This window comes from Uloborus diversus, chromosome 8 (genome assembly GCF_026930045.1).
Source record: "Uloborus diversus isolate 005 chromosome 8, Udiv.v.3.1, whole genome shotgun sequence".
NCBI classification, from domain to species: domain Eukaryota; kingdom Metazoa; phylum Arthropoda; class Arachnida; order Araneae; family Uloboridae; genus Uloborus; species Uloborus diversus.
The window spans coordinates 65,286,610-65,358,698 of NC_072738.1; the positions used below are offsets into that span (position 1 = coordinate 65,286,610).

At 34.4% G+C, this 72,089-nt stretch overlaps 1 protein-coding gene across 1 annotated transcript; it reads left to right on the top strand.

Annotated features, from left to right (window-relative positions):
* Window positions 1-6,961: 6,961 nt before the first annotated feature.
* LOC129228393 (uncharacterized) lies at window positions 6,962-42,520 on the top strand. Its single transcript, XM_054863071.1, has 9 exons — window positions 6,962-7,170; window positions 7,736-8,189; window positions 9,409-9,634; window positions 12,170-12,277; window positions 16,869-17,050; window positions 26,796-26,903; window positions 39,563-39,775; window positions 40,807-40,875; window positions 42,127-42,520. Exons 1-9 carry the CDS (start codon window positions 7,157-7,159, stop codon window positions 42,229-42,231), a joined length of 1,479 nt encoding a protein of 492 aa, XP_054719046.1. The 5' UTR covers window positions 6,962-7,156; the 3' UTR covers window positions 42,232-42,520.
* The last annotated feature ends 29,569 nt before the right edge of the window (window positions 42,521-72,089 follow it).

Here is a 72,089-nt window from a genome sequence, read left to right on the forward strand (position 1 = left end):
AAAAATCTTCTCTTGGAAATTCGTTAAATGATGAATTATTAATTGGTCCGAAATTACAAACTGATTTATTTAGCCATTTAATTAAGTTTCGAACTCATAAAATCGCATTCTCTGCAGACATTGAGAAAATGCTTCGCCAAATCAATATGTCAGAGGAACACTCAGATTATCAGCGCATTTTATGGAGATTTTCTCCTGATGACCCTATAGAAGATTATAGACTCAAAACTGTTACCTATGGCACCGCAAGTGCCAGCTTTTTGGCAATTCGGACACTGAAACAATTGGCGCATGACGAAAAACTGAATTACCCATTAGCCTCTGAAATCACTTTAAATGATTTCTATGTTGACGATTTATTGACAGGAGCCAATTCTAAGAATGAAGCTTCGGCTATAATTTCTGAAATTAATAACCTAATGCAGAGTGGTGGATTTACTTTGAGAAAGTGGTCATCAAATTATCCTGAAATTCTTAATGATCTTCCCGATAATGTAAAATCTAATTCTCATTCTGTGATGATTCACGATGACTCTCTAAAAATTCTTGGAATCATTTGGACAACTAAAATTGATTCTTTTAAAATTAATGTAAATTTAAATCTAGAGGTTATTTCTAAACGTCAGCTACTTTCGGCTATAGCACATATTTTCGACCCCTTAGGGTTTTTATCCCCCTCCACTATTCTTTTAAAAATTCTTCTCCAGCAACTTTGGAAGGATAAACTTTCTTGGGACGATCCCATTCCAGTCAATGTGCTAAATGTTTGGAACAAATTCAGGGAAGAGTGTCACATTTTAAATGACATAACGATTCCCAGATATATCAGTTGTTATAGCTCTTCACACTTAATTATTGAGATGCATGGATTCTGTGATGCCTCTGGAAAGGCATATTCTGCAGTGATCTATACCAAAGTGATTAGACCAACAGGAGAAATAAAGACCAACCTAATTACTTCAAAAGCTAAAGTTGCTCCTGTGAAACCAGTGACTATACCACGATTTTAACTTTGCGCTGCCGTCCTACTGTCCAACCTTTATCGGGCGGTTTGTTCAGCTTTGAATATCTCAATTTCAAAAAGATTCTTATATACCGACTCTGAAATTGTTCTAAGCTGGTTTAAAAATCCTAGTGCAAAACTTGATAGTTTCGTCAAAAATAGAATTGCGACAATTCAAAACCTAGCTGATGACGTTACATGGAAGCATGTATGTAGTGAAGACAATCCTGCGGACTGTGCCTCACGTGGTATATTACCGAGAAAATTACAAAATCATGAACTTTGGTGGTCAGGTCCCTCTTGGCTATCTGAAGAATCATCCTCACCAGAGAACAAAGAACAACCTGTAATCCATGAACCATGTGATCCCGAAAACTCTATAACCGCACATGCTGAAGTTCAACAAATTCCTGATTTTATGCTCCATTATTCCTCATACACTAAACTCATACGAGTAACAGCATGGATTCAACGATTTATTTTCAACCTGAAACATCCAAATTCAAAGCATTTAGGTTTCCTATCTGCTGATGAACTACATCACGCTACTCTTACTGTAATACGAACTGTTCAAGGAAGTGTTTTCCACAATGAAATAAGCTCTTTAAAATGTAACAAAGTAATCCCACGCTCAAGTAAACTAAATTCTTTAAATGCGTTCTTAGATCAAGGAGGTATCTTGCGAGTTGGTGGCCGACTGTCCAAGAGTCAGACTCTCTCCTACGATCAAAAACATCCGATGCTGCTGCCAAAGAGCCACGTAATTACAAAACTTATAGTTCGGCATTACCATCTTACATATTTGCATGCAGGCCCACAATTGCTTCTGGCAATACTCCGCCAGAAATTTTGGATACCTGATGGAAGATCCGTAGTGAGAGAGGAAACAAGAAAATGCCTGACTTGCTTCAAATTCAAATCCAAGGCGAATCGACAAATAATGGGGGACTTGCCACTTTCGAGAATAACACCTTCTCAAGCATTTCAACAAGTCGGAATCGATTCTGCTGGCCCCATCCTCACAAAACCTAACTTGAAGGCTTGAAGCGCTCCAAAATCAAGATCAAGTCTTACATCTGCCTAATAGTCTGCATGGCAACAAAGGCCGTTCATATTGAACTCGTGTCAGACTTAACTACTGACGCTCTAATTGCTTCCCTTCGTCGTTTTTTTGCAAGACGGGGAATTCCATCCGACATTCACTCCGACAATGGCACCAATTAAAGGTTCTGCAAAATATCTAAAATCCTTATTCAATCTTTGCAAGTCCGAACCCGTCAGTACATTTTGCAGCCAAAAATTCATCAAATGGCATTTTATTCTACCCTATTTCCCAAACTTCGGGGGACTTTGGGAAGCATCGATCAAATTAACAAAGCAACATCTTTACAAATCATGCAAGTCAGTTCTTTTAAACTTCGAAGATCTATCAACTCTTCTTACGCAAATTGAAGCAATTGGACCATGACTCCTGACTTTCGGGGGCGGAGGATGTTCAGTTCTGTCCCACCCACGGAAGAGGGCACCACCTCCCCCCGACTAAAAGAAACAAACTTCTGTCTCCTCGGAATAACGGGGAGACTGGATAGGATCGTCCGCCTCTTCGGACGCTTATGTAAACGCTCCAACTCATTCTTTAATTCCATCAAGTAATAAACAAAATCCATTAAACCAATTCATGTTTCCTATTATTAATGTATCCAATTCATTATTCATTACCTTTCCAGCCTTCCAACTACGCTCTGCGGGTAAGTCATCATTTTTTAACTATTTTTTATAGGCAGTGCCAGCTCCTTAAGATCTATAATCCATGCTAACTATCATACATGCAACATGTTTTTATTTTCCCCTTTCCATGATCACTCACTTTCCCTTTTGTGAAAGTTGATTTCGAGTGTAATTTCGAATGCATTTGTTCTATGAACAATTTATTCCAACCACCAATTGCCGAAAAATGTTATGATTTCTTCTTTAGTTATTTGTCTGAACTGTACTAAATTTTGACAAAAACTTTTTCTTGTTAGCATAACAAATGGTAAATTGTTGTCACCAATATTGGTTTGTTGTCCTGTCTCGCTATTTAGCTTTATATTAGGCAAGGTAAATATTTTGAAATTATGTAGTGTCTTTAAAATTTGCATAGAGGCAAAGCATAATCAAATGAAACATATTTTCATATTTGTTACATAATTGTAATTGTAAAGAATTTCGAAAAGAAAGCGAAAGCAAAGAAGAGAAATTAATAAGATTGAATTTAGTCAAGTTTATCGTAAATTTCAAGCCAAAGGGCTCATTAAAAGCAAACACAAACCTCTCCCGCTCAAAGAGAAAATGATGTCAATATTAGAAAAGTATCTACTCTCGGAAATAAATTACAACTAGCCATAACACCCAATACAAAAGAAACACACACACACACACAAGACACAAGGATTTATCTCAAAAATAACACGCAAGAGACTGGCGAATTATTTGAAGATGGAGAACTTCTAGACTTTTAGAGGAGGTGTATCGAGTCTTGTTAACAGTACCACCGACCTGCCTGAATTCACGAAGAGTATTTTCAACTGTATTAAAGTTGACTACTAAAATAGGTTCTTGGATTACAGACAATTCAATGGATGCATTATGTTTTTTACTAATATTGATTTTTAGTATTTCATTTTATATTTGTTTACAATCCGTTTTCATAAATAATACAATTTTTGTACAAAATGATGAAATGTGGCAACGCAACAATATGCTTTCAAACTTTTTTTGAGAAATTTAAAATACCGGTATTAATACCGGTGTTCCGGTATCACGTTTTAAAAATACCGAATACCGGTATTGAATTTTTGGACCGGTGTTGCAATCCCTAGTCCTAACCACTAATTCTCTTAGTAACACCATCGAAAAAAAGAAACAATTTCGTTTATAGGACCTCAACTCTAAACATTTCTACGGAAGCGCTCTAGACCCCCCCCCCCCTCTTGTTCCGTTTCCAACGTTTTTAAGATTTTCTAAAATTTCAAACATTTTCCGGAGGAGATTCTCCAAATCCTATGCAGTCATCCAGCATTATAAGTCCTATTAGTCCTATAAATGCATATTTAAAGTTTTCAATTCTATTTGGGGGCGGGGAGAGAGATCTCTAAAACGCCCCACCTTCAAATTGTATCAGATAGTCTAAAATTTTGTTTTTAAGACCTTAAATTCGAAAACTTTTCTGGAGAGTGACTCTTCAGCTTTCCTCCTACTTTATTAATAATCGTCTAAGATTTTGTTTTAGGACCTCAATTTTTAAATTCTTTCCTGAGAGCGCCCCCAATTGCAGCCCTTCTCCAACATTTCTAAAATCGTCCAAAATTTTGTTTTTCGACTCCAATTTCGAAACAAGTACCAAAGAGAATTACCGAACCCTATTCTTTCTCGTAATGTCATCAGAGATGATTTCCAATTGCGTATTTTTCAATATCAAAACCTTTCTGGGGAAAAACGGTTAAACTCCATCTATATCCGGACGTCAAAAAAGATGTCCTACAATGTTTTGGTTTTCGGTTTCGAAAAGTTTCCTCGCTGAAGTCACCAATCGCCCTGTATCAAAAAAAAAAAAAAAAAAAAATAGATCGTTAAAAGTTGCGCTGTACGATCTCAATTTCAAATAAATTTCAGGAGGGCTCTCCCGACTCCCACCGTTCTCCAGCATTATTAGTAAAATATCGTCAAGAATTTCGTTTTAAAAACTAATTTCTATGGGGGGAGGGGGGTTAGCTTTGCGTTATAATTTCTGCAAATTTTCTGAAAACATAAAAGTTTTGTTGTATCAAATTTTCATGAATCAGATCAAAGGTACTGTAAACTTATTGCAAACTATTAAAAACTTCTCTTGGATGCATAACATAAATATTCGTTGTTTAATTTAATTATATTTTTATAGGTGTAAAATATTTTTCTACAGTTATTGCTAAAACTAAAATAATTGTTTGCTAGAAACACTACTAATTTTGAGACCTGATTTTTTTCCAAGGAGTGTAGTATTATAAATTCAAATTTTTAATACAATAAAGATTGTTCGATTACAAATATTTCTGCAATGAATGCAATAAAAGTATGTTCTAGTTTGCAGTGGGTTCACAATACTTTTTGTTAAAAAAATGGCTACTTATTCACTAATTTGTGGAAAATTTGGTACAACAAACTTTTCTATTAGTTTGCAGAATTTGATGCACCTAAGCAAATTTGCAATGAACCTGCAACAATTTGATATGACTTACAGGACAAACTTGCTGCAAGTTCAGTTCGTGGGGACTACAAGGCTTGCATCAGACTTGCAGACTTGTCGCATCCATTTTGATGCAAGTTTGCAGAATAGCAAAGCAAGTTTGCTGCAAGCAAAAGAATGCTATGCAAATTTGATATGAACTGGTAGCAAATTTGATATGACAAAGCTCAGTTTGAAGCAAACTTGTCACAGCAAAGCTTCACTTGCTTTGAACTTGCAGCAAGTTTGATACCACAAAAATGACTTTCCTACTGGTTTGCAACGAACTTGCAGCAAACTTGATAAGACTTGCAGGACAAACTTGCTGCAAGTTCACTTCGTGGGGAAAGCAAGGCTTGCATAAGCTTGCATCTCGTTTGCATCTGACTTGCAGACTTGTCTCATCCAATTTGATGCAAGTTTGCAGAATTGCAAAGCAAATTTGTTGCAAGTTTGCTGCAAGCAAAAAATGCTATCTGGGGGAGAGTTCCCGAGCTCATTCCTTTCTTAAACATAATCAAAGATATCATACAATTACGTATGTAGGACATCAGTTACGGAAATTTTTCTGACCATGTACTAAATGCCGTTACTTATTCCCGTTAAATAGCCTTAGATGGCCTAATATTGCATTTCTAACGCTTCAATTAAAAAAAAATCCTGGGGGAGCACCCATCATAAACCCTCTTTTTTGAACACCATCGAAGGAAAACAAAGAAAGAAACCCATTCCTCATTTTGTCCAACAGGGGGAAGCACGAAATCTTCAGCTATCACTGGAAGCTATACGCCTCTGGTAATGGCTGTGGAGGGGGGGGGGGGGGCGATTTTGATAGAATTCGGATATGTGAGGTGGGGCGTAAATGGATGTTCATCCGGCCCTGCGAATAATTAAACATTAATTTTATCTTTTTTGCGTAGAAGGAGAAGGAGAGAATGGAACGTAGCGAACTGATCAATAACCTGCATCTGTTGAACATTTTTAATTTAAAGATTTCCTTCTGAAAGAATTAAAATCTTTTTTTTCACCATTATATTTGCTTTTTCTTATTAAAATAGCTTCGCTTTCCCAAGAGGAGACAAGACGTTCTTTTCTTCTCTTTGAATAAGAGGCGTGGAACTCCTGAGCCTCTCTGGTTGCACCAAAAGCTTGGTGGCATATTGCATAATATTTTTTTTTGTAATTTTGAAGCTAACAGTATGAAACTTATTTGTGAGCATACGTAACAAACTGGAGCTACATTTAATTAAGTTCACTTGGGTAAAAAGAATCAGATTACGACTCTACTTTCCAGAAGTAAATAAAATCAAAATACAGAAGAGCGAACGGAGTGTTACCTAATGAATGGATTATTACTCCTTTACAACATTTATGACTTGAAAACTTCCAAAATACCAATTATTTTTCGCAGCACCATCAGAGTGTGCTTGGTTTTGTTTTAAGCCGCAAAGAACGAGGGAGACGAAACACGAAAGAAACGCTCGAGGAAAGTCCGGCCAAATACCCGCAATGACGTCACGTGAATAGAATCCCTGTCCTCTTGGGTATTTATTTCCTATAAAAACTTTTCGAAACCTTTTTTCTTTGCTTACACCCACATAATTAATGTTATATATTATCCGTGTGATGAATTACTACCATGTTTGAATCGTTTGAAGATTTTTGAAGTGACTGAAATATTTTGCTTTAAAATTAGGCAACACTCTGTTCTTCTGTATTTTGTTTTTGTTTACTTCTGGGAAGTACAGTCGTAGTCTGATTCATATATATTTACATATAATGTTTTTACCCAAATGAACTTAATTAAATGCCAGCTTGTTACGTATGTTCGAAATTTTATGGTTTAAAGCAAATTATTCGTAAATTATATCGACTTAGATGATCCTTATGAAAAACAATCGCGTCTAACAATGACAGCCTCCCCGTAAGTACATCTAGATTCATTTCAATCATTACAAAAGTTCGAACGAAAGAGTGTTGTTGCTATAGTTTAGGTACAAAACAAAACAAAGCATTGCATGCTCAGGTTTTTACTTTTAAGGTGGTGTCACAGTAGTCACTTTTGTGCACCAGTGTCCAGTACATTTTCTGATGTCTATATGTCTATTCCTCCGATTGAATTGCAAGTCATGACCACAATTAGTCAGGGAAAGTGAAGAGTAGATGCAATCCAAAATTTTAGGTGGTAAATTTAGCACTCAGAGAAGTAGCACTCAGAGTAAGAAATATGGATATCAAAATCGGACGTGTCATTTGAAACTTACTCATATTGGGGGAGGGGGATTGCTAAACTACATGCTTGTTGTCGGAAAAAACATTAAAACATTTGTAAAATGCTCAACTATGTTCTTTCATTTGGTGCCCAGCAAATATAATAGACATTCTTAAAATGCAGAAACGAGGCTAATTGCTTGCTTTTTTTTTTTGAATGAGACTTTATTTTGCCAATCTGAATGTCTTAAAGGACGTGCTTATTATTTTCTTTGCAGGAAGAACCGCAGGTCGGAATCCATGACTTCTCGCTTCTATGCGACAGACCGTGAAGATTACCGCGTCCATTCTTTCATTGATAGTGCCACAAAGAATCGAAAAGTTGATCTGCATGTCCGACAGTCAAGACACCTTCCATTCTGGATGTGGTACATTGTTGCAAAATGCAATGGTATTCCACTTCACAATAATTCCAAACCTGTCCTTGGTACCATCCTGCATGCTATCACCTTCGGCTCTGCGCTCACATGTGCTCTGTCGTACATCTGGTTCATCACGTATGACATCATCTCTCCCAACACACCGTCCGATATCCCTGGTGGCACTATTGGAATTCTCTTGGTAGGTTTGTGGTGCGGCTTTGGCTTCTACTGCAAGGACTTGTGTGGTCGCCTACTGATGCATCCTCGTTTCCTCAAAGACATTCGCATGCATGCAAGGACCATTTTCAAAGTGAGTCAGCTGGATTACTGTGCTAGAAAATGTCTATTTTTCTTTGTAAAAATGAAATTTGTTTATTGTATGATATTTATGGTTATGCTGATTTTCTTTCTGTTCACATTTATTACTCTTCATTATAACACTCCATGAATGTCTTGTTCATGTGCTATGCCCATGAACATATATGTGTCTTGTTCATATGCTCAGGCCCATTATTTGAGGAATCCTAGATTTTAGAAACATAATGTAAATGTACATTTGTTCATGAATTTTATTATTTTTTCCCATATTATGTAGTGAGTAGGTACCTTTTTACACAGATGTTAATTCCATATTTCTTTTTCTTCACGCACATTCGAAAAAAAATTAACACGGCTCAAAATTTGTTGCAAGTTTGAATTTTAGGGTCTTACTTTTTTCCCATGACTTAGTTACTTTAAAGCTTTCAGTTTCGAAATTAGTAAGAAATATTCAGTAACTAACAAACTGCAGGGGACCCTGGGAGGGAAGGGAGGAGGGGGGGGGAGGTTCCATGATGCAGGCTGTCCCATTGATATTATGAGAAGTGGGTGTTTTAAGGAGTGTTCTTTTCTCCTTTTTTTTTTGGGGGGGGGGCAGGGGGTATGGTATCTCATAGTATTTGAGAAGGCTTCAGTAATTCTTTTGAACAGTTTGGTACCCCTGCATCACGCATTACATTATTGACAACATAATAACTATTAGTCTATGAGTATGACTTGCAAGTGAAGCTTTTTCTAATAGTTTGTCTCAGTTTTATATAGGGCCAAATGTTATATAGGGCCTTGTGTAAATTACAATATAGGGCCTTGTGTAAATTACACAAGGTAAAAGTTTTATGTTTAATATTCATAGAAATCAGGACACTTGTGCGGAAAATTAGCTGGCTGTTAATGAGCTTTTGTAAAGAATCAAAAAGAGCTATTAAAACTATTACTTAACTAAATAACTCTACAATTCACATTTAAGCTAGCTATCTTTTTTTTCTGAAACTTATTTTCTGCATGTGCAAATTAGCTCTAATATACCATATGAGAACTGATGTCCGGAAATACCTTTCGAATAGCTAAAGTAGTTTGCAATGACCAGCCTAGCTGGGCCCGGAGCCTGTAGTTGATCATTGCATTTATATTTGTATTTATTTATAAGTTTAGAACACTTAAAAGAAACACAACAATCTTAACCATACTTGTATTTGAATTCCTTAATGTAGGTGAATGGTGCTGTGCTGGTTTTTCTGCTGGGTCTTCTTTTTGTGGCAGCTAAGATATTAGAAGATGTGGATTCATATAAAGCTGACCAGTGCAGAGCCATTGAACTAGACCCCCTAGTCTGCCACACACTCTGCTTCTCCAGTATTATTTTCACTGCACTTACCCTTGTGTGGCATTCTTTTGTTGCGTTTATCTTCATGTCTGTCTGCCGGACACACACTATTGGTAAGAGAACTTTCTGAGACTTTGAGTGGACAAATTTGTTATGTTCTAAAAGTCAATGATACCATTTTCAACTAACATTATGATATGGTGTAGTTAAATAATATTTTTATTTTCTATAATTTGAAATTTATAGAAACTATAAACTTTGTGGTAACACCGCAGTCCCTTTGGTAAGATGTTGTCTTTAATCAACATGAACTTGTACTTGATAGAAAATTGTGTAATTTAATTTTCAACATTAAACTGTTAAAAAAAGCAATGCAACTGATAATGTTTTATCTCAGGTAGACGAAATGCTGACATTGACAAAAAAGGAAAACCACAAGCGTGTTAGATTAACTGTAAATGAATAAGTTTAATTACCCTTGAATTTATTCATGTTATGTTTGTGTCAATTTAATAAAGAACAATGAAGGCGATAAGGTTTTATAGTATGTTTTCAAAGAAATCCAAGAACACTCTAGAAATTTTGAGCCTTAGCTTTGTCAAATAAAAAATATTTCCTCTTGTAATCCTGAAATAAGTATACATGGTTCAAAGGCTTATGGTAAACTTTCAAGACTTATTTCAATGCTTTATGGACATAATGAACTATTACTTATAAATAAATATGTGGGGTTACCAACCTTGAAGAAACAGTTTAAAGAGCATCTGTGGTGATTTTGAGAAGCATTTTGAAACTTTGCGGAGCAGCTCGATATTTTGCATAAAATTCAATGAAAAAACTAAAACCACTTACCTAAAATTATTTTTGAGCTTTGATAATCATTTTAAGCCCTATCATGAAAATAAAAAACAGCTTTTTACACTTAGTCATGCTTGAAAACTCTCGGCCGGGAAATGCGGAACAAAATAACTTTTTTGTGGAGCTGCGGTGTTTCGCTACTTTTGAGGAGCAATTGAACAAAATGCAGAGTGGTTGGCAACCCTGAAATATGTTTTAAATTTTTATTTATTTATTAATTTATTTATCCTTTTTTTTTTTTTTTTGAATGGTTGCTTAAAGCTTATTTTTCAGAAATAAAATTATTTTTGCATACTTTGCTTGCTTTAACTTTGTTGACTTTATTTCTGGGTACAAACTTTCTGTTTCATTATGTGATTTATTTCTCTAAAAATTTCAATGAACTTAAAATTATGTGTGACTTTTCAATTTCATGCGCCACTGGTAGTTTAATAGGTAGGGCATCAGACTTAAAATCAAAGCGCCCAGTTTCTAAAGTTTATCAGCATTAAAAACCTAAAGTACATGTAAAGTAGTTACTCCATAAATCTATTTATCTGGTCTGCAGGCCATTAAGTAGCAGTTACCATGGGTGCAGAGTTATTAGAGATTTCAATCAGAACTGTGCCCAAATTGTGTTGGTGGTTGTAAATGCTACTGCGTCTAATACTTAAAGCCAAAAGCTGGACCCTGGACCCCTGCCCTTATACCTACTTTCACTGGACTTGCGTCTTTAATATTTGCTTTAACTCCTATTCGTTCTGAAAATGAACTGATGTGTGCATCGCATGACTTCCTTTATGTCAATTTAATTATAATAGTACCTTGGAGTAAGCAAAGTCACACTTTAAATTATTTTCACCCTCAGTTTGTTGCGAACCGAAGCGAAAAAACATTTTATACAGATTAATTTTCCCAATTTTGGCAATTTTAATGTGAATCAATGATTAACTCTCTAAACATTGCCAACAGTGGCCAAAATAAAACCAGATTAAAGAAAAAACGCCAAGTTTTTTACCAAGTTGGAGACAAAACTGGCAACCAAAAGCTTGGCGATATATCGCTAAGTGTTTGCCAATTTATAACACCACTTGAGTTTGCTTTGAAATTAACAATGATTTTCCCTCAAAAAGGTGTAAAAGTCTCCCTTTGGAACATCAGAATGCAACCAAAAGGAGAAGTGAACAACTAGACTCCTTTTGGAGTCTAGGTACCAAATTTCAACTTTCTAGGACCTACGGCTTTTGAGTCATTTCAGGGTAATTTAACACATTTATGTAGAGTCCGTAACGTGATCTTTTTTTGCCAAAACTTTTTAATTTACTTTTTGATTTGCATATTATTTTATTTTGAGCTTTTCTTACCAACACGTCAACTCAAAATAATTTGAAAATCAAACAGTATATTAAAAAGCTATGGCAAAAAAAAGGTCCCGTTACGGACTCTACATAAATGTTAAAAATACCTTGAAATGACCCTTTTGAGTTATGCAAGATATATATGCACATACGGAAGTCATGAGAAAACTCGTTTTAATTAACTCGTGGATCATCAAAATAGATATTTTGGGTGTCTATACATTCTTAGGCATATATCCACGTGTAGTCGGTTTGAAAAAAAAAATCAGTATTGATTTGGGGACAAGCCAGATGGAAATTAAGGCTGATTTTTGGGTAAGAATGTTTTTGCAAATACAATACTTAATTTTCTATCTAAAAGGAAGTAAAAAGGATTTTTTGTCTCCCAAGTGGCATTGGTAACTACTACATCACTTTTATTTCAATTTAATGTTAGTTGGAACTTGCTTACAGGGCTTAGGAGATTCCTTAAGGAGATAGAGTGTGATGCTTCCAGGGTAGAGAGGCAGCTTTCCTTTTCTCATCAGATAACTGCCACGAGCCAGGATGACATCTGGCAGGGTGAGTAAACTTCAGTAACAGCCCCTCATGTAATCTTCTTTTTTCACCTTGATTGCTTTTTGTTTTCATGACATTCTTATTTGCACGGAATCATTCTCTGATTCTTGCATTTTTATTCTAAAATAATTGCTAGAGCTTTGTCTATTAACTGATCTGAGTAGCTGTAAAATTATGACTCAGAATAAATTTCCCATTTTCCTCAGTCTGCAACCCTTCATTTGGAGTATGCTGCCGTGCTAAGCATAATAGTATCTGCAATAGAGCTGAAAATGAGAAATTGATGATTATAAAGTTTTAGAACTCATTTCTTTGACTTGTTTCTTAATTAAATGTTCAACTTGCAATAGCCATTTTGTAAATAACTTATGTAGGAGCATATTCTTGTAAAAGTCTTTATTTAAAATTAATGAATGTAGTTACAACAAATTTTCTCTTCAATAACATTTTTGTATACTAGGTTCATTTCACTGTAAGTGACCATTACTAGTCATATTTAGGGGTATCTGTACAGATATGACAAAAAAATGAAAACATTAGTAAAACATGCTTAATGTATTGTTAAAAAATACTGAAAATATCTGTTTTATTTAAACTTGACGGTTGCTTTATTTTGTTAAGTCCAACGGGATCTGCCTTCTAAAAAATACTTTTTTCAAAATTTTAGACATTTAAACTTGTAATCTATAAAAATTTTATGTTCTTTATGTTCTAAGAATGTGTTGAATTTTTGTACAATCATTATTAATGTTTTGTTTTCTTAATTTGTTTTTACCAAGAATGAAGATAATTTTGACAGCAGACAGTATTTAAACAAAAAAAATAATTAACCATAGAATGAAATCCTTTTTTTTACATAAACAAATTAAGTATGAATATTTTACATGAATTTTACTTTTTAAGAATTTACATTTTAAATAACAATTTAAATAGAAAGAGCTGAATATTTACTTGAGCATTTATTATGCAAAGTTGTATTAGTTTTTATTATCAACCTATATACACTATTCAATTAATAGGTAAACTTAATTTTAGTGCTCTATTACAATAAACTGCTACATTATTAAATATGCTGCTTTATTAAGGTATAAAAGTGGTATCTATATAATTACTAAGGAAAAAATTGGGTAACTGCGCAGATAGCATTTAAAATACTTAGTATTTGTCCCTTACGTTCAAATTGCTTTAGCAAACTATACAAAATATGCAGATGCCACTTTTTTTAATATATCACATTCAGAAATTGCCAAAAATTTTTAGATTTAGGTTAACTAAGTTAGTGATTACCACCCGGTGACAATAACTCAATTTTGATTAAATGTGCAGGTGCTACATCTGCACTTAGCACGGATATGCTGTTATTTGTGTTCTCCTCATATTAAGAAAGATATTTCTTTCTTGGAAAGGGTTCAAAGAAGGGCTACTAGGCTAGTGAGGGGACTTTCAGATTTAAATTATGATGCCAGACTTAAAAGTCTTAATATGTATAGCCAGGGGCAAATAGGATTCAGAGAGGAAATGATTCAGTTGTTTAAACTTTTCAAAATGAAAGATGTTACTGGGTTAAATTTTTCACAGAATGTTGGAAGAGGGTTCATCTTTTCAAATTATTCAAATCTCATGCTAATCTGGAAATAGGAAAAATGATTACTTTAGTAAGGTTGTGGGCACTTGAAACAGCTTACCAGAAGAGGCTGTTACAGCGTTCGCCCATATATATCACGATATATATCCGATATTAATTTTGAAAATGTCGTAATATTTTGATATTTTTTATGTTTATTTTCTCAACTATGGTATTTTCAATATAAAGATTATATTACTCATAGTAATATTGTTCATTTATTATTAAACATAATTAAAAAGTTATGCATTACATTTTTATAATGTATTAATACATCATTAATACAGCAAAGTAATAAAATATTCCTTTTTTATTTTATATTCACATAAAATGATTAGTAATGTAACAATTTTAATTCATATTAAAAGCGCCTGATTAAATATTACATGTTGATCAGAAAAAAAGAAAAAAGAAAATGTCTTATGACTGTGCACCAACTAAAGTATATTTTTTTATTTCTGAATCATATAGCTATGTAAAAGCAGCTAACTGAAGAAAAATGAGTACAACAGCTAATACTAAATGAACTACATTAACATTAATAAAAAAATTTTTAATGAAATATTAGGTATAAATAATGAAAGAAGCATTCATTTTAAGTCTACATATTGTAAGAACAATGTTTAAGAAAATAAAGAGTGATTTGAAGATTCATTTACTATTTTGAAGACTTTAGTTTGTGCTGATTGAAAATATCAGATATCAAAATGTCCGATATCAAAATATTGGATATTTTTGATATTTTCAAGAATATCATGATATTTTCGAACCCTGGGCTGTTATGAATTTGGGGGAGATAGCTTTATGTAAAATCTACATTGGAGAATCTCTATTGGGGACTGGTAAGCTGTCTTACCAGTCCAAGTACATTGGGGACTGGTAAGACCAGCCTTGGGCCAGGAGCGGCATTTCAGCATTTCATTTGGGGGGGTCAAGTTTCTTAAATATGTATTACCACAGTGCGGTACCAAGCACACATTAGCTAACAGGAAGTGGTCATAAAATCGTTTTAATATGAATAAAATTTAGTGTTTAGAAACAATTAAAATTTTTATTCATTTTCTGATAAGTTGTCATACAAAACATTCCGATACTAAAGTTTTTATACCTTTTAGAAAAGTTTTAATGCATGATTTTTGGAATTCGGAAGAGCAGGGAATCATGTTACTAATCTATCAGTGCTCAGTGTCGTGCTGTTTTGCCAGTACAGCTAAATAGAAAGTTTTTTTTTCTGCCCATTGTGTTTCTAAAATAATTCACTAACTTCCTGAGACTTAAAAAAATCTTTCTCTACTACCTGAGCTGATTGGAATAGGTGAAAAATAATTGAAGTATCAAAGTTATGCATGAAAACACTTTTTATATCTTGTTCCTTAAAATCACCCATATGCAACTTCAAAAATTTTGATTGGCTTAATTTTTCATCATGGAATAATCTAGTTTCGCTGGGGCTCTCAGCTTCAATGAGATGTCATCTGTCTCTGGTCTGTTATTTATTATTCCAGACTGAGGAGTCCATAACAAGGACAAAACTGTGGTGTCTGGATATGATACTCAGGCTGTCATACTGCTTATCATTTTTCTTGCCTCATGCTAAAAATTTTACTCATAATTGAAACATTTTATTTTTCATTTTTAAAATCCAATCCAGATAATATAGAGCCAACCAAACAGTTTTTTTTTCCTGAAAAGTTTCATGATTGATTAAAATATGCATCTTTATGAAATCTATTTTCAGTTTCAATTGTAGAATGAACTATGGTAGTATGGGGCACAGATCAATTGTAGATTGAACTGTAGTTTGAATAGTCCAAAAATTATGGGTAGAAGATTGAAGTGTTTTGATAGAATAAAGCATTTTTCAAAGACTTTCCTCAATACAAACAAATTGAATAAAAATTCAAACAAAGTCATACACGCTAAAGGGCGTGAGCTTTTTCACCATTGAAAGAATCGTTTTGAAATAATTCTTCCAGTCTTCAAATCACTGCTTTGAAGTTATAGAAAAATATTTTTATTTTTTTAATTTTCTTGAAGACTATCTTGTGTCACTCCGAGATTTCATAATTATAGAGCCTCATAAAAGGTATTTGTTGATATGTTTTTTTGTAATTCAGTAATCACGTGCATTTTTAAGAAGTTTCTATGAAAGCATATAATGCATTGAGCAGCGGAAACGTGTTTCTAGCAGAAGAAAGCAATGAACACTCATCAAATAAATATACACTTAAAAAATGAGCGTAAAAGTGATTGTAAAATATCAAGGAATTTTCTTGTGAAAACCATGCAGCCACACCACTTTGCACGAGCCTCTCATATTGAACATACCATCATTACACTTGGCACACAAGTATGAAATATTTAGCGTATATGAGGAAATGTCCTCTTTAGTTAAAATGAACCATGGTTCTCTATCAGGTTTCTATGTTCTGAAAATTCCAGAAAATACTTCATAAATTTAAGTCATCATCCAAATAATGAAGAACACTTTTTCTAGTCTGGGAATGCATCTCGTTTCATCAAATAGGTACTGAGAATCAGCGAGATCTTTTTTTTTTTTAATGAATATTGATTTCCGACTAACATAAATTAAATTCACCCATTTTCTATCATTCTGCTCAAACAATTTGGGGGTGTTACCACCCCTCTTGACCCCCCTATTTGCCGCCCCTGCCTTGGGGCCAGAGCCTGTTGCTGGTCGTCACATTCGTATTTGTTAAGAAAAGTTTAAGGGTCCTGGAAAATGCCGTATTTTTTACTTAAACGGCAACTAGGATCCTAATGTTTTCTCAAACTTTCAACTCATGCATGCATTTTTCTCAGCCATTTAAGATAACTAGCTTTGCTGGTTTGTAATGAATGCTCAGGCAGCCAAGTCTAGGGATGCCATATTTATTCAAACTCCTGTAAAATGATATATTTTATGTATTTTATTACATTAACATTCAATTTTTTTACTGTCTATTTCAGAGTCTTTGTGGATTGCTGAGGATGAGAATGACCTCGAGTATGCCAAATACTTATCACGTCAACAACATGAGACGTCTATGTCCGCAAAGGACGTTAATCCCCCATCTGGGGAAAATTCTTCATCTGAGATCAGTGTGCTCTTCTCTCCAGCAATCATGTCTGGATCCGCCCTGACTGATCAAGTATGTAGGTCAGTCTTAATTTTCATGTTTCTTGAAATGAATTTTAAGAAGCTGTAATATTCAAGACTAATGAAGATCATAAATTATCAGAGCTAATTTTTGAAAATGCATTCACTTATTTCTTTTTCATTGAAAGATGTACTTTTATTTTCTGGATTCAAGATTAGTATACTTCAGGAGATCAACATGAATGTAGTTAATTGGAATTATTATGCTTTTCTTTTTTTATCACATAGCTCTACATTATTTAGTTGTCAAGTAGCTCCAACTTAGCTGTTTTTATAAAGTGACTTTATTTCTATGCACCAATGAAAATCATTTGTATTATGATTGTGTTTCTTATTACTCTAAAATATGTGCAATTTCCATTGAAAGTGTGTGCATTACTTTATGAAGCTACTTGCAATGTAATGGTAATCATTAATTGCAATCTTGATCAGTTTTTATCAAACTCGTGATAGTTATGAAATAACTGATTTTGGGAAAAACTTTTTTGAAGGGCTAAGTTAAAAAAACAGATTATCCTTTAAAATTTATGCCCTATTGTCTCATTATGGTACCTAAACTTTATTTACAAATATCGATGCAATGACCAGCAACAGTCTCTTTGACTAATTAAGCTAGTTCCAATCAATTGCAGGGTGACAAGAAATAACTTGGACACACATGATACATCATAATTTTAATACTAATGAAATTATTACGACCAAACTTCAAAATTAATATGAATACGTTATTTTGTCTAATATATTTACAAATTTTTATAGTGGCTACCTTTTACCTTAATACAGAGTAATAACTTTTGTGAGATTTAACTCACACCCTTGTCTTCTAGATCTTTTTGCATTATCAAACGGCATCAATGACCCCAATCTGTAAGGGTTTGGGGTGGGATATGTGCTAGTGGAAGAACACCTGTTTGTTTTTGTTGATCAAAGGATAAAAATTTATCAAGAAACATATTTTAAGCTCATTTTGGAAGATGCTGCCTTAATTTGGTCGCAAAAGTTCTTTTGTGACCAAGTTCTTTGGAAACAAAAGATGGACCTTTCAACAGGATTCCACACATGCACACAGAGCTAAAAGCACTCAAGATTGGTGCTAGACACATTTTCTGGTCTTCATTGGAGCTCAAAAATTGCCACTGTATTTCCCAAATTTGAACCCAATGGAGTATTCTGTTTGATCCATTTTGGAGACAAGGGTGTGTGCTAAACCTCATAAGACTTTGGCATCCCTTAAGAGATCCTTATGCAAGGAATGGTATAAAATATCAGTAAGTGAGTTGCGGCCCATAAACAAAGATTTTGTGACACTTTTTATGCTGTGTATGTGGCTAAAGTGTCAAGTGGCAAAAGATAGCCGCTTGGAAAATTTGCAAATATGTTAGAATAAATAATGTATTCCGCTTGATTTTGAAGTTTGATCATAATATTTTCAATAGCATTAAAATTATAATGTATTATGTGCATCCAAGTTATTTCTTGTCACCCGGTAATTAGTCCCCAATGAGGATCAATGGCCCTCCCAATAAAGTTATCTAAAACCTTGCTCTTTACTTCCTGTAAGCTGTTCCAAGGACCCACAAACCTACTAAAGTAGTTCCTCATTTCCATGTTAGCATGATATTTGAGTACCGTAAAACAATGACCCTTTGACCTGCTCTCTGTGCAAAAATATGAGGATATATTAAAAAGTAAAGTCTCCAAGGACGTTATTTCCAAACGAGAGTTGCTAGGCAAAGTGTGATGACAGCGCTGCATTCCTTGGTTTATATACCACAGTGTAGAACAAGCTGCTCGACGCTGAGACGCTCAGTTGCTGTCTAGCGGCCATTTAGAATGGAGCTTCACTTCGCTCGCCTGCCAGGTGCCAACTGTGCTCAATCATTAGATTTTTGAATGCCAAAAAGGTTTCTCCGATAGAAATTCATCGTCTGTTAGTGGAAGTGTATAGATGTCAAAAACGTACGGAAGTGATGCCGAGCGTTTTCCCAGGAGCGGAAAAAACGTCCACAATGGGCATTTGGCTGAGTTTACCGGAATCAACAGCAACTCAGATCAATGAGATAGTTTGCAATAACCGGAGTATAACCATTAATGAGATAGTGGAAGCTCTTAATGGAGAGTGTGGCTTCTTCTCCATGAGTAACATTATCTCGAAAATCCTCAGTTATAACAAGGGGGCCGCCAGGTGGGTCCTTAGGCAGCTTACTGATGAACACAAGAGAAAGCACATGGAATGTGCCACAGAATTTCTCTGCCGCTATGGCGAAAAGAGCGAATAATTTCTGGATTCAATTGTCACTGGAGATGAAACATGGGCATTACATTATTTCAACCAGGAAACAAAGGTACAGTTGAAACAATGGCGTCATCCGACCTTGCCAAAATCGAAGAAGTGCGAGACAGAGAAGTCAGCAGGAAAGGTTATGGCAACCATTTTCTGGGACCAGGAGGGTTTCTTCTGGTGGACTTTGTGTCGAAAGGAACAACCATCCGCTCAGACAAATACTGGAAGACTCTAAAAAAACTTAGACGAGCCATCCTAAACAAAAGAAGGGGATGCGCTCCAAAGGAGTGTATTTGTTGCATGACAATACTCGTCCACATGTGTTCTGTCAAACAACCACCCTACTCGATGGATTCGTCTCGAATATCATCGAGCACCTCCCTTACAGCTTGGACGTTGCGCCCCAGCGACTACCACATGCTCCCCGCTCCCGAAAAACACCTTGGGGGACAGAAATTCAGCTCAGACAAGGAAGTGAAAGAAGCGCTCGAAACTTTGTGACACGGCAAAAGAGTGGTACAATGCCGCCATTAAAAACTGGTTACCAGGATGCAGAAAGTGATTGATTGTCAAGGAAACTAAATAGAGAAAATAGCGAAGTGTTTAACTTTTCCAACCATGTATGTAAAGTTGTGTGTAAATTTGATTTTCCACAAAAAAAGTAGGGGACCTTACTTTTCAATACATTTTCGTATAACCCATTTGCATCTTTCATTTTGATAAATTTAAACAACTGAAACATGTCCCCTCTTGCATTTACTCTTCCACACCACACTACTCCTGAAATATTTACCTAAGTTTTATTTAGTAGCTGTTCTGTCACTACTTCAAGGAATTGAATATCATCTTCTCCAGTTTTAGATATTAAAATTATCACCAATCCACTCCTAGAAGATGATTTTTTTTTTCATGTCTTTCACAAATCTGTAGTCACTTTCTTCTTTTAAATATTTCTTTTTATATCCCTTAATGAGTTGTTAAACTTGTTCATATTTGAAAGGCTTTCTTCATTATCACTTCTTGCCACAGAACTGAATGTTTGAAAAAGCAAGTCCTGCAAATTTCATCTCTTTATTTTTTTCCTCCTTTCCTTTGACAGCTCAGAATTTTCACAAAATATTTTTTTTATAATAAGTAACAGTATTTAAAACATTTGAGTGGAGTTTTTTCTGTTATTGTAACCTGATTACAGTATGTTAATAGTAATATTATCTTCGTAGTTCTTACAATACTTTGAACAGCTTTGCTAACATCATGTACAGTAAACCCTGGTTTATGAGGAGTTACAATCCACGGAAAAGCCGCATAAATTGAGACCTAATAGTAGTGTTAAAATAGGGGTTAGGTTCCGTATATATATAAAAAAAAACTTCATTCTAGTGGTGACTAATTGTATAATAAGTTTAATGTGTACTTACATCCATTTTTATGCACAACATGCATAAAGAAAACAAATTAATTTCGTGTTCTGTTTATAAAGAGGAGCTGGCAACTTTTTTCTGTAATTCTTTGCAGAGCATTAACGCATCCATGACCACTTGTGTCATTTCCATGATAGAATTTTCCTTCACTAACAAATCAGAAAGATCATTTCTATTGTCTAGGAATGGCTCAAAATTTTCAATGTGAACGTTTTTGGTTGTGTGTCACTGATGTCGGTATCTTCGTTGGTTTTGGCTATCTTTGTCACTCTTAAAAGCTCTTCTTCCAGTAATTTCTGAACTGTGTGAGTTTAATAACTTTACTTCTGGAAGAGCTTTGGAACCAATTGCTTGAAATGTCTACAGTGGCCCAAGCTCAATTATTAGCATGCCAAAATGCATTTTATTAAGTGTAATCTGCAATCATGGGTGCAAGACCTTCCGTCTCAGGACGGATTTCCGTCTTGGACAAAATTTCCGAGATGGAGGTCGGGATGGAAAGAAATTCGATGAATTTTCTTTCAGTTTTTACTAAAAAAGAAAAATTGAGTGTTTGAAAAATATGCTTTAACCACTAGATCATTCCATAACCACGAATTTACATCGACATTCTCTCGATTTTCCGAAATGGGCTTGTTTTGTTTGCAACGTGCTTTTGGAGGAGTGGCTTTTTAGACTCGCGCCGTTTGACTCTTTTTTAATGTGTAAACTCTGTTATTTCCAACTCACTGCATTGCAGACCGCGGAGTAGCTCGCTATTCTCCCTGATTTTTCGAAATAATCGTCTCTAATTGAAATTTTAGCCTTTTCTCTTGCTATTTTCGATTATCCTTTCGTTTTTTTTTTTCATTAGCAGTTTTTTTTTTTTTGCAAACTTTACACGCATAAGTGAAAATTATCTGCGCTCTTAAAATGTCTTCAAGTTGAATCTGAATCATCGATTTAGAGTGATTGCTGATGAGACGAAATGTTTACACCACAACAAAGGGCATCCAAAGGGAATTTTAGAAAGTATCGGGGTGAAATTTCAAGCGGGTTTGAAACATCGATGGGCAACCGTTCCTGCAGTTTTAACAATAGACTTGAGGAATTACAAAATTCCAATGTCATTCAATACAACATTCGCTAGAATGGAAATGGGGGGGGGGGAGAGAGAAAGAGAAATTAAACGAGAAAAATAACGGCAGCACGAGTTTGCAAAAAACCCTGCTCTTGCAAAGAGGGTAAGTTCGCAAGTTAACCCACGATATTGAGGTCTCAAAACGTTTATATCTTGGACAATCTAGGGGGGGGGGGGCTACTCAAGGGCTGCAGTATAAAATATTGAAAAACTGAATTGAAAGCCATTTTTGAAGCTAGGAGTGCTTCATTAAATCTCCTCCGCAAACTCTTAAAAATTTAAAAGTCAAAAATGTTTAGGCTGTCTTTAACGATGTAAAAGTGGGGAGAGGGAGGTTTAAAAAAATAGAAAACTGGAGTATTAAAAACACTAGTTTAGGCAATTTTTTGGTGAATTTATGAGAGATGGTTTTGGTGTTCTAACATGAAAATGTTGTAGCTGATGTATTAAAATTTCTTTGAGACTATACTTAAATGGACCTAAGAGAAAGGGAATTTGGGACCCTCTCCCGAAAAGTGTTTGTAATTGAAGTCATAAAACTTTTAGGTTGTCTTTAGTAATGTCAAGAGGGGGAGGGGGCTCTCTTTAGGCGAAATTTCGAAAGTGGAGTCTTAAAAGTGCAACTTTAGACCGTCTTGGGGCTCGGGGTCCCTCTTCCCCGAAAATTATTCAAAGCTGAAGTATTCAGAACCATGAGCGCCCATATGCAAAATTTAAAGGGGGGCTCAGATATTTTACCCATGGTTTAGCAGGATATTTTCCCCATAGAGACCGATTTCAGTACAGATAAGAGTTATTAAAATTTGATATTTTTAATAACCTATTCATTATAGGCTGGAGAAGAAATGTTTTTCAGTTTTGCAAAGAAAAAGGTACTAAAAGCAAGGAAGTTCTAATTTTAAAGGGGGGGGGGGACTTGAGTCCCCACTTGCCCCCTGTTTGGGTGCCCTTGTTCAGAACTCAGCTTTAGGTCACCTTTGGAAGCCTTAATAAGGGGGAATTTGAAGGCTTTCTCTCAATAAATTTTGGAACTTAAATTCTTAAAACTTCGGTGATGAAAAGGGGGAACCGCAAATTTAAGTCAAATTTAGTGAACTTAGGGGAAGGAGTTCGGGTGCTCTCTCCCCCGAAAATTTCTCCATGCTGAAGTATTGAAAGGCTATTTTGGCTATTTTTGAGTGGAATTCAGGGGGGGGGGGGTCTTTCTCGAAACATTTTCGAAATTGAAGTCTTAAAATTTTGGGGAGTTGCTCTTTCAATAGAAAAATAAATCTCAAACACAAACTTACATTGCCTTTATTAAACACAATGAGAGGAGGGGGGGGGGTTATTCCGTCGCCCAGCCCGAAATATTTCCGTTTCTAAAATTTTAAGAACTCTGTTTTGGGCTATCTTTGTATGATTTAAGGGGTAGGGTATAGGAAGAATCTTTCAAAAAGTTTCCGAAATTAAAGTATTAAAACTTTTAGGTGGTCATAAGTCATGTTTTAGGTAAGGAAAAGTACTATTCCTAGAAAAAAATTTAGAAACTGCATCCTTAAAAATTTAAATTTAGGACATTTGTGGTGAACTCAGAGGAAGGGGTTCGGGAGTTCTCTTCCGAAAATTTTTTGATGCTGAAATATTTAAAACGCCACTTTAGGCTATATTTGAGTGCCTTAAGAGGGATGTGATTCGGGTGCCCTGCCTGGTGTAAGGATTCAATTACCCTATTTCTTTTTTTAATTAATGAATATTGGAAAGTGTACCTCGTTTAAAAAATATATCTACTTTACTGAAGCAGTTTTTTTATTGCTAATTTCACCACCTGCTATCTAAAAAAGAATTCTTTTTCAAATGAAGACTGTATGGGGGAATGGTGCCAGTCCATTATCATTAGTCGCCCATACCCTTCCCCCCCCCCCTTCCTTCTTTTCTGGCGCTACCTTGGGAAACTTTCCGATCAGAACTGATTTATGTTGCAAAAGTGAAGATCTTATGTCCCAAGCGATCTTATTGCTTGCAATAAAAATGTTTACGATCGGCAAAAAACTAATGGCGGGGAGCTGCGAACGCTTTTACCCCTTCCTTTTAAAACATTGTCTAAAATTGCGTTTTTAGAACTTCAATTTCGAAATATTGCTGAAGTTAGGTAGGGTTCCTGAACTCCAGCCCTTCGATAATGCATTCAAAAAGCATATAAACGTATGAAAAATGGAGTGCAATTTTGTTTTTAAAGCTTCAATTTCGGGAAGAGCCCAGAGCGTCCCCCCCCTCTTTCTCTATTATTTTTGAAGGTCGCCCAATATTGATTTTGGGACTATCAGTTTGAAATAATTGATGTAAGAGTCCCTAAGCCTCCTTTCCCTGAACGTTACCAAAATGGCCTACCATTGCGTTTTTTGGACTTCAATTTAAAAACATTTCTGGGGGAGAGCTCCCAGACCCCCCCCCCCCCCCCTTCATTATTGGCGGTTTTTAGGTTTTTGGAATTACGATAACGCTTAAATATTACAATTTAAAGACTTAAAATTCAAATTAAACACAGATTCAAAAATTGGCATTGTTAAAATCTACAACATTTATACACATAAATTTTTCCTTTAGCACGTATGCCAGGGGGGGGGGGCTGAAAATATTTTCCGTCTTGAACACATTACCAAACTTGCACCCATGTCTGCAATCTTTAGGAGTTAGGATTTTGATAAAGGGGAAAATTTTATCTGTTTGCATTGCCACATCCACTTAAAACCGAAACTCATCCTCGTAAAGGTGTCAAATCTTCAACCGTGTATAATCGAAACTGCATAAAATGGACCAGCGTAAACGAGGGTGTACTGTATTTGAATTATTTTTATTGAAAAGAGTATTTTTAGTAGTTGTTAGTCATGCATTTTTATCTCCTTCACTTTTTAAAAAAATATATTGATTTATGATTGGTCAAAGCCACACAAAGTAATTTATTCGTATTATTAATTTCTGTTCAAATCTTTAAGGGTGTCTAACTGGCAATAATATTTCTTCAAAATGCCCCAGTACATTTACACTTGAAATTATGACACTATTTTTAAGTTATGATAAAAAAAATTTGACATTCTCTTTTAGAGAAACTGCAGTTTCAATATATTTTTCTTTAAAATTTGTTTTATTCTGTTTTTTATGTTAATAACCAAATACCAAGCAGCTCATTATGTCATCCAGAAGTTGCAGTTTCACTCTCGTTCGCAACCGTCAATCTAGATTAGTCGTAACAGAGCCAAGAATAGTAATCCTTTCATCAGCTAAAATCACACTGGTAGTTAAAATTAGCCTGCCGTTTTTTTAGTTTTGCATAAACTCCAGGAAATAGGCATAACTTACAGCTTATTTCTTTTTTTGTAATTACATGATCTGGCCTTCTGAGCAAGAAGGGTGTACCTTAATTTTTTTTTCCTTGTAGCATCTTTTTCTTCTAAGAAGGGAAATATCAGTTGCTAGGATAAAAAAGTAATTATGAAATGTGTTTTAAATAATCACAGGGGACTCCTTCATGTGACGAACGCTAACAAAAAAGGACAAAAATGTCATCTATAGTTAAAATTACATCAAATCAACAACAGTTTTGCCCAATTGATTGAAAGAATGAATTTAATATTGCTTTCATGTTAACTAATTAACTTCTTTTTGCCCAAAAGCAACATGTTTTGCTTTTTTTTTAAATTTTATTTTCATAAAAATTTTCATTTGAAATAAATTTTGAAACTTTTTGGGAAATGCCCGTTTTATTTGCTTTGATGAATAATGAATCAAAGAATAATGATCACTCCTAGACTGACAAAGAATAATGAATGAATTGAATAATGATCACTCAATGGTTTATTCTGCTATTAATGAGTAATATTCATGAGAGTTTTTTCCTGAAGTACAACACTTATCCTCATATTGCTGCTGCAACTCATTATGCTATACAGTGTCAATATTTTGTTTTTATTTATCAGATCAGCAGATTCTTTCCTGTCCAACCTGTGCAAAACATAATCAGATGTTGAGTTCAATGTAAAATTGACAATACATATTGATTTGATGGACCAGATTCAACAGACAGAATTCTTACCTCAAAATGACTTATGATGCCTGCATTGTAGAATACATGCATGTTTGCATGTTTATTTTTCCTTGCACAGCTTAATTGTATGCTTAAAACTGAAATGCAGCCAAAAAGTGGCCTACAATGTTTAACATTTCCACCCAATAATTACAGATGTTCAGGTTCTTTGTTGGGGATCTAAGCTGAAAAGAAAAAAAGATCCTTAACCCTTCAAGCGGCCGTGACGTAAAATTCCTTCACCCAGCGATGTATTGAAGAGCAGCCGTGTCGAAAAATTTCGCCATGAATATTCTTCCATAGAATTTTACGCCGCAGCCGTTCTCGAAGCAGAATATTCAAGGCCAAATTTTTCGACACGGCCGCTCTTCAATACATTGCTGGGTGAAGGAATTTTACGTCACAGCCGCTTGAAGGGTTAAAAAGGTTTAGACCTTTCCACATTTATTGAAGTTTGAATGTTCTCTCTTGTGCCTAATTGGCAACCTTTAATCTCTTTCTAATTATATTGCCTTAAAATTCATTTGTGTGCATAAAAGTAACAGGGTCTTTTAACGGTATTTTGGATAATTATGTACAGTCCGTAACAGGACTTTTTTTGCCATACTTTTTTAATTTACTGTTTGATTAGCACATTATTTTATTTTGAGTTTGTCCTACCAACACACTAACTAAATAACTTTCAAATCAAGCAGTAAATTAAATAAGTATGGCAAAAAAGTGTCATGTTATGGACTCGAAATTTGTCCGAAAATACCATGAAATAGCCCAATAGCTGTCCTTGAATAAGCTGTTAATTTTTATCCTCAAGGAATGCATTGACTACATCCAGTTTCTTTCTCTTTCTAGGATCAAGAATATATTCCTGTGAGAAATGTGCTTGACCTGGATTCAGCAGCTCCTATGCCCCATACAATGAGCAATGCAGAACTGATGCATCATTTCTGGAAACTTAGTGTAAGTACTGATGTTGCTTAATAACTGAAAGGTACAGAGAAATATTTCTGTTGACTTAAGTGTTTTGTGCAAAAGATAATTGGCTATTCCAAAAGTATGCTTCAGCAACCACTAGATAGCACCATTTTTCTGTTTCTGTGAGAAAAGTGACTGATTTTGCGTTTCTTCTGTATCCTTCAACTGTTTTAAGCTGCTGAAATGTATTCCAGCATGAGATTATAAACTCAAAACCTTGAAAATTTACATTGTATAGAATAATGTTTGCATTACTTCAATTTCAAAAAGAATTGCAATAAATAAACAATTAAAGTTATTTTGTCCTTTTAAAGTTTTTCCTTTTCACAAACTTATGATTGTTCTGCGTTAGTTTCATAGAATAATACAGTTCTGGTTAAACATTTCGATAAACTAAACAACATTTTTTAAAATTAGTTTATTTACTGTATTGCATATACCTTTTTTTTAATTTATTATTATTATTATTTTATTATTATTATCATTATTATTATTGATGTGGCAGAGTCCCAACATTGCTCAAATTCGAAAGAACTTTCAAACTATATTATTTGTAATATAATTGTGACAATGGCACCATTTGTTGTACAAGGCTTTTTCTAGAATTTATAAACTGCCTTTTTTTTTCTTTTCCATTACTATCATTGGTTAATTATCTATGCCCAGCCCTAGAAAGAAACACAGTTCTATACATTTTTTTTTTCTGTAAGGACCGAGGTGATAAACAAATGTTGACCAAATTTGTTATGCCTTGCATCATGTCACTACAACCATTTCCCTCATCATTCTGGAATGAATTCAGTCACACTACTTTCTTCTCTTTCTTAACCTATAGTTGGAATGTCTCCAGGTGTGTGACTGATGGTTGACTTTTTTCTCGGCATGTTTTAGAATAGGACACATGCATCAGGCATGTGTTTAAATGAATAATGTACTGAAAGTATTTCTTTAGTGTTTACTTTTGTAAAAAAAATTCCTCTGTTCAGCTTCTTTTCTCTCCCCCTTTTTTTTAGTGACCAGACTGTGCTAAAGTGTGTGGATGTGTTTTATGTACATCACAGAACACATTTTGTTGTTACAAAACAATTTTTAGTAGAATTACAAGAAACAGATACGAGGAACAGTCAATTGAGTGAAAGAGAACCAAAAGAAGGACCCTGTGAAAACATTTCTTTCAGTGAGAATTCTTTCATTTCTTGGGTCACACTTGCTCTGATTCTATTTTTATTGTTTCTCAACCTGGCAATTAGGATTTCAAAGAATTTCGTTAGGACTGCAGTTTTTGAATTTTAAGAAAATACAGTATTATAACTGGTGTAACTTAGATGCAAAATGTCCAGGACCGGATTTAAGGGAGGGCAGGTGGGGCTACTGCCCCAGGGCCTCCACAACAAAGGGGCCCCCACAATAAAATTTTTACAAAATATCCTAACTTTCACGGGTCGAAAACATCGGATATATACATATATATCACAATATTCAGATATATATAAAAGTATCGGATATTTTCAAAAATACGATGATCTTTTTGAACCCTGATTAGAGGCCTCCACTTCTTCCTTGCCCCGGGGCCTCCACACTTCCAAATTCGGCCCTGAAAACGTCAAACAAAGGATGGGTTGCTCTTCAAGGGATCTCTTAAGTCTTAATAGGCTATTGGCTGACCCTGATTACCGCACAGTTCCACTAGGCCTGGGGCCCATTTTTCTTCCTAAGGGGCCCCAAATCACCAAAGAATTAGGAATCGCATGTAAACTGTACGATAAATTCACACATTTTTAAAAAAATAGTTTGAAAAGAATGACTTAATAATTGAAAAAAAAAGAACTAAGAGAATTTTTTTCAGGGCGAATTTAAAATGCACATAATAAATGATTCACATAATTTTGTGATACATAAAAGGGCCCCCAAAAATGCATTCTGACGGGATCCCAAACCTGTAGATCAACCACTGTATTCTGCTATAGAGTAGGGTGGGGCGAAAAATAAAAAGTTTTTCAGATCAACTTTTAATAGTTGCGAAAAGTTGTCTTTGGTAATAATTAGCTTTTGTACAAAATTTTAGGAAGATCAGTTAATATCTTCAGGGGCCGCTGCGATTGTAAAGTTTTATTATAGCTTTTTTCCCGGATCTCATTGTTAAAATATGAAAAATTATGCTGTAAATTAATTTCATTGCCTTTTTTTACTCATTAAATATATATTCATGCATTAAAAGCATATGAAGTAACTCACAAAAGTATTTTATATTACGTATTTACATTTCCATCATCTTAAAAAGAGGCAAAAATGTAAAAAATATTGACTTTTGGGACAATATTAATTAAATAAAAAGTGATGAATTTTTACAAAATGTGGCATGAAAATGAAAACATGTAAGACAAATAAAATCAAATAGCATTTTGCAGTGTGGTATTGCCCTAAGTCAGGGCTAAGGCAGAAATTTTATGTCAAACAGGATTATTTAAAGAGTTTGTGTCATAGCTAGAGTTTTTATAATAATTGTCTTTTTTACTTTCAAAGAAATGCGTCTTTCAAACCTCAAAACGTGCATGAATAAAATCATCCCTCTCTTCTATTTCGACTTACGACTAGAGATGCATCCGTCACCAACTCTACTCAGCGCTCCACGGATTGAGTATGACAAAGAAACATTTTCGCATGCTTTGAAGAAAATGTGGAACACCCCCTGTTTTCACAAATTCATGCAGCTCATCCTCAGATTGTGTCATGGTTATGAAGGTTCTTCTATAAACACATCTTCACACTGCCAATAAATAAATTTTAAGTAGTCGGAAGAAGAAAAGATAAGCACAGGAATGGTAAAAGTACGGATATTATTATCATTCACAGAATTGATGTACTCTCGAAATTCGACGTGCAGCAAACTGCCATGCATGACTTAGATCATCATTTAAAATTGTCAGCAAAATATTTTCAGGATGTGCAAAAAAAAAAAAAAAAAGAAAGCATTCCTCTGAAGGACTGGATCGATGACATATGTAACAAGTTGTCTGGCAAATAACACGACAGATGACTAACTTGCCATAAGTTTCGTGCACCTTCCTTGCATGATGAGTTGCACTTAATTAGAAACCAGCAAGGTGTATAAAATTTTAACAATGAATGAGGCAGGCATTTTTAAATTTTCTGTCGGATATTCTAAGTCGATGTACAAACGCAAAATTCGACTGTCAGTAGTGAGCCATCTACAATGACTCAAGGAACCAAGTGCCATTTGAAAAAGGTTTACAGAGCAGTTGCCACTAATAACGGCTTCAAATATTTGCAGTAATTATTTTTGGTCTGTACTTAGGTACGCTGAATTCTCGGAGACTAGTACTTGGTCGTATATCCAAATATTCTACTAAGTAACGAAGAAGCAATTTGTTGCCATAAAGCTGACATTTTCACCACTGCAGTGGTGTCTATTCGAAATACGGTAGCGATCACACGTTTTTAGAAAACTTGTTCAGACTGACTCTTGTTTGTGAAGTGCTTGCTTTGTAATTGATACAACTAAATTCCGGATCATATTTGCCCGTACCTTCTGTTAAATATTCTCTATCACTTTCTGTTTCCTCAATGCCTTCATAACACCATCACGGGTACTTTTTTGATTCTCCTCTTTGCTCTTGATTTGTCTTTTTGTTTTCCGTTTAAAGATCTATTTTAATTTTCTTCTGGTTTTGATATCAACTTTTAAAGTTAAAATTTTTCTCCCTCCAAGCTGATCTTCAAGAAAAAGTTGTTCTTTGACAGGGACATTGCTAAACTTATCACAGTTACCGCATTGAAATGGCACTTATAACAAGCGATACTGAAAAGTTGTTCCCGAGCTACGAATAAAAATAACTGAATCTTTGCGTAAAACGCATTTGATTTAACTCATTTTTTGTTCATCGTTTTCTTCAGGATTACATGTTTGCTGAGAAAATGTCGAATAATTTGAGTGATGAGTGTTTGCAAAACTACAGGAATAGAGGAACGAGGCTATATCTCTTCCAACTTCGTGGCTACATCTTCTGAAATCTCAGTCACTGTGGACTCTCCGGAAGAACTAAACTATTTTTTTTACATGTGCAAGAAATAAATAATAATTAAGTGCATCTTCATAAGTAGGTAACACAGAATCAGACAAGTTTTTGGTGTTCCGGAAACGGGATCTTTAAACATTTTCCTTTACTTTCATTCTAGAAAAAATTATCCTTCGAATGTTCTCCGCTTTTGCTGGTGTTAGAAATATCATTCCAATACGCTCAAAATATAAACATACAATGTACTGTGTACTCGATGCTGCAGGAATGTGTCTGGAACTTTTCCCAGTCAAAGTTCAAGATTGCACAACACATTTAAATGGCATTTCCCATGATTCTTGGAGTTTGATAGCAGTGCCTCTTCAAATTCCAGACTTTTTACAACAAAACCATGCATTTCCTTTTTTAAAAGTAAACGTTTTAAGACCAAAATTTTTTTGAAAGCTATTTCACTTGTTATTAACACATAAATGTCCTTAAGATGTAAAAAAGTTGCAATTAAGATAATTTAAAAGCATACTTTTTGCATTAAAACCATGAAATTGTGCGAAAAAAAATGTTAAAACTTTGCGATCGCAGCGTCCCCTGAAGATATAAACCGATCTTCGTCAAATTTTGCACATAAGCTAACTATTGCTAAAGACAACTTTTGGCAGCTATTAAAAGTTGATCTTAAAATTTTTTTATTTTTTGCCCCACCTTACTAGGGCCTTCAGGGGGTCTCCAAATTATTGTGGGCCTAGGGCATCACTTTTAGTTTGTTGGGCCTTGGCTATTGGTCTTCTTACTGGTCACTTTAAAGCGGCACTTTGCTATAATGGGTGTTGGTAGTGATTTAGTTGCAGAGGTTGCATCTTTCATGAGGAAACTTACAGTCAGTGTGATTGCAAAATGTTTTCTGCCTATAGGTTTCAATACTTTTATTCCTCAATTGCTCCAGCCTTTTCAGATTCATGACACTCCTATTAGATGTTTGCTAAATTTTGCTTCAGCTTCTGGTGGTTTTTTAAAAAGACTTCTATTTAAGGACTAGTGCAATACTGCCATGCTAAACACAAAAGTCATGTTTTCACTTTTTATCGAAATTGAGTTGCAGTCACCAGGTGATTCTTTGTCACATATCTCCCTCAAATATGTTTTATAGTCATTTGTCAGTGGGAAATATTTTTTTAAAAAATCTAAAAAAAAGTTACATCTGAATCAAATACATGGGGCCGCAAAACTTTAAAAGGAAATTTCTCATTTTGAACTCCGCTGCAGGTAGGACTTTTGCATTTAGCATGGCAGAATAGTCCTCTAGTTGCAGTGCTTGGTTCAATTAAACCTCCCTTTATTTCAGTTAATTTCATTTTTGGGTTAAAATGCCCTTATTATAACAGAATTGTTCTCTTTTTCTTTAAAAGATCTTTGCTCACTAGAAAATCTGCTACTTTTGGTAAAATACAGCTTTATCTCTGACGTCGCTCTATTTAGCGAGTTTTTCTATTTAAAGTTGGTTTTCACGGTCCCAGATGGTCCACTATAGTTTTAAAAGCATTCTATTTAAGGACGATTTCTACTTAACAACGATTTTTTGTGGTCCCTTGAAAGTCGTTAAACAGAGAGCCAACTGTACTCAAATTATTATAAACTAGCCGCCTTCGGCGACCAGCTGGTCCACCTTTTTACACCAGGGTTGCCACCTTCGGCGGCTGCTCAGACAATTTAGCGATGGTATTAATCAATGTTTTTCTCTATATATCAATATTATCATCTGCCTTTTTACGCCAATGTTGCCGCCTTCGGCAGCTGCTTAAATAAGTTTCGTGGTGGTATCAATCTCTCTATATCTATATCATTATTAATTTAAATAAAATATTTTCCAGATCTATCTCCAGTTCCATCGTTTTTAATATTTTTAAAGGAGGGGGAGGGGAGAGGCAAACGGCTTGCTCTTCATGCAAATTTTGTCGAAAAATAACAAAAAACACTTCCGCTTTTACTTGAAAGCATTGTTTTTGCAAAGTCATGGTGTGTGTGGGGGGGAGGGGGCATTGACACCCCGTTGAAGTTCTTTAAATGACGGGCATGTCTCTTTCTTGCTGTCCATCTACTATATCGACCTCTGCATTTGTCTGTCTATCTATCTATACGATCTATGCATATCTACCTCTGACAGTAATTAACAATCTTTTTTTTATTTATATACAAGCAGCCGCCTACGGCGGCCGTTTGGCTTACTTGTCATTCACCATTTTACGCCAAGAAGTCGTAAAATAACAAAAAGTGCGTCCATTTTTATGTGAAAGCATTGTTTTCAAATCGTAGTGGTGATACCCCCCCCCCCTACCCCCGTTGTTGTTCTTTAAATAGCGGGTCTGTCTATCTCTCACTGTACATCGGCCTGTAGATTTATCTTTCTCTAGATCCATGCAAATTTACCTCTGATAGTAATTAACAATCTTTTTTTCAAAGAAAAAAAAGTATTAATTTGAAAAAAAAAAAATTTGTACACTCAAAAACATCTACCATGCGATCTATCTCTAAATTTTCTCATCTATCTCTATTTATTTTGATTTATAACCTCCAATCTTATTCCCTAACAAAAAGAAAATCATGCAAAAAAAGCGCGCTTACTTATTTATTAAAATAGCACAAAAAATTGGTGTCTCTGTGGTACCCGGAGTTTACCAAAGTATAAAAATCATTGTTTTTATTGAAATTCAAAAAAAAAAGTGACTAGGACCAAAACGACCCGATGTGGTCCGTCTGATTAACCGAAATCAAATGTTTAGCAAAACATCCGGGGGATGGGGGAGAAGCAAATGAAATACCTGGAAAGAAAAAAAAAGCGAAGGAATCCTTCGAAAGGAAGAAAAGAAAAAAGCAAGTTACGTACTTCAGTTAGATCACGTGGTGCATTACGTCATATTCGAAACGGTCAGCGGACATCAGATCTTTGGTGAAGCGATAGCTCATATCTTCGTTCTGCCTTTAAAAAATTGTAAAAAAAAAACTTTTCAATATTTTTGAAAACTTTTTTTCTGTAGAGGACGAAATGTTCTGGCTACTACATAGAAAAATTGTAGAAAAGAGGTTATTATGTTTTTCACGGGATGCGTTTAGAAAAAATTAAACCCAGAAAAAAATGCAAAATAAAGGTTTTTTCAAAAATTCATAAAAAATACAAAAATTGCTCTGTTTTCAAAAATTTTTCGTTCATCATATTTAAAATTAAATTTCTGCCACTATAGTACAAAAAATATTTGTCTGGTGCGATTGGTTCGGGGTCTGTGAGGTTAAAAGTACTAAAAAGTGCTAAAAATCACATAAAACATTGAATAATTTTTTTAAAATTAAAATATCAAAAATCGAAGCCCGAGGTGCACAACTTTAGCAAAAACTACACCTGTATACCAAATTTCATCTTTCTAGGCCTTACCGTTTTCCCTGGATGCGCGCCCCACACACACACACACAAACATCTTATTTTATTATATGTATAGATAACTAAAGAACAAAAACATTTCCAGTCTTTGGATCCTGAAAAATCCATGAAATGAAGGGCTGGGGACAAAAATGTGATATGCAACACATTGTGAATTTTTCAAGCCAATTTCCAACTTGTAACAAATATTTGTGGAATTTTTCAAAGGCATTTTACATTCTATATGCTGCATTACCAAAACCAAATGTGTTTCTCCAAATGACAACTTCCATTGTTATGTTTATTTCAATTTCAGAAATGAGAAACAAAAATTTTAATTGAACACTGCTGCCATTAAGGATAGGGGTTGAAATCTTCTGATTCTCTCTTCACACATATTCAGGTTAATTTTAGCTCATTTTGACCAGTGGTTTGTTTTCTGCAACTGTTCTGAATGTTGAACGTAAAGTATAATCATGCTCTTTGTTGTTTAATTTCTAGTACAATGACTGTTTTGTATAAAACAGAGAAATGGATCATGTAATCTCTGCTGCAAAATATTTGTTTCGTTTTTCGCTTTTGTTGTTTCCACGTTCAAATGTAGAAAAAATGCAAAAATATACAACATTTAGCGCTTTTGAATTTTCAACAAATGATAAAGATTTTTCCATGCGAATCTTCTGCTGAAAAAAAAAAAGAGATTGGGGTCATACACACACACACACACACACACACTCAAAGATGGCATTTACCTGAATTGGGTGTTTATGAAAGTATAAATGAGTGTAGTAAGATTTAATATGTTACAGATATCTCCAGCATTCTGAATAAGCATACTTAATTTCTGTGTAGCACAGCTGCAAACCGAATAACCCTTCCCTTTCAAGTGTGGTTCATTAAAATTTTTCGAAATCTAGTTAAAAAACACTATGAATTGGTGTAATCAATCATCTAGACTTAGATTTTACTATTAAAAAAAGAAATTCTTTGAAGCGTTTTTCGCAGTGGGTGGAGTCCGCATTTGGGGGAATTTGAGCAAGAAATTGAGACACCAGAAAAAGGCATTTTTGTAATGATACCGTCCATGATCATTAAAGAAAACAAAATACTATCTCTGCAGCAGTATTTGTGGTTTTATAGGGAATATATATTTTTTTAAATTGGTGTCTTTTTTCGTAACCACCAGGACAGAAAGGGTTAACATTTAATACATCCTACAACAGTTCAGTTTTCACTTTTCTAAAAGATAAAGTTACAAAACGATGAGTATCCCCTGCTTTTTAACTTCTCACTAGTCGACCCGTGCGGAACTCCGCACTGTGCTTCGAATCGTTTCATAAGGTATTTCGCTCTTTAAGAATTTTAAAGGAAGAACATTATGAAGAAGAACCGAAAAAAAAGTAAGCGCAGAAGAGAAGGCATGTAATTTAAAGACATCAGTAACAAAATCTCGTTAAATACAACGTTGTGATAATTTGATCATCGCTCACCTTTTGGTCGTACATATTTTCAATTCAAACATATATATCATTAAAAGTGTGGCTGAATAGTGACTCGTGAAAAAGCAATAATTGTGCATGTAAAAAAACAGGTTGTGGCAAATACAGTCCTGCCCATGTGAGCATCTGACGGGAAAAAAAGAAATATTAATGAAATATTTATTGGCACGGATTCGAATTGGCGCCATTCTGATTAACAACCCGACACCCCAACAAACCTAGCAATTGCGCCTTCCTTTTCGAAAGCTATTCAATGAAGGAATGCGTAGTAAAAAACAGCAAAAAAGCTTTTTGCCAAAAAATAAATAAATAATAGTAATAAGATCATGCTTCTATGTTTTGTCATTAACCAGCATGATACGATTTAAAATTATTCGAAAAGCATGGAATTTGATTAAAGAATGACGAAGATCTCACGTAGCGATTGAAACGAACATTCTAGAGAAGTAATAAATTAGATTGAAAATTAGTGTTTTTATCTTTGATTATTGAACTATTTCACATAGAAGGTTGCTTTAACAGTTACGGCTTAAATGCCCGCACATGTTTCTCTTTTAATCAAACACTTAAAATTCAAAACCAAAACCAGTTGAACTGAGTCCGTTTTTTAACTGTAATTTTTCGAACGTAGACAAAATGTATTTTTTTTTCAGCAGAAAGCAGAGGAGTAGAAAATGATTTCTTGCTAATGAAGTTGATAATAATTTTAATGCTTTATATCGTATTCGCGCGAATAAAAAATTAAAGGTTTACTGGGTGAAACTCGTAGTTTTAATTTGGCGTAGTATTTTTTCATTTGTACAAAAGGTCGAACACTGCTATTAGAAACATCTACATTTCAGCATACAATGAAAATGTTTTTCTGCACAAAAAGAATTTCCTTTAGGTAAATCTAATACTTGTTTATGCTTACATTATGCTGCGTGGTCTGGATGTAGTCAAAGCTTAAAAAAAAGGAAGAACACTCTTCGATTAACAGTCAACTTATCCGAATGATAACTGTAGCTTGCGTAAAGGAGTCGAAACACCAAGTAGCATTCCCACTGCATTTATTTTATTACGTTTGTATGTTATGAGTACATGTAAAGCGTAATACTAATATAAATTTGATATTCTTTCGGACAGCCCAAACTTGCCCGAAGTTCAGATAGTTTATAGCCGAACGCTATACCGAAAAAAACTTATCAATTTAACCGAACAACTAAGTCCAGTGCTTTTAAGCTTTTTTAAAATATGAACACACACGCAGGCTTTTTTTTTTTTTTTTGGCGAAAGCGACGTAAAAAATGGAAAACTGCATTAGAACTTTGCTTTTAAAAAATGCATAAGAACTGCAGGCAGCATCAAGGTTCTGAAACAGCAAAGGGCGTTTTCGAAAACTTGATTTTTCCACCGTAAGTCTATTTTTCTTCATTAGCCAGCCTGATAAGTTTTAAAATGAGAAGGGAATAATATATAAGATAAGATATTGAAGAAACATTTTTTTTATTCTTGAAAATTTTTACAATTTGTTACCGCAGGCTGCTTGAACCGTTATGACTTAGATGGCAGCACATGTTCATCATTTAACAGCACGGTTAAAATACAAAATAAATTTAACTATGCTCTTTTTTAAGCGTAGCTTTTTGAATGTAGTAAAAATGTGATAAGCTTTTTTTTTTTTTTTTTTGCAAAAAGAAGAAAAAATATATATTTTACCCTTCAAATTGAGGTAGTAATTTTTTTATTTGTACAAAGAGTCAAAAACTCATTAGAAGAATATATATTTCAATATACGATTTATTATTTTTTTCTGAACAAAAAACAATTCTATTGTAGTCTGAAATCTAAAGCCTGTTACTTATATTTTCGCTTACATTATGCTTTAATTTTCTTACCAGAGCCAAAGCTTAAAAAGAAAAAAAAAAAAAACGTACAATTCCGAAGTAATTTAGCACAAAGTCACTTCAAGTTTTCATATCAGCAATTAGCGTCTCCTTCTCATTTATTCTGCTCCTTCATAGTTGTTATTCACTTAATTAGGTGTTCATGTAATGCGCGATATTTCTCTAATTTTTTGTTGCAGTCCGGACGTGGGCCCGAACACGCATTCTCCTGGTTACGAAGAGAACGCTCTGCCGATCAAGCTATTTAGCTCTGTCGGTCATAGCGCAAATTAAAGTTATAAGTTTAACCGAAAACCTCATTCTGGTTCTTTAAAACAGGTTTTTCGGCTGAAAAAAACAATTTTTAGACCGTGGGTCTATTTTTCATCAGTAGCCAGCACCATAAGCTTTAAAATAAGGCGTAAATCAAATAAATCGATCAAGAATTGAGGAAAATCTGGTGTAGAAACCAAAAACAGGCTACAGAAATAATATATAAGGATACTCACATAGAAATTCTGTGGTGTCGAATGGGATGACTTTGTGACGATAGGGATTAAATTGTGCTACACAGATTGTGCTATAACAGTAGGGTGAGAGGTATAGGGGGTGACACTTTTCAAAGTTTTTTCCCCCTTTTGAGCATTTATTTTATGTTATAAAAATAATATTCAAATAGTGATAATGATTGAAACAATGAAAAGCAATGAGATGTAAGAGAACATTTTAACTTTTTAGGAAAATGTTTGCAAAGTTCAAAAGACTTTTGTTGAAAATGTTTTCTTAATCATACTGTTAAGCACAGCAATTACCTGAGCTATTATTACCATTTTCATGTCCCAAAACTGCTGAGGACTTCCACTATCATCCATACTAGCTATCTTAAAAGTTATTGTGGTATCGTTATACCCCATTGTATATTTGATAAACAATTTCATCTATTTATGGAAAGGAAATTGCGATTTGTTTCACCGTTGCATGTAAACAAACCAACCTTGTGTTGACATTACTTTACATTACGACATTGTGATTCCTTCAGGTCATTCACCTTTCACCGCACTGCTCTTCCTTTCATTGGGAAAATGTTTTTGTTTGAATAGTGCAACCAATCACTTTCTTTAATTCGCAGTATCACATCTTTTTTCTTATTGGCAACATCTTGACATGGGGATAAAAAAAAAGAGGGAGTTTTGAGTGTTGCGATAAGCTGATGGCTGGGTGTGTGTGGGTTTTCGGTTTTTGAAGGGTGTGAACTTGGATATCTTTTAATCTGTGTCTAATTTTTGGTGATGTAGTTAATTTTGGTTCATTTGTTGCTTTTGTCTGCACTGCATAATTCAAAAGAGTTAATTTCTTTAAGCTAAATTTGATTTTGTGTAATGAAAAAGATGTAACTGTTAGCGGATAATGAAGAACATTAAATAATTGTAATTTCGAAACTTTACTATTGTTTTTGTGCTTGTGTTATTGTGTTACACATGATGGTTTTTGTTCTGTTGGGAGTGGATTAGATGCTAGGGGGGTTATTGTGGGGCATATGTACTTAGTTCTTTTTTCGATCACATGCGAGAACTTTCGCTTTTGGTGGCACTGTGTTAGTGCTACCGGTTTTCCACACCACGGTTATAGTGTTGGCACTTACGCCCCTTTGCTTTTCTATGTGCTTCAATTTTAGTGACAAAAAATCTATTATAAAGAAAAAAACTTTTTGTTGTAATTTAATAAATCCAATTCAAGAAAGAAAAAAGTGCTGAGTTCCTTCTGCATAACATTAATTTGATATGTCATTACTTATATGAAATATTTATGTTTAATGAATATGGCTTTCTTTTTCCAGTGTCGGCTGCGGTTTTCTTCATGTGCACTTCAACGCTGGTATGCCAGTTTAACATCTCTGGTGCTCTTGCGCTGTGCCACTTACCTGGTGCGATGGCTGACCCACTCTGCCTTAATGTCGGATATAGTGCAGTTTGCTGCTCCCCTTGCCCTTCTAGTAGTTCTTTCAACAGCTATTGCAGAAGTTAACTTTGAGGGTCAGCGCCTCCCAAGGGTGAGTAACCCACTGAGCTAGTTTTTTCTTTTTAAATTAGTTTTTTCATTATTGTTTTGGTTTGTCCATCCTTCTCTTGAGGTTTCTGTTTTGATTGAATAGGACATGTTTCACTGTAGGTTCTGACCATATTTGTTCTTTGGAAAGAGTTAGGTTGAAAAAACAATGACATTTATTTAAATTGTGAATTATGTGTGACATTTCAAAAAAAGAATCGTATTCTGGTGTTGACATAATTGTATGCCATATATTGACAAGAAATGACATTTTAATTCACTATCAATATTTTCTCAGCTGCTCATTTGGAAAATACTCAATAAACACTTCACTCAAGCCTTATTTTTAAGCGACTAATATGAACATTTTGAAAAAAAAATGCAAATTTTGTGGAACTTTTGAGTGATCTCCTCGATCCCTGGGGTTCAGCAGAGCAGAATTTAAGAAACTCTGCTCAAAGAATTAGTTTTTAATACTTAATTATGTTTTAGGATGTTAATCAAATTTTCAAACCTTCGTATTGCTTAACTGGTGTCAGTCGAAAGTTTTAACCAAAAAAAGAAAAAAACCTTAGGTACTGCTTACTTGTGATTAATTCAACATTAGGCATTTATTCGTTGTTAAAAAAAAATGAAAAATACACAGAAGCCAAAGATCAGACTTTAAAGAAGAAATGGGACAAACTGAATTGCATACAAAAGTTTTTAAAAAAATCATTCTGCCATCAACATCAATGCTACTTTGAAACAAAATTTAAAGTTGGTAAAATAGTGATGTACTATTATGTAACTGCAAATTAACTAGAAACTCAAGATTAGTACCATGCTCAATGACATTGCTGGTTTACATACAAGTGCCCATCAGAGTGTCATGTGTATCTTCTTTCTCAATTCTTTTTTCTCCCCCCCCCCCCCCTCCCCACGCATCCCTTACTTTTTTTTTTTTTTTTTGCCTTTTAAAATGATTCAGTTTACATTTTGATGAAGAGAAAGATATTTCATATGAGTCATTCAAATGTGTCCTTTTTTTTTCAGTACATTTATCCCACAGAGGAGCGCCTAAGAACCTTGCAGTACATGTCACAGAATGCCCTGGCGATGTCGGTGAGTATTACGTTTGGAAGATCACTTTATGTAGCGTTTTACAGCAATATTTTTTCATGCTCATATGTAACTCAAGGTGCATTTCAAACGTGTTAAAAATGTTATTCATAGACTGAAGCAATTTTTGTGTGCTTTGGAAAAAGTGGAAGGATACTAATTAGGGCAACACGGCTTTAAACAAAAACTTCTACTTTCAAACCAGCTACGAGTTCCATATTAACTTATAACAGTGGTTCCCAATCTTTTTCTCATTGTGGCTCCTTTTTAGACAGTTAAACAACCTGCCACCCATCTGTGCACCTGCACATATAAATATGTATGAACACATTATGCATGTTTTGCTTGATAACTCAAGGTGCTTGACACATTTAAAGCGTTTACCAAAACATGATTAGTTCATACAACATCGAAAATAGCTGCTATAACATTTAACACATTTTTCAACACTTTCAAAATTCTTGCACTCAATTATTGATTTTCCAACTTGTGATAAAAACGAGTCATAAAAAATGAAATTTGATAAATTAACACACAGTAATACAAAATACAAATAACGGTTAGTATTAATTGCAATTTTTTTAAACTAAAGTTCTTTTATTTACTCTGTATTTTTGTGGAATGTAACCCCCACTTAAAATGAGGCTCTACTGTATTTGATCAAAACTGATGAAAAGGTATAAATTCCTACATCAACGTTACTTGTTTCTTATTATATAGCCAATTCTGATTTTGTAAAATAAGTTTTCATAGCTTTTTTTTTTCCTTTTTTTTTTTTTTTTTTTTTTGATTTAGTGTGTACAACTTTCATTCTTTTGTGAATAAATAATCACAAAGTTGCAATAAAAAATATTTGGCTATAATTTTAAACACTTATATGGTCACTTGTTGCTCCAGGTTTAAGTTTGTTTCAGACAGGAATAAAGTCTCCTGGTATGAATGACACTTGATCATTTTACCTATTTTTGATTTTCCTTTAAAATATTTGATTATAATATGTAAATTTAAGAAACAGCATAGCAATTTAATAGTCTAACCACTGCTAAATATGTAATAACAAATATTTTAGTTCCATAAATTCAGATAAAAGTTACAAACTGCAGCAAAAAATGAGATCAATTGTCCCCAGTTTCCCCCACCTTTTTATTTACTATTCCATTGGTTTAGAAATGTACTTTCTTAAACTTAGTAATTTATTAAAACTAAAGAGTGACTGATCATTACTGTTATTTTTAGCATGTATTTATTTTTCAGATCTACGGATTTGGAATGACCCATGGCACCATCGTGACAGTGGTATTTGCCATGTTAGTTGGATTTGTATCGAAAATTGTCATCACAGAAATGACCAAGTCATGAACCTTGTGGACTATTTTTATTTTGCTGACTACAGGGACACTTCCACCTTTCTATTGACCAGTATGAATGTAATCTAGAGCCTGTTGCCAAGAAAATTTAAAACCTAAAAAGGAAATTTATTAGACTGACAAGTGATCCTTGTTAAGCGAGGTTTAAGTGCCTTTCCATGACATTCCAAAGATATACACATCTATGTTGGAGATATTTTAATAAGAGTGATATTGTTTGTTTTTGAAGAGTGTATTCTTGAATCTGTTTTTAAATTATAAGGACATTTTAAATAAATATTTATTGGTAAAAATACTGTGTCTTAAATCTCCCTAAATTATGATTATAAGACCTTGTATAGAATAATTTAATATTTGAAAATAATAATAGTAATATATTTGAAAAAATTGATTGTTTCTGACAAAATTACTTACACAAATTCATATATATATATATTGATTTGTATAGAATAATTTAATCTTTGAAAATAATAATAGTAATATATTTGAAAAAATTGATTGTTTCTGACAAAATTACTTAAACAAATTCAAAACTTAGTAGAAATATCTTTGAACTTCAAGTATGCATAATTTAGACAGCAAAAATTCCCCTCGTAACATTACATTATACATTTTTTTGCATGCATTGTATTGTTTAGACTAAATCACTTAAAACAACTCTTCCGCAAAACCTTGATTTTCTCCAAATTCTTGTCAGAGTTTAAAATTTGTTATGTCAAAAAATAAAGCTTAATTTGCTATGACTTTTGGCCCAAAAACTAAGGTTGTGTGATTATTTTTGGATCTGATATTCAGCAAAAAGAGTGATGTGACTGGTTTCACCTATCACAAAGGCAATAGTTTACTGCTTACACCAGGCTGCGTTAAAAGCGTAATCAATAATCAATCTTTTGTATTGTTGAATTATATGCAGTAATAATGTGCAAAGAATATCCTATCCGAAAGAAGTCGGTAAACGAAAGAAACAAGGTATTTTTATATGTGAAAAAAACTGACAGTGATATTTATTGTCAAATATGAGAAAATATTTTTCTTTAATTTAATTTTTGTTATTGTAAGTCATTATATGTGATGAAAATCGCTTGGTTTTGAAGGAGCACATAACCACTTGCAATGCACAAAAAATAATAATAGAATCCTTTATTAATCAGTTGAATCGTAGTGATTCAGCAGTTGAATCTTAGTGATTTTTATAGTGAATGGTAAGGAAAACAATTAAAAAGGAAATTTTACAATTCAATGCAGAGCATGCTCCTTACAAAGATATGCAGTTTGATTGCTAGGTGTAGCAACCTTGTTCCTAGGATTTTCTTTAGTAAATACTAGACAACAACAACTATTACTCCTCAGAGGTCAAAATAAACTATCGTTATCAATCACTATTTGCCATTCATCAGCAAGTTTCCGCATCTGGTCAAAGTACTATTCAAATGGTTTCGAATCAAAGAACTCATGACATCAGTGATGTCCAAAAGATTTTTTTTTAAAGGGGGTTAGGGTCGGATCCAGGCGATAACTGAGGGGTGGGGCGAATGACTAATGCATTATATGGCGGGAGGGGTGACTTTAATAAAAATAAAGCAAAAACTTTATAGATATGGAGCATGCTCGTTTTTGCTTAATTATTACACTCACTGCTAAAAGCTAAGCACAAAGAGGTAAAATGCGAAAAAATTGATAAGTACTGCTTTGATTGACCCGGAATGCATCAGGGAGATAGCAAATATGTTTATTCAATGAGCAAAACAAAGAATTACACCCAGAGATGAAAACAATAGTCAGGGCCGGATTTAGCTTTTGAACCACTCCGTGCAAAAGGAAAATTTGCGCCCCTTTTGAACTGCATGTATAAAGAGCCCCCCTCCCCCCCCCCTACAAATAAAAAACATATGCTCTTTTTTACATTTTTTGGCAAACGCATAAAATGTGTCAAAGTAACTTGGCATTTATTGTAAATTGTAAATATTAATAATAATTTTCAAATCGGTTGACAGATTTGATTCTGATGATTTCCAATTCTCCATTCATATGACAGCGGTCTCAAAGAGAGCTGTCTAACATCTGGTTTAAGTGGGAGTCCTTACTAGAATATGAGCATATAAATAAAGGGACTTGTGTTATCTATATGTGGGATCTGGAATTAGTAGAATTATGCTTATGTGTTGCATGCATATTACTAATCCTTTTTCTATGTGCAAATAAATAAATAAAATAGTTTCAATTTTGAGATTTTAAAATCAGATTATGTTTTTTGCAATTACGAATTGCGAAAGGACCCTACTCGTTGGGTTCTACTAATGGCTCTTATCGTAACGAAAATTGGAACTCAAGACTCAAATTATGTGCTGAATGCTATGTGCTGGATACTTTTTTCGCGAAAAAAAAAATTGTACAGTCGAGAAGGTTGTTTATAAATAATTCGATTCTGAGGCACGTGGACGCCTGCATTAAATAGAAAAATAAAATCAAGGGACGGACGTCGTTCAACGGTCAAGTGAAAACAATAAGCAATTCATAATTGCTCAAAGAAAAAAAAAAAAAGAGCAATGTGAACATTGCGTCAAGGGTAAACTTTTCGCATAATGAAGGGGTCTAGGGGTTACACCTTAAAAAAATTTCTGAATTGTAGCTCTGAAAACGTTATTTTAGACAATCTTTGATGATATTAGGAAGAGAAGAAATGTTAATGGGACCTTACTTTGGAATTTTTCGAACTAGAAGGCTCAGAACAAAATTTTAAACCATTCGAAATTTTTCTGTAAACAAAATTTGAAAAAAGGAGGGGAAGAAAGGGTTGTTGAAACGTCTAGAGAGGAAAATTTTCAAAACAAAAATGCAGTTGTTAGCAATTTTTGTCTTTTTTTATTTATTTATAATGAGGTTGTGTTAGAGGTATCGACTTTTGTATACCTAGTGCGATCTCCCGATGTTGCATCCATTCTTTTACGTGGCACCGTGCCACGATAATATCGACGCCCAGTTTCCGTATCAGATGGAGGTACCTGAGTTCTTACAATGCGAAACTGAGCTGTGAATTTAATTTTTCCGAGAGTACTTCAAGCCAAATGAATAATCGAAGGATATTTCACATGCCGAAAAATCATACAATCCGAGCACTGTCTATTTTATGCATCTTGAAAATCCAGCGATTGGAGCCAGGTTTGAACCTGTGTTTTCAGGCGTAAGATGCCAACTCCTAACCATTACACCACTCAGTCGGCAGGCAACACTTGTTGAAGTAGAGGAACGGGAAGGGGTCTGGGATTGACGAATTCTTCATAGTAAATTGTCAGAAGTTTTAATTTCGAAAATCTTAGTTTTAGACGATCTTCGGGATGTCAGGATGAAGAGGATTAAGTGCCTCGCCCCTCGGAATTTTTCAGAATTTAAATCGTTTAAACAAAAGTTGATCTTTAATGGTGGAAAGGGAAGGTTCGAAAAAACTTCCGCGAAAACGTTTCAAAATTGAAATTATAACTACGCAAGTTGTAAGCAATCTTTGATGACGTTAGAGGAAGGGGTAAGATTCGAGGAGACTTCCTCGGAAATTTTTCAAAAATAAAGTTTCGAAAACAACTGTAGACAATCTTTGATGATGTTATAGGGACCAGGTTCTAGGATTTCCCCTAACCCTTGGAACTCTTTCGAAATTACAGTCCTAAAAATGCAAACATTAAAATTTTCAATTTTCACCCTTACCTTACATTTTAATATGTTTGAATTCAAAAGCTTACAGCCCCAGTAGAATATTTCACAGTTTTGGACGGAGGTGTTTTTATTTTTTATTATTTTATTTTTTACTTTTGAGTGATAACTATGGTCATATTTTCTACTATGTTTCATTTTAAATATCGTGCCTCATTAATCTCCTGTAGAATTCTTGTTCTAACCTTCGTTTTTTCCCTTCAACCATTTAACAACTTCTGGTGCGTTTTTTCATAACAATCGTTTAAATCTCACTTCTCTCCATTTCTCTCTACTTTGATTTTTTATCTGTTTGAACCATATTTCAGCGGCACATACATTTTTCAGCATTTGGCTGTGAGATTTTCATGGTAAGAAAAAAAAAATGAAAGTAAGAAAAACAGAAACAGAAAAACATTAGCTCCCCAGACGCTATCTTGTTATTTTATAAATTTATACATTTTTTAGTCTAAAGCTTGCCATGAGTTTCCAAATTGCACTGAATACTGTAAAAGCACTTTTTTCGAGAGGTTTTAATTTTCGCAACCCTGTCATAGTCGAAAATTTTAAACCTCGCAAAAATTCTTTTTATGTCGGATTTTTCAACTTTCGCTTCTGTTTACAAAAAAATCGTGAAATTTTCAGCTCGCGAAATCACCGTTATCTTCCTTTTCGTGAAAATTACGGCTCGCGAAAGTTAGTCCTATTACAGTAGTTTTTTTTTCCCCCTGTTTAAAGATGTTTGAAACGTTCATCTCAGCGGCTCTTTGTTTTTCTTATTAGTACAGATGTTCTCTGATATATTACTAAAGATATATATATATATATATATATTAATTTGCATTTTGTTCTCAAATTTTACAGAAAAAATTGTCATTTTCGTTATTTTTTTATTTTAAATCTTTAACGCCACGAAGGATTTCCTTTCGTTACATAAGTAAAATCAAATTGGCTGCTCGTTTTCTAAAAAAACTGGGATGTTTACATCGCTCTCCTTCCCCCTCCAAGAGAGTATGGGCACTCCGATGGGAAGTCACTGTGATCTTCCAAAAAAAATTTCAGTTCGGGACGCGTCCCGGCTGGTGTTGATCCTACAGATTATTCTCCTTCATTTAAAATGATTTTAAAGTCTCTGTAATAGGTAAAAGAACTAACACCTTTTACTTCAACCTTATGCAGACTACGATTATAGAATAGATAAAGGGATATCGCGATGCGCCCTCTTCATTTGTAGATAGTGCCAGTATTTTTTCCAGAGAACTTAGGTTTTTTTTTTTTTTTCAGTCGCTCATTGCAAATATTTTTCTCATTTTGATTTGGCGATTTTGCGCCCCTCAAAAATTTTTACTCCGTGCCGGGGCACGGACTGACGGAGTATTAGTCCGGCCCTGCAATAGTACGTTTGCCTAAATTAAAAGATGATGTCATAATAGAGTCTTTTACAAATTATTGTTTAAATTCAAACAAACAGCAAAAACTGACTTTAATAGGGTATTTGAGCACCCTTCATCAGCATACAAAGTTTACAACATGTAACCATGCATTTTATAAGGTGACCAGCCACCAGAGTCGAGTAATCACCATTCCTCCTGTAGAGCTGTTTCCAACTCTGAGAGTGACTGCAGGTGGGAAATGTGTACAAACCGCAAGGCCAAGGGCATCCCCAAGATTTTCAATGAGATAAAGATTGAGTGAGTACATCGGACAGTCCATACGCATTATATTCTCATTCTCCAGGTAGTCAAAAATTGGTAGTTCTATGGGGACGCTCATTATTGCCAATTAAAACGGAAGCAGGACCCCTTGATGCAGTGTACTATCTCATAGGTCAGTCTAGGACTTCATTCCAATACCGTATATCCGTCACAGAACCCTGTATGTAGATGTGCAGGTCATTTCGATAACTCAACGTAATCACTGGCCAGGCCATGATACTTCCAACTCGGAATGCGTGGTATTCGTTGTTGTTCTGTAGCCGGTAACAATACCCTTGTTCTCTTCAGACCCTTACATGCCCGTCATCAGGTTGCAGAACAAATCTTGACAACCCTGTGAACATAATATTGCCCCAATCAGACAGTATCCAACTGACATGTTGTCGGCACCACTTTGATTGAACCCCTCTGGACTGGACGGAGAAAGAAACACAAACTCGTGGTACCCGGGAGTACAGCCCAATCATGTGTAGCCTTTGGCGCACTGTAGTGGCAGATGTCATCTTACCTATGGCCACTGCAACATAGATGTCACATGTGTGGAGTACGTTCTTCGGTTCCACATGACTACAACACCAATATACCAACCTTCCGCTGGGTCTGCAACCCTTGGGTGACCAGTCATAGGTCTTCGGACAACTGTTTGGCTCATTAGAAATTGTTTCCATGATCTTGAAAAAAGAGAGTGATGAATGCCAAAGAAAAGAGCAACATTTTGATTAATTGTCCTTCTCCAGCATGTCCAACATCAGGTCATTGCTCAGAATCTACCATTTGTCTTCTGAAATGCAAATAATCAATTCTGTCTTGAAAACAAATCGTACAAAATATGCTAAACACTTTTTATTGGCACTTACAAGCACCTCCTGCAACCCTTCATAATGCTGCCTTCTTAAACAACTGCCTTTTTTGCATATTTTTCTGCATGAAACAGTGAGAGATTGAATGTTCTCTAACTTATTTGCATACTTTTAGATACCTCTGCATTGAGTTGCAGCATCTCCAATTTGGATTGGCTTCCGAAAATCTAAATTTTTCTCTCCGTGCTTAACTTTTGGCAGTGAGTGTACATATGAAGTTGATTCAATGAAAGTTGAAGTATTTCGAGTAAACAAAATGAAAAAAAAAAAGGAATTTCTCCAGTGTTCTGGATCTATTCTGTAACTCAAGCTTCTGATTTGTTTGAGGGCTAGGGAGCTTTTTAAGAGACATTAAGATCATCAATGGTACTATTTTTCCTTGTAAAAGAACGGTTGCAATATCAAGATGCCCATCTCTTTTTACCAGTCTTCGTAGTGGACAAAGCAAATAAACATTGAGAATATTTACTGCAAATATTGGAATTGTAATAAAAATTTAATTATAAATAGTTATATATTCGTTTGGTGGTCAAGCTAAATTTTACTTATTGAAGTCTTAATAACATTCTATTGGTAATTTTTTGACGCTGAAATACTAAAATGTAGTTTTAGGCAATCTTTGGTAATGATAAGAGGTATGAGAAAAAGAGCTTGGCTGCACTTTTTCGTAAAATTTTCGAATGTGAAAATCCTAAAATAACAATTGTAAGTCATCTTTAGGGGCGTGTACAGAAATTTTTCTTGAGGCGCACAAAAAATATTTTTGGGGCACCTCCGTAATGTTTACCCCCTCATACATTTAGAATCGTTCATTCTACTTTCTCCCCTCTTAAATAGTTACATAAGGAAGATTTTAACAAATCTGTCAAAACTAACGAAAGTGTTTACAAATTTATCGTTTTTGGGAAAACATGTTAGAGTATTGTAGAGTATTTGCTTCTCACTGCCTCAATTGTAGAGTACTGCAAAGTCACATCTCAATTAGCGACTATCGTTTGGTATTTAAAAATGTGCTTTAAAAAAGTCCATTGCGTCTTAATGCATCGCTCTTATGGGATGGGAAAAATTTTTGCACAAAAACTAATAGGCTTGATCAAATGAAAACGCGTGATGAGTGACTGCCGTTGTTTTTACTAAGAGTAAATAATTGTGATTATTTAGCAAAAGATCCCCATAAACTATTCCACCTTCTAAAAAATATTTCTATTTTCTTATGGAAATCATGTAAGTGGTTTTTGCTCGACAACTTCAAATTTCGGACAAAAACGATGTCTATTTGATTTGTGTATTTCTCTATCCAATTCCATTTGGCTTGTTGCTTCATTAACGTTGGTCATTGTTTCAGTGCTTTTTTTTTTTTTTTTTTGTTACTGGTTGGGTCTCAGGGAAAGTTTTTTTTAATAATTAAGCTAATTTTACCACTCATCAGGGTTTAAGCATTGAATGACCTTAGTAATTTCCGGAAGGAACGCCCGTGGCGTTTGTGTGTTTAAAAGTTAAATTTTCGTAAGTGACTTTTTTTTGCCGTTGCGGCGTTTATGATCGACTTTTCTTTTTATCGCTCTGATTTCAGTTCTACTGTATTAACGAAACTAAAAAAAATAGATACTGGCACATTCTTCTGATGCAATCATATATTATTTACGCATCAATTAGAAGCTTTAAGTAAAGTAAACGGCCGACTGTTCAAAAAATGCGGGAAAAACCGAATTTCCTATTCGCCAATTTTTTGTATGATTACAAGTGAAATGGATCTCAATTTAAACAAAAAGGCAAAGTAAAACCTTAAAAGGAACATAAGGAAGCAAAAAATGAAAAACTTGTACACTATACATATTTTATACAACATAAAAGCGACAGATAACAGAAATTTGCAAAAACTGACTACTTCAAAAATAATCGCGGAAACTTTTTTCGTACATAAGTATGATTATTGTTCATTCTAAATCGTAAACATGATTATAAAATTTCATTTTCTTTCCTTGCAAAGAGTGTATTTGCAAAAAAAAAAAAAAAACGTAGCAAAACCTGGATGGGCGAAACGTTCCTGATTTTTGGAGAAAAATCGGAAATCAATTTAAATGCAATATTTTGTTTTTATTTCTTCATATTTTTAAAAGTTGGGGGATAGCGCTACTAACTATATGTATTTTTTTTTCTTTTTAATAGGTATTTTCTACTCTGATATATCATCAATATCGAGGAGTTGTACATTATTTTTATGTGCTGTGTTTATGGCAATGCGACATTTCTGAGCATTTGAAAATTTTTTGGCAGACTCTTACTCTTTTCGGGGTGCGGCAATTATACCGATGCGGCGTATCTACTGTAAGTTATTTTACTTAGTGCGCCTGATCAAAGGGAGGGGGGAGAAAGAGATATATGCAAGCATTTGATGTCAGGTACTCCCCCCTCACTCTCAATTTCGAGAACAATTTCCGAATGAATATTTTTGTTGTATGGTGAGGATTGAGATAAACTACATGCCTTCCCTTTCTTGCACAGAGAAACGTTAGTAACTGATCTTTGTCTTTGATAAAAATGTTATGTTTACCATGCATGGATGTTTCCTTTTATTTTCGTGAGAAAAATTTTGGAACAAGAAGGAGGTAAAAATCATCAAACCATTAAAACAATATTCATTTTGATTGCTTGATTAAAATTAGAACTGACTCATCACTTTGATTTCCCCCCCCCCTGGAGGTGGCTAGCGAAGGATGTATACTGAATGCAAATTTTATCTGCAAACAACAAAAGCCGCACAAGCATTAGTTTTCCAAAGCCAGGGAGGGGAGAAATTGACCCCCATAAATGACGTGCCTGAAACAAAAATGTATGTTGAATGCTAAAAATACATAACATAGTACAAACTATTTAGTTGACTTATTTCATTATTTATTTAGTTTAATTATTTTATTATAAATTTTATGTCCCATATTTAAGAACACATTTTATTTTAGTTCTGCATTTTCAGTCGTTTTCCTTTTCTTTGAGCAATCACGATTGCTTATTGCTTTCACTTGACTGTTTTTGGCGTCCTATCATTTTATTTTCCCACCGCCACCCTACTCACCGTCGACCGGCGCCTCACGATGCTGCTCCTATAGCGAAAGCCGTCTTCAGGTTGCATCCATGTCCTACACACACGCGCATACATACACAACTACACACACACACATACATACACAAACACATACACACACATACACCTACACACACAAACACATACACACAACTACCCACATATTCATGCCAAACACAGACACGAACATATGTCTACACACACATACACATACCCCCTCACACACAGACACAAACACACATGCTTACACACACATACACATACCCTCTACACACAAACACACATGCCTACACACATACACATACCCCCTACACACAAACACGCTTACCCCCACACACAAACACACATACCCCCACACACAAACACACTCGTGATTGCGAAAAGTATAATTTGAGTTCAAGGTGTCAAAATTCAAATTATTTTTTTTTTTCAAATTCAAACATCTGCCTCTGTTTATGCAAGAATGCATGTCAGCTGCTGATTATTTTTAACTAAAACTAATTTAATATTTGCTTTGCTTTTGTATCATAGTTTATGATAACAGGAGCTGAAAGTGATAGTATTTTTAAATGATAAATGGATGCTCTCGAAGGAATGTTTTCGTTTTTGACAAAACAAATCTTTAACAAAAATGGTTTTATTGAAACAAAATAGGAGTTTTATTATTATTATTATTATTATTGTGTTTTTTTTTTTTTTTTTTTGCGATTGCTATATTGCATTTTATTCTTTTACACTTAAAAATTTTATTACTGTATTGGTGAAAGGTGTTTCTTTGTTTAGATTTTATTTTCATATTTTTGTAATTAATATCTTTTTTTCCACCAGTTTATTTTTCATCCTAATGATTGTCAGTCATCTTAACGTGTGTGTAGTCCTATCTCTTCCTATTTTTTCCTACTTTTTTAAGTGATTTTTTTCCTACTTTTTTAATTTTTGATTCCTTATTTCCTACTTTTTCCCCTCAAAAAACCACTTCGGGGTCTGGGTCCACTGACCACAGGTTGAGAAGCTTTGCTATGGAGGGCATGGTGAATCGTGTAAAAGTAGTTGAAATGAAGTGCCATGAAGACGTCAAATCTTAGTATCATTTTACGTTATATTAGAGCATTCAAGAGAAAGATATAGAAGAAGATTTCATATTGGCCTCAACATTCTAGTTTACATTACGAAATGAATAAATAACTTGGAAACTAATGCTGTTTTATTCCAACAAATCTTTTAAAGTTTTTATTTTTAATCAACGGTGTAATTATCCTCTTCATCAAAAGCTTTTTTTTTTTTCATTTAGTATGCAAATTTTCAATACAGAAACGATAGAAATCAATTGAGTTTTGGAGAAAAATGTCTGAAAATGGCATCTTGGATAGTAACCAAATCTTCAAGATTTTGTCACATAGAAAATTTTTTAATGATCAGAAAAAAAGGGAAATCAGGTGGTGCAATGTGTGGCGAGAATATTTTCACTGTTATCAGCAGGAAAGGAGTGATTTTGAAAGATGATAATGCAAGACCACACTGCTCAGGGCGAACCCTTAAAAAAGAATTAACTGTGGTGTGCTGCTTCATCCATCATACTCGCCTCACATTGCACAATCTGATTTCCTTTTATTCTGATCTATATGTGACAAAAAAAAACCTTCAAAATTTATCCGATATATAAAGTGCCATATCCATATATTTTGCTCAAAAGCCAATTAATTTCCATCTATCTGGGATTGAAAATTGTGCACAACAAGGTAAAAGGTTGCTGGTAACTAAATTAAATACATCGTTGGTTAATTTTGTTTTTAAGTTACTTATTTGTTTTAAAAAACGACATTACTTTCCGACCCCGTAATAAGAGTAGGAAAAAATATGAAATTACATAAATTGCACAATGGATCATCGTTTTCTCCGATGATTTTGCATCCAAAAACTCACACTTTTTTCTATTGGTAAGAGGGTTTCTTGAAAACTCGAAACACGTGTCTACAATCAAGTTCTAACTTGTGCACTTTCAACTTTGCTTCCTAGTCTTTGTTACGTTATTTTTGTAATTATGTTCCCTAATCTTTGATTTTTCTCAAATATTAATTTCCTTTTGTAAAATAATAAATTTCATTGATTACTAAATATTTTTGTCAATAAATCCCATCGCGAACTTTTAGTTGATTTTGGTGACATTAATGAAGTTTTTCTAGAAAAAAAAAGAAAGAAAGAAAGAAAAGAGAGTCTTTGCCGGTCCGAAAGTCCTACATTTTTACCAGTATTCGAGTTAAAAGGATTAAAAAACGCTTGCAAAAAAAACCTTCACATCCCCCACCCCCTGTCAGCCAAAATAAGTTTTAAAAAATTCACCAAATCCCAAATCGGCAGCTAGGCGACCATTACATCAAACTACAGGCACGTTAATTCTCATTTCGATGAACTCCGTAAAACTACTTTCACAGCTAGTGCAGTGTTAGTACAGTGAAAACAACAACCAGATTCACTCGCCTTGCTGCAAAGTCACAGTGATAACAAATCAGGGAGCAAGTTATTTTTTTTTTTTTTTTTTTAAACGTTTTGGAAGAAAGGAAATGTTTGAGGTGTCTCCCTCAATAAGGGTTATTCTTTGATTCTCAAATTCCATAAATAAGGCCGTGGTTCAATGCGTCGCCCAGTATTATTTTTAACATGATCTTCCATAGTTGTTGTGCTGTTAATGTGGTTGCAGTGCTTTTCATGCGCTTTTCTATTTCATTACTTCATCGTTTTCACTTTTGTGAAATCTATTAATGTTCTTCGAAATTTTCTAAAGCCTGTTATTGAATTTTTAATGTGTGTCTCAATTGGGTATAAAAGTAATTATCGACATTTGTGCCCTATCCATGGACGCAAAAAGAAAACTGTTTTGGGATCAACTCCCTCCTCACTTCCAGATCCCTTGTTTTTTAGCTTTGAGTTACTATCACATTCATGGAGTTCTCATGAAGTTTCAATCATCCACATTAATTCTGCTCACTCAGAATTAACACAACCCCTGCCCCCTTCCCCCTCTAGGAGCAACTGTTAACCAAGAAAATTTGCTGCTGTAATTTGTAATTCTGTTCTGAAAATAGTTTCTGAAATTGTCCTTTTCTGAAACGTTTCCTTGGAGAACTTAAATATTTTTAATATTACGAGATGTAGATTGACGGCAAAAATTATTTGTTCTTTCAACGAAAAGCTTTTCAAGTAGACACACAACATATTATCTCTTCGCTTCTCTTACCTGCACAATCGACCAACAAAAGCATTTAGCATTTTTTTCCCTCCATGAAGAGAAAACGCGAGCTTTTCTGAAAACAATCGATTCCCTCTTCAACGACCCCAATTTGTTGCCTCCCCTTTCGAGTACCGCGCTTCATTGTTTTTAATTGCCTCTTCCTCCTTTCATGCCAACTCCGGTCGATAGATGGCGCTCAGAACTCAATGGCAGCCTCGTGAGATAGAGACCACCACTCACCGCATACACGACGAATTAAAAAAAATCGCCGTTCGAAACGCCTGCGGCTCGATGTTCGACGGTCAAATCGTCTGCAATGAATGCAATATGGTGTGTGTGAACCTCCTGCAGGGATTCAGAAAGAGAGTTTTCGCGGATAAACGAAAGGAAATCTCAGAACTGCGTTATGATATGCAATAGCCAATCATATGTTTTGTTTAGATTGCGAGCAGCATAGTGTGATTTTCGAGAAAGGATCTCAGTAACTGCGACTCATCCATGAAGAGTAAAGCTACAATATTGCTCTTGTGAAACTAAAGGTAAATATTCTGTTATTTATTTAGCAGCAGAAAAGAACATAGGTACTTAAGATATGTCAAGCAATGCATGTGCGAAAGATTTATTGTATGCATCAATTTTTATACAAACATGTATACATTTAACAACAAATACAAGAATTCTTTAAAAATATTAACAAATTATAATGTTGAGAACTTTTCAAATTGCATTTTAGTGAGATAAATTAATTGCTTCTTTAATTTACGTTCCTTAATTACATATAAAGTGTACCGTCATTCATATTCAAACTACCAATCTAGCAAAAAATATTTTAAACTAATGTTTTAAGTTGCGTCTGACAAAAATGTGCAATCTAGAAAGGAAAGATTTAGTCAGAAGAAAGTTTTAAAAGGACAAAACTAAATAAAATATACCACAAATGCATTTTTAATGTGATTTTCATGACTAAAATTGTGATGTGATTTTTACATTTTGAAGAAAAATACAAAGATATCTAGAAAACAGTAACTAGACATAAAATGAGAAGCTTTCAAATTTCATTTTTAAATGAGTTCAATTTATAGCTTTCTCAGTTTTGTATTTTCTTCTTGATAAAAGTCTCGAGTCATATACTCAAATTAAAATCAACAATTCTGCCAACATTTTTTAAGACACTCGTTTTAACTTACATCTTACAAAAAATATGCTTTGTAAAAGTGCAGTATTTGATCAGAAGAAAGTTCTATTAGTACGTAACTAAAACGTATGTATGAAGTCAAAATAAATGTACCACATATTTTAATGTGATTTCACAAGTAAATCCTATTTTACTTCTTCAGGTAATGTTAGAAAACCTTACGCTTTATTTGATCCAAATACATCGAATTGAAGTCTCAAGATTTCGAAAAATCTTGAAATTCTTCTTAACTATTAACTGCAATGAGGGGCTTTCAAAGAGGGGGGGGGGAGACACCTGTTGCCTCGAGCCCGAAGGGAGCCTAATATTTTTAAAACTAGGAGTGAAATGTAGGAGTAAACAATATTGAGGGGAGTAATGAAAAATCATTTGTGACGGCTTCCAAAATTTTTTATGCACGCCCCTGACTGTGATATCGAAAATTTTGTAAATAAGGAAGCTAGTTTGATGTGCAGTCGATCTCTAGCGATTTTCAACCAAATGTTTCACAAAAAAAAAGTTATAACAATAATAATTAATTTGAATTTTGACTTTTTAAATTCAAATTGTGTTTTTCGCAATCACGAGTGTGTGTGGTATGTAGGCGTGTGTGTCTGTGTGCAGGTATCAGTGTGTGGGTATGTGTGTGTATAGGTTTGTGTATGTATAGGTATGTATGTACGCGTGTGTGTTTGTGTGCAGGCATGAGTGTGTGTGTAGGTGTGCGTGCATGAATGTATGTGTGTGTATGTATGTGTGTATATAGGAGGTATGTGTATGTACGCGTGTGTGTTTGTGTCTGTGTGCAGGCATGAATGTGTTAGGTGTGCATGCATGAATGTATGTGTGTGTATGTATGTGTGTATATATAGGAGGTATGTGTATGTACGCGTGTGTGTTTGTGTCTGTGTGCAGGCATGAATGTGTTAGGTGTGCATGCATGAGTATGTGTATGTATGCGTGCGTGTTTGTGTCTGTCTGCGTTCATGAGTGTGTGTATGTGTAGATGTGTGTATGTATGCGTGTGGGATCTGGACGCAAATTGGAGACAGTTTTCGCTAGAGGAGCAGCATCTGGAGGGGCCGGGACAATGGTGCTGCAGAGGGAGGCGGGGGAAAATAAAATCATAAAAACATCAAAACCATCAAATCTTGAGCAATAAGCAATGTGATTGCTCAAAAAATGGAAAGTTGGATGCACACAATAGAATAAGTACACATGCTACAAACATTTAAAAAGAGCAGATATATGATATTTCTGAACTAACTAATGAAAAATGATATAATGATGTTTCATAACTAACTTAAACGAAAAATGATCAAATAAGCTTTGTGGAAAAATATGATTGAAATTATAAAAAAAAACAACTCAAATAAAGCATAAATAAATAAGAAACAAAATTTCTTGATTCTCCTGAAAAATTCTGAAACTTCTTAATTATTTGTGCTTGCGTTGGATTATTTTCGGTAAGTTTTAATTCAGTTATAACTGAATGATGCTTATAGCTCTTAGTGAGTATAGGCTCTTATAAGGTAAATTTTCATTAGCCTTCCTTTTTTTTGGGGGGGGGGGGTCAACAAACGTCATGTGAGGTGTTTAATCGATTTTATTTTATTAAACAGAAAGCAATACCTTTCACTACCCGCGTTAAATGTGTGCACCTTATGCTGCTGGACACACATCTAAACGGTACTCAAGTTCACCCCCTACCATAAACGGTATACGTATTGAACTCTGTTAATTGAAGATATTTTTTCTGTTGAATAAAATAATTAGGCACCTCACACGATGTTTATTTTCCTTAATGCGACGATACAGCCGTCAGTGTAAACTGCTTTTAATTACGCTCTATTTTTTTTTTTTTTTTTGCAATGTTAATTTTTTTAAAAAAAATGAACCTGTGAAGCATTATGGCACACAGGGATGCCCACCTGGGGCAGACTGCGCCATTGAAATTTTTAGGGGGGTGTTTTGACGGGTATTTTTCTTATTTTATGGGGGGGCTCTTGCTTTGGGGGGAGGGTCTTTGCGATATTTAGGGGGTGCGCCCTTGCTCTTAGGAGGGTGGGCACCCCTGATGGCACAAACCGCATATTCATGCTACAGTGCGTCGCTTTTATACATTTTTTTAATGTGTCAAGGACTTTTTTTCCTACCTTACTTTTTTTTGAGTGAGAAGAAATAAATGTTGGAGTTATATACACCCCTCCCCTCAACAAACGATCAGGGCCCACAAGAGGCCATGTCAGCTTAGTTGGAGACTAGGAAACCGGACCGGAGAGGCTTAGTCTTGGATTCATAATAGTATAAATATTATATGTTTTATGGGGGAGGGAAAAACGTTAGAGCAGGAATTAGTAACTAGTGGGAGCTTGTTAAATCATTGACTTAGGAAATACTGAAGTACAGATCTCAAGTCACATCGTTCAATTACGACAAAATGTGACACGTTTTACGTGAAACGAGTGAAAGAAACCTGATTTCTTCCAATACTCTACTTGAAAACATATCACGTGACTTGAAATCCTTGCTTCAAGATTTAAAAGCTTCACTCTCTCCGTCTTTTATTCCTTCTCAAGGGGGAACCCGGTGACCAAATCGACAAGGGGCAACCCTTTGGCTTTCCACGGTCCTTCTTTGCAAAACAAACTCACTTCATTGTAGTTGGGGGCAAACCTAACCTGGCTGCAATGTGAAGGCTACGCAGATCCTAATCACAGCATCGCGACGCTGCCAGTTTAGGTTTGCTCCAACGACAGCTAAGGTCAATTTCGTTTACTGAAACTTTTATATAATATAAATATCGTAAATATGTAATGACATTGATCAAGGAATTCATTTGACACATAAACACGTGATAAATTCTGTAAAATAAATAAATAAACAAATAAATAAAATATAGCTTTGACCAATAATTGAGTGCCAGTATTTTTAGACATTATTCGCTTAGTAACGTTTCTTGATTGTCATATTTTTTGTTACTGAGCCATCTCATCTCGTCCATGGACGATCGATACAGTCATCAATTGCTACACGCAAGTTAACTAACTGTCTTTAAAAAGCATTAACCTAGTTGAGGAAGGAAATAAATGGTCGCTGCCCTTTTTTTTTCTTCGAAATCTATAGATAGTTAAATTGACTGAACGATTTTTTACAAGCATCGTCGGGTCGCGCATTTGATACTTTATCATACCACAGGATATTTATCCATGCATTGTATCGATTGTGCGTGAAAAAAAACGATATTTATTGTACTGAATTGAAATTTATCTTTTTTCGCAATTTGAGGTACAAGAAAAATATTCATTGAGCTAAAAGGATTTAAATATGATAAAATCTATGCTCTAACTACCGGTATTTCACAAAAATCATGCTTCGGATACATGTTTTTTTTTTTTTTTTTAATGTAGAAATGCTTTAACCTTCTACACTGATGAGGCGTAACAACAAAATATCTCATATCAAAATTAGTAGCGAGATCTGGTCAAATTTTATTTCTCTAATGTAATTCGATTGAACTTCAGTTAATCGAATGTTCTTGACGCAAACTTTGAAAACTCTGCTAAATTTTCTTAGCTGATCTTGATTTCATACGGCAAATATGTCATTTGCAAATATGGGGCAAATATGTCATTTGCAGACATATTTGCCTTTTCAAGTCCTATTTACGTCTCTCTCTTCAACGCGCTATTGATTATCTTTACTAATAATAAAGCTGAAAGTCTCTCTGTCCGGAGGATGTCTGGATGTCTGTGACGCGCATAGCCCCTAAACCGTTCGGCCGATTTTTATGAAATTTGGCACAAAGTTAGTATGTAGCATGGGGATGCGAAGCGATTTTTCGAAAATTCGATGTGGTTCTTTTTCTATTCCAATTTTAAGAAAAAAAATATCACAAGATGGACGAGTAAATTACGATATTATAATAACGTGGAACCGTAACATGGACACTAGCCAATTGGCGAGATACGAAATTATCATAACGTGGAACCGTAAGATGGGTACAAGCCTTTTGATTTTTTCTATTACGGGCAAAGCCGTGCGGGTATCACTAGTACTTGTATAAATTTGCAAATTAATGAATGACTGAGTTATAGCTTCACTGCATTATGTATAACGTCGCAAAAAAGCAACATGTACAGAGATGAGGTTTGGTGCTTGAGCGAAGTGCATTTCTATGGAAAAATTTGGATGGCGATGGTCAATCGATTCGTGCTGCGTGTGTGTGTATAATACATATATCTTCAGTACAATTCGATTATCCGAAACTCGTTTAACAAATACTTCGTTAAATCATAGTCGGTTTACTGACTTTTTATTTATTTACTTAAAAATCGCCCGTCAAGATATGACGGGTAAAATTGTTTCTACATTTGAACGAAGCAATTGCCAGTTAGGAAGGCTTGTCAGGCGTCTCACTTTGACCAGGACAGTTCCGGTTTTCAGAAAAAACCCCGGTGTTCCTGCCGGCTTACTTCACGTCCCGGCAAAAGATAAATTTGACTAGATTAAGGGGACGGTGGACTTTAAGTTACTTTTTTTTTTAGTTTTCACACTAGAGACTTAAGGTTTTGTGTGCATATGTATTTCAGTATAAACATATAGAGCATCGCACAAAAAAAGAAAACCAGCTCTTACTTATTATAAAATTTAAAACATGTAAATAATTTTTGAAAAATTTAAAATGCTCCATGCGACTTAATTTTTTATATTTTTCCTCAATTTTCTCATTTTATTACATAATAAATCATTACAAAGAAAAATTGGTATTAATTAGTAAATTCCATTAAAATAAAATTTTTGAGAATTTTTTTAAAACACTTTGATAAAAATTCCGCAAAATTTCTCTTGCTAGTAATTTTTAGTCATTTTTTTAAAACCTTCCCGAAGTTAGATTCTATAATGCATACCAAGTTTTATTATATTTGGTAAAACATGAGGCTAAATTCTGAATTTCGTGTACTTTGAGCTAAAATTGTGTCGCATGGAGCATTTTGTAGGTATGAAAATCGAGAAAATTTCGTTTCGAGTTAACTGCAATTGAAGTATAATTTTGCCTTTACCTTAAAATTTACTTTGATAAACCTCTTTTTCAGTGTTTTTATTTGTCGTTGAAGCATGTTTTATCACAAGGACGATATTTATAATAATATTTTAGTGCAAACTTTAAGCAATCGTAACTTTGGTAAAAAATGCTCAATCGCTAAGCGGTTTTCGGAGTTAGGAAGAGAAATATTTGAAGTAAAACAAAACACAAAAATCAAAATTTTGATTTTTTTAGTCAATTTCTGCCGAATTCAAGGTCCACCATCCCTTTAATAAAAAAAGTCTAAAAATAGGAAACTACGAAGAATTATTTAGAATAAATTACGTTGCCTTTTGTAACATTAACTAGTAAAATTAATATCGGATTAGCTGTGAGCATTTTTGCAACAAGATTTAAAACCAAAAAAAGACTTCCTAAAAAAGTCCTAGTAAATGTTCTTCAAATTTATATCCTCATTCAATATGTTTCTCCTTACTAAAATCTATATATATATATAAATGGATGTATGTTTGTGGGTGTGTGGGTATATGTGTATGTTCCTTATACAAATCCACAGTTTTCGTCGGATTTCTTCCAAATTTGGCACAGAGGTAAATTGTTACTCAGGAATTCATATAGGCGGGTTTTTGGAATTTTAAAAAGACCTGAAGAGGTCTAAATTCATATTTTGAGTCATAAAACTGCCCTTTTCTACACGAACAAATTTTTGTATAATTATTAATTTAGTCTAAATGAAAAGCCCGTAAAAAACTGCCCTAGATGAAGTTTCTTCAAAGATTAACTACTATCGTTAAATTTAGGAACTTTGATTCCAAGCTAATAAAAATGATTTGCAACTTATAACTACCGGGAAATATTTTAAAAACAATCAACACAAAAAGTATCATAAACAGCGGCCGTTAATGTCTTTTAGCGACAAGCGAAACGAATGTTTGGTAAGAGAGCCGTAGATATACGAAACATTATTGTACATCGTTTCGTAGCCCCATGGATCCATTGATGCTACCCATGGTCCTACTTAATTTGAATGCTACCGTTAAATTGTAATTTTTAATATTGTTTAATTAAAAAATCCACAACAGTGAGGGTTGCGTGTAATTTTTTATCAGTGTTTTCCACGTTAATAGCAGAGAAAATACAAACATTAGTAATGTATATTACATTCAAGATTGGGGGGGGGGATGTACTATCTTCGACTGTTTCAGCATTATAATACTTTTATTAAAACCACATCTATTTCATCCTTGCAACAGAAATTTAATTTAATGCTTTATCATCCTTATATAACCAATTTGCAAAATGTAAATTTTCTTTATACTATTCCTTGATTTACGTCGAATTTTTAAGTAATTCGGTTCAACTATAACCGATAATTTAATTCGGTTTGATAGAAGTCGCTCCAGGTGATCAAAGAACAGGGGCAAATCTATATATATATAAATGGATGTATGTTTGTGGGTGTGTGAGTGTGTGTGTGTGTGTGTATGTTCCTTCTACAAATCCAGTTTTCGTCGGGTTTCTTCCACATTTAGCACAAAGGTAAATTGTTGCTCAGGAATTTATATAGGCGGGTTTTTGGAATTTTAAAAAGACCCAAAGACGTCTGAATTCATATTTTGAGTCATAAAATTGCCCTTTTCTAAACGAACGAATTTGTGTATAGTTATTAATTTAGTCTAAATGAATAGCCCGTAATAAATTGCCCTAGATGAAGTTTCTTCAAAGATTAACCACTATTGTTAAATTTAGGAATTTAGATTCCAAGCTAATAAAAATGATTTGCAACTTATAACCACCAGGAAATATTTTAAATGCAATCAAAACTAAAGGTATTCTCAACGTTTACCGTGAATGCCGATTCGCGACTAGCGTAAAGCATGTTTGGCAAGAAAACTGAACGAAATCGGAATGCTACTATTTAGTGTTTTGAATAGCGGTCTTCGACAGTTCTACTTACTTTGCATGCTTTCTTTTGGTATTTCCGTTGCAGTAATGGTAGAACGAAATTAGAGATTAGTATTTCCCACATGAACAATCCAGAAAATACCAAAATGATCTCGGTATCAATAATTCATTCATTATCCATGTACAAGCTTCAACAATTAAATGTTGGATGGTCCTTAAAACCAATATGCATATGTTCTTTATACTATTCCATGATTTACGTCGGATCTTTACATAATTCGGTTCAACTAAGTTTAATCGCTGCAGGCTAACAAAGAACAGGGATAAAAAATACTAATTTCTCAAATAATTTGCAAAATAATCATATTTGTGCGTAGTAGCGTATCTGGAATTTGTTTTTCAAGGGGGAGGGGGATGGTCATAACGTTTCTTACATGCACATAAACTACCATACTAGGATTGCCAATGTGTGCTAAAATTAAAGGTTGTGCACCTTTTTTTTACCCGCAAAACCACACGGAACTATAATTTGGCGGAATTCATACTGTTTGGGAGGGTTGGAGTTTTAAGTTTGGAAAAAGTGCAAATAAATATTGATCTAAATTTAAACTGTTTTAAACTGCAAAAAATTGTTAATATGAATGAAAAATTATCACTGTTAATTTTCCATTGTACAAAATAGCTTAAACTCTCTTTAACAGTATAGGGACAAGGTGAAACACTTTGTATCTCACGTGTAACCACAATGGACGATTAAGTGCTGTAAATGTATTTGAGATGTAACTATTTTCGATATAGATAGCTTTATGTTACTTGCTCAAGGTTGGTTTCACTTAGAAATAAAATTCTTCTTGCTGCTGAGAGGTGGGCTAAGAACAATATTTAGAAGAAAGTTTGGAATTAAATTTATGGATTAGAAATCATTTGAGTTTTAAATTTTTAGACTACGTTTCGAAACGTGAAATATATTTCGTGTGCTTTTAAGCTGTGGATGAGGAGAACAAAATATGCAACAAGATTCTGTAAAATAAAACAAAAGATTTGTCTATCATACAGTTGTAAGTACAAACAAGACTTTTTTTTCCGGCCTGAAAATGATTAAAAAACAAAAGCTAACACGGATAGTGACCAAAATGTGCACGCTTACTTCTTTTTCTATAACGCAGTTTAATTGACGGTTTTTAACAGTGTGTTCAATAGTTCACGTGCACCCACTTCTATTTTTAATGTTTTACATAACTTAAAATAATGACTGTAATGTAGTCAGGGGACCTATTCCCACCTCTCACAACGACTGTGGCTCTATAAATTAAAATTTTGATGTTCTCTAAAAAATTCTCTGTCTAAAGCAACAAACTTAAATACGTGCTCTCTCTCTACCTGCACTACCTGCATCAGTGTGAGATATCATATATAACATTTCCGGCAAGTATTACGCTTTAAAAATTTGAACTAGAACTTAAATCTTGACAAATTTCAAATCGGTACAAGACATGAACCTTGGAAAGAGCGAGCAGACACACTTTGTAAAGTTTTTTTATACTAAGCAAACTTTTTCTGCGAAATGTGCTTGCCTGAAAACATACAAAATAATCTATCACTTGATACCTTCATTCGAAAAACACCGCGAAAAAAGAGTGTTATCGTCTATTAACAACACTGAGTGAATTCTTTATTTTCTGTACGGTGGACTATCTGTTTAGCTTCTGGACATTGAAGATGATTTTAAATTAATCTGAAAATATTATAACTGTGTCCAAGAAGACTTTTTTGTATATATTTGTGCCTGATAATAGGGATTGACTTTTTTTTTTTTTGGTAAGCTCACGACTCTTTCTAAGGAAGCATTTAATGATTTATTTTGGAATAAATTGTACGTGGAAAGTACTGTTGCATTTTTTTAAGTCTTGGGGAAAGCAAAACCTACAAAGGCGGCACAACGCTTTTCTTTCGAAGCATCACGTAAATGGTTGTCCCACAAGACGTGCAAAAGACAATCATTTGTCTTTTCTTTAAGACAATTTATGTACCGCCCTTCTGATTCAACCTCAGACAACGTACCGGAGTACACTACAGAGCCGAAACAATATTCTTCATACTGTTTTGCTTTAAGTTGATGTTACTTTTTCAGCAAATGATTGATTTTCTGTGTTATTTAAAGTATTTTGAAGATTTGAGCCTAGAAAGCGGGGTGAATGTATTTTTTTACGCTCAGATAGAATTCATACATTTGATAATCCAAAAGATATGTTGCATTAAAAAGCACCCGGGCAACGCCGGGTAGTAAGCTAGTAACTTATAAATATTGACATGTAGGAAATAAAATGGCAAAATTTATCTGCTTGTGTTATTTATTATTGTCTCTGTTTGAGGGTCTTAACTTGGTTTAGGCATTCCTGCGTCCCGGTTGAACATATCAGAAATCTGGCAAGCCTACTGTTAGGTGATAGTGTGAGAGTTGAACTTTTACCCTAACTCCAGTGGATGAACCCTAAACTCCAGTAGATAGCATTCATTGTTGACCATTTTTTGATTTCTGTATTCCCCTAAAATGACACAGTCTTACCAGTAAAATAGTTAAGTTACCCGATTCAGCTCAGCCTTGTCAAATAAAACGATTCCATGCCTGTCAAACATTGTAGTCCGACCGCGAACAAATGACCCTTGTCATTCATTTGAGAGAACGATTCCATTCCTTAAAACAGGCAGAGAAGGAAGAAAGATCGCGTACCATATTTTGAAGTTAAGCAACATTTTGGCGATATGAAAAAAAAAGTACTCATATATTTTCGTTATGTGATCATTCAGACCTGAAAAGATTAAGTTGCAGCAGTAAATGCATTGAGTTGGCGAAAAAGTAAAATGACAAGATTTGCATTCTTTATTGCATGATCCCCAGCCACGCTAATTTTCTAGTGAAATTAAAGAGGCGTTGTTAGCAGGGGTGGATACGGGATTTCATTTTAGGGAAGGGCATATTCTAGAACAGTCTTTCGTACAAAAATTTTCTTCTAAGAACAACAAGCCCCCCCCCCCCCTCGTAAAAACTCTTCAAATTTTCAAGCAAAAATCCTTGAAATTATAAAAGCTCTTCAATTATGCTTACAAAAATCATCGAATTAATCGATAAAAATCATTTTAAAAGTTTTCTTTAAAATATTTTTCAGTTTTAGAATGTAAAGCGAAAATTTTCGGAAACAACTCAAATTTTTCAGAAATTTCGGATCTGGTTGATTAAATATTTGCATAATACTCGACACATATCCATCGTAGACGTGCATGATACTCGACACATCCATCTTGTATCAGAAAAATAACATCACTTAAAATAATAGTAAAAAATGCGGCGAAAATCTAATTAAAAATTGAAAATTCCATAAATATAATGCGGACTTGGTAAATTACTCACCGACTGATTAATTTTAATTGTAGAAAATCGGAGGTTGACGAAGACGTCGCAGTCTCAGAGTCTGATACAGGAACTCCAGATATGTTTCCATCGGTTTTGGTTCATCAGTTTTTTTCAACAGTTAAAAAAAAAGAAATTACACTGTTTTGTCACCCGAACGCTTCATTGTTTTTGCTTTAAATCAGAGGTTCCCAAAGTGGGTTGCCGCAAGGAGGGGCGAGGGGTGCCGCAAGCTGTCCATATTTTCAATATGCGTGAAAATTGAAATTAGGGCCGTGAAAACATTGTAATTCGTCAAAGGGTGCCGTGAGTCGGAAAAAATTGGGAACCCTGTTATATGCAGTTCTTTTCTTACAAACGTGGTTGTTTTCAACAGGGTTTTCGTCTAATACGAAGAGCTAGTTTACGAGAACCTTTGTATAATGAGGTTTTCAGCGAACACGACACTCAAATTTTACATTACTTGCACGATACTAAATCCAAAACACTGATTTAAACTAATAAACTATTTACAGCACCTATAAAAACAAACTCAGCACGACTAAAAACGAAACTATCTAAAAACTACAACTACAACAGAAAGAAATTATAATCTACAGAGACTTTACATAAAAAAAACCCTTTACACACTCTAATGTTTTACCGATTGAAGCGATGCCTGCAGCACTGGATATCGTTGATTAAATTTGCTGCATAAAAAGTGATCGGGCGCCAAACACTTCTTTGTTACTTTTCATTATACTGGCTCCTGAACCCAGCGCCGCAGGCTAACTGTCTCAAGAAAAGCTATTTTACTGTCTACATAACTAAAATACATATGCTATAAATAGAAAAGTGACAGTTAATACCCCCAATAAAAAAAATTGAAAATTGTTTGCTTTTTCTTATTATATGGTTTCAGTTCAGCTTTTTTTTTTATTTTTATTTTTTTATTTTTTTTTTCAAGCAGTCAGTTTTACTGCTCAAATGCAACAAACTTTAAAATAGATTACAAAGTATTGTCTCAGATTTTGAGGGGGTGAGAGGGTTCCTCCTTGTATCCACTTCTTAAAGTTTCGATCAAGTTTTTTATTTTTTCAAGCAAACATTCAAATACTGTTGTGGGTTTGGGGAGGGTCATGACCCCTATGACTCCCCCCCCCATGTATCCGTCACTGATTATTAGCTCTGACCAATGGCTGCTGAAAGAAGTGAAACCAAGATCCACCCACTAACGTAGGATGTGACCTCTCCAATGAGAAATCTGCCTTGACCGAACAAAATTGAAATGTTTTACCTCTTTGGCCAATTTCTTAAATTTTAAGGCAACGTATTCAAACTTTAGAACCAATGACGCACTTGCAAATTCTGTTTCAACTTTCTTCTGCATATCGCCCCTTCACTAAAATGTACAATTCTGAAAAAAGGCAGGGCCGAGGGTTAACTCTTCTCCGTCACATTATACCAAAAAATGTTATCAAATTATAATGCCGTGGCGCGAGTTTCATTGTTGATGACTTCAGGAGCGTTACTCGATCAGTGAATTCATTATTATGTATTGGTCATTCTCCAGAATGTGTAACTTTTTAACAGAAATATTTTTCAATTGCAAAACCTTTTGTTTCCTTTTTTTCCATTCTTACATGAAAGTGTTACCTACTAGAAGTAACCATAAACAAGGGCCCAGATAAATTCCAATTATTTTACTCATAAATAAAAATAATGCAAAAAATACCTTGTTCACGGAAATAAAAAAAAAGAAAAGACTTTTAGTGTTTGAAACATAGAGGCCAATTTAACATCAAATACAGTCGAGTCTCGACTTACCCGAGGGATGCGTTCCAAGACCACTCGCGCGTCGAAATTTCGCGTTGTGAAAGGTATTTATACTTTTTTTTTATGAACATACCTAATTATTTTATGCATTTGTAAACACCGTCCAAACTGCTTTAAACCATATATTGCTTACAGAAGGGAATTTTTACAGTATTTTTTTAAAAGCTATTATTCCACACAAAATATTTTTACGATGCGCAAAATCAACGATCAATGAGAAAGAGAGAGAGAGAGAAAACAGTGCTGTAAAAACAGTATGTATAGTAATACTTAAATGCAACCGAATAATAGAACTGTAAAGAAAATATAGTAATTAAATTCAAAGCTTAAAATTTATTTATGCTGGTGATCAGATTATCAGTCCTCCCCTGACAACGCATGCGCATTATGAACCTCGTCTAGATGCAGAAATAGTGACGAACTGATCTTCTGCTTTCTGTCGATTATGCCAAGACTTTTATGCTGTGGTCGAGGAATTCGCGTTATAGCCATTTCGCGTAAGTCGATTCGTGTTGTAGCGCGAGTCGACTGTATGTAATTTTGTTAATTGTGCAAACAATGAGCTATTTTAATGATTAGTATGAATCTATTTTTCCGCTCTCTTGATTAAAGTACGGCTTAAATTTTAGTCATCCTTTTAGTTCAAATTTGTGTTTAAAATAGTATAATATTATTATATTTCTAAATTAGTAAATTTGAGAGCACACAAGAAATTTTTCCTTTTGGTAGACTGTCTAAAATTGAGGTATTTCCCCTCCATCATTTATTCTCACCTCAGAAAAAATAACATTTATAAAGTCTGTCACGGAGGTGAGAAATTTTCCATTAATATAGGTCTAATGGATGCATTTTTCAGGAAAAGAATTTTTTTTCTTCGATGCTACAATCTGCACTTGCTAAGTACATGAAAACATGTGCATTTTTTAATTTAAATTACATCCCTGAAATTCAAGTTCATGGAGGTGAGAATTCCCAATAACCATCTTTGGTTTTAGAAACAAAATGTTTTTCTCCAAAAATCTCACAATTTCTTTATGGCTGCAAATAAACAAGGGGTAAAATAAACCCTCACTGTAAAAACGATTCAGAAACGTTCCTGGAAAATAATAGGCAGCTGATATGCCCGATTTCTGCCAGTAACGTATCTCGCAAAAACCAGGAATGTTTTCCGCTGAAATTCAGTAACCTTCCTGAAAAATCCAGAAATCTTCTCGTTTAAAGACAGTCGTGTCTCTGGAACATCAGCGTCATCTTAAGTTGGGACAATACAACAGCTTGGCACCTTCCTGGTTTATAAAGACTGTTCCAAAAACAGTATTGCAGCCATGGCCAAAGCTAAGCCAAATTTGCAAGTACGTATCAAGTATCTCACTTGATTGCAATTCTTGCAAAGCTACGTAGTCCATACTTATTCGCTCCCTTTGGGAGTTTAATCAGCATGGACGAGTCGCAACTGAACTGAAGCCGATACACCTTATAAATACTCTCTGTTAATCTTAAATCTTGGAGCTAAAAATAATTTTTGCAACAGAGAGAAGTCTGTATTCGGACAACTTGTAACAATTCAGGAAACTTTTTGACAATGATACTTGATATTTCCAGGAAGTGGATAAAAACCATTGAAGTCCTGAAACGTTACATGGAAATACTCAGTGACGTTTCGGAATTTTTTTACAATGCTTGTGTCATGGGAAATAAAATGTGATGTCATTACTGCCATCTGTTAGTGAAAAAGGCATTTTGTGTTTGGGTAACGGAGGTGAGAATTTATGGCGTGACATAATTCCTAATCCTAATAAAACGAACTAAAACACAATATTAAAAAATTAAATATACTTAAACAATTAATATGTGAGACATTTGTGAAAGAAATAATAAATAAATAAATCTATACTTTTAATTAAACAAGTTATTAAGCAACATAAACAGTCACACTAGTTGTGTGACATGCCACGGAGGTGAGATTTCACATGCTGTGAACAAAAAATATATTGAAATAAAAATTATCATTGAAAAACTGTTGACAGGTTTAAATAGATATATTTTTGATGAAATTAAAAAACGTTGTTAGATGAATGGTTCCTAAAAGCTTTTACTGTAAAAAGCGTGGGACAGAAAAGTTACACTTTTTGAAGATGGTTGTTTAATAGGAGTACATGGAAGTAGCGTGGAATCTACATCACATTTTTTTTTTATTTATATATAGGAAAATTTCTTCATATTTGATCATGAGTTTGAATGCATTTTTCCGTGTACAGAATGTTCAAAGAAAAGAAAAAAAATAAACGAAATCCCATTTTCTAAGGTATTTCATCACTTTTATGTAATCCTAGTTCGAAGCTTTAATAAATTCACTAGAGCCTTGTTCAATATTTGCAGAGAGTTTGAAAGGTTCTGATAGGTGAGCTTTGAGAGCTTGTTTGCCGATCGAAGGAGCAGCTTGTTCATAGAAATGACATTCCCGCACCTGTGGAGGGCTTTTCCCGTAACCATGGCAACGAAGAGATGTATTTGAAGGTGGTGCTCGCGGGAATTTGTGTCGCTCTTATCAAGGGAAGCTCGATGTAAAATTTCAGGAGAGAGACAAACTTTCAAAACTTTTGGTTGCTCTCTACTATGTTAAATACAAAAGTTTTTTTTTACATTTGGAATTGAATCTCTAAATCTAACCATAGAAATGGTATTTATAAAAGTTTTTTTTTTTTTTTTTTTTTGAGCAATCACGATTGCTTATTGTTCTCATTTGACCGTTTTTGATGTTCCGTGCCTTTTTCAGCTTGGACGAGAAGCCTCTGCAGCACCACCGCCCACCGTCCTCTGCAGGCGGCGCGGCGCGGTTGCTCCGGTCTTGAGCTATCCGCTTCTCCTGGTCGGAGGCGTCCATGTCCTACACACATGCACGCTCACACACTCACACACATACACGCCTACGTGCATACTCACAGGTCTACGCACACACACAAGCCTAAACACACACAACTATGCACACGTAACCGCCCAGGAGGAGAGGCAGGCTTTAGGGGAGGGGGGACAGGAGCTGTTTCTAGAAACAATAACTCCAATGAGTAGCGTCCTGTCTCAGTTCATGATTGCGAAAACATAATTTGAATTCAAAATTTCAGAGTTCAAATTAATTAATTAATTTATTTATTTTTATTTATTTATTTATTTTTTTTTTTTTTTTGTGGGAGTCAGAATTAAATTTTCTGTAAAATTCAACAGTCTGCAAAGAAAATACATGAAGAGTTCCTCCTCCCACCTCTATGCTTGTAACCTCTTCATCAGGGAATTATCTATTTTTAATTTGGTATGAACTATAAGGAAAAACTTGGGAAATTTAACCCGACCTCTCTTTTTCACATTTGAACATTTATCAACTAACTAGAAAATTACCCGTTAAGGTATGACGGGCGCAAATTGTCTCAACATTTGAATGTAGCAATTGCTTGTTTTAACCATTTTGCTGGTTGAAATTTTAACCCTAGCTCAAGTGGATTAACCGTAAATTCCAGTAAATAGCACTTATTGTTGACCACTTATTCGTTTCTTCATTCTCCTGAAATTACAATCTTACAAGTAAACAGTTAGGTAACCGGATTTAGTTCAGCCTTGTCACAATAAAGCATTTCCCTCCATGTCAAACATTATCAAAAACTGTTATCAAATTGTCATGCCGTGGAGCGAATTTCATCGCTGATGATGTCAGGAGCGTTATTCGATCATTCGCTATTACATATATGAGGATGAGCATTGTATGGTAGCACGGTATCAAGTAGAATTAAAAGTTGTTTCTATTTTCTAGCAAAATGGATTTTTTAAGGTTTCGAGTAAAATGCGTTTAAAAATACTTTGGTTGACTTTCACTGGCATTTTTTTCTATATCATGCTGTATAGCAGTACCAAGCAGAGATTCCAGTACCATCTCTTCCC

Coding starts and splice junctions, on each gene's coding strand:
- LOC129228393 (XM_054863071.1), top strand. Junction 9,635..12,169: donor CTGCCGGACACACACTATTG/GTAAGAGAACTT, acceptor ACTTGCTTACAG/GGCTTAGGAGATTCCTTAAG. Junction 17,051..26,795: donor GATCCGCCCTGACTGATCAA/GTATGTAGGTCA, acceptor TTCTCTTTCTAG/GATCAAGAATATATTCCTGT.